Raw genomic sequence first — 72,089 nt, 5'->3', positions numbered from 1 at the left:
TGAGGAATGGTGGGAGCTTGGTACGGTAGAGGGTACTGAGTGGAATGAATTTTTTTGTTGAAAATCTCTCCATTTGTGGAGAGAAATTTTGAGAGAAAAATGAGGCATGAGATCCATTCTATTTTTCCACCCCCTTTTCCTTCCTGTCCTATTTTCTTGGAAAAATAGCAAATAAAGACCCCTTAATATATAAAATTATGATTTGGGACCCTCAATTTTTAAAATGGCAAATAAAGACCCAGCCTATATTGCAAATATGAAATCTTGGTGAAATGTTTGAAATGCCTCTCAACCAAATTGTGATTTGGTCTGCTAAAGTTGTCATTTGTTAAAGTGAACTTGTCATTTCCCATAGTCAACTTGTCGTTTGGCATACCCTCAGCCAGGTTGTGATTTGGTATACTGAAATTGTCATCGCTAAAGTGAACTTGTCATTTCCCATAGTCAACTTGTTATTTGGCATACCTAAGTTTTGATTTCAAATATTTCATCAAGATTTCATATTTGTAATATAGGACTAGGTCTTTATTTGCCATTTTCCAAATTGAGAGCCCCAAATCGCAATTTCACATATTGGAGGTCTTTATTTGCCATTTTTTCTATTTTTCCCCCCATCCATTCCCATCCAAGCAGGGAAAAACTCCATTCCTCTCCTATTTTTCACTCTACTTTTCCTTCCTCTCCCATTTTCTCTCTCAATCCAAGAAGAGCATAAATCTTCATTCCTCCTCAGATTCCAGCCCTTTCTAATCATCTGAATCACCATTTGTTTATTCATGCTTTTCTATGTAATTAGCTTACCAGCCAGAACTCCACCATAGAATTTCTTCTGCTCTTTTTTCTTCCACACCGGATTCACCTCCAAACCCCCTCTCTGGCCATGAGATTCAAGAACGCCAATAATTACAGCTCTTTTTGGTCAACTACTTTTCCAACTTTTCCTTCCCTTTCCACCAAGGCTTTGCGAAAGTCATGTGTATTGATTATGACTATCATTCTCAAATTTGCCAGCGTGATTCCGGGGAGTTAATAAAATTTTTAAAGAGTGTTCTGTATCTAAATCCTAATATATATGACGATACTAAAAAAAACCATGTTCAGCCAAAAAAAAAAAAACAATGGCTTTGATTACTCAACTAGACTTGGAAAAAGACTATCAATAAATCTTAAATTAATTTGAAATTTCAAAAACCTATCAACAAGAGAACCAAAAAAAAATTGAGCATACCCATTCATGATTTTTTTTTTAAATTTTGTTGTTGTTACCGTAAAATATTGATCTTATTTAATTATAAGGCACTCTCAACATATTTTACCAAAATAGGGGAAAAAAACTTAAATCTTATTAATTTGCACTTCATATTTTCATACCTTGTTTTTATAAATAATAATTAAATGATACCATTGCACGTTCATGTTAAAGTTTTATTAATATGACTTATAAATAAGATTAAAAAAAAAAGCTATCTTTTTAAGAGGATAAGAAGAGTGGCATGTTTTTAGAGTAATTATTTTTCTTCAGTCTAAACTCACACACACTCTCACACATATACAAGTGGTTTTTATTGAACATTGTGGAAACAAACCATATGAAAATAAGCTCTCAATTAGACTTAATAATGTTCAAATATAATCTTGTAGTAGAAAATTCACTACTAAAAACCTTATGTAACAGTGGTTAAGAGAGAAAATGCTGTGAAAAAAAAGATGGTGACATTTTTGTAACTAAATTGCAGTAAATTTTATTTTTTACAATAATTATTCAAATAACCGCCATAAAAAAACATGTCCCCCCATTAAAAAGAAGGTGGAAACCTTTCAATTTACCGTGATGTTTGTGTAAATGCCATGGTAAGTACTTTTAATGGCATTTATAATTACCGTTAAAAGTTCTTTTTACAATAGTTCATAAAAAGTTTTCAAATTTTAAATAGAACCCTACCGTGATATTAGTTTCACAGTTTCACTCCCCCTTGCCCAAAACTTTTATGCCGTTGTGGTCCCCTACCCTGTCCCATTCCAAACCTCAATGACAACCAATCATCGGTGATTCCCTCTAGGTTCCATCATCACCACCATCTCCGCTGCCGCTGCCTTCGTGTTCACCATCTCCATTTGTGATTTTTCTTCTCTCTTTGCTGTTTTTTCTTCCACTCGCAATTTTTATTGTTCTTTGTGAAAGAGAATGGTAAGCAAAGAGAGACGATGTGAGAAAGAGAAGAAAGAGAGAGTGATATATGTATCTGAATGATTCGATATGTTTCATTATGCTCTGCGTACATTATTTATAATATACACATGACAGCTAAGTACCCTTTAACTTAACAGACTTAGTTACATACAGCTGGCTAACTTCTTTGACTATTCAACTAATACTCTAACATCCCCCCTTAATTTAACATACATCTCCAACACATAAAATTTTCTTAAACACAGGGAAAAGTCGACTGGATATAGCCTTAGTCAAACCATCAGCAATTTGACTAGATGAAGGGATATGCAGAACTTTAATTTCTCCTTGAATTGCACGCTCACGAACAAAATGAAGATCAAGCTCCAAGTGTTTCGTCCGTGCATGAAGAATCGGATTAGCTGTCATCATTACTGCACTCAGATTATCACAAAAGATTTTAGGAACTTGAACAAGCTTAACTCGTAACTCCTTTAACTGTGACTTGATCCATAAAATTTCTGCAACAGTGGATGTCATGCTCCTATATTCAACCTCAGTACTTGACCTTGACACTATAGTCTGCTTTTTTGAAGACCAAGAGATAAGATTTTGACCAAAATAGACACAATATCCGAGGTACTTTTCCTATCATCTCGATCAGTGGCCCAGTCTGCATCACAAAAGGCAACCAAGGAACGATGAGTGGAAGGACAAATCTTTAAGCCATGTGTTATAGTTCCTGCCAGATATCTTAGTATCCTTTTAACTACCACCCAATGCTCTTGAAATGGTTCTTGCATGTACTGACATACTCAGTTAACAACAAAGCTTATCTCAGGTCGAGTAATAGTGGCATATTGTAAGGACCCTACAATCATCCTATAGAGAGAAGCATTATCTACAGCTATTGTACCCTGTTTAGTCATTATCAGATTTGAAGTCATTGGTGTCTTTTCTCCACGTGCTGAGGAAAAACCAGCTTTCTTCAACACACTTCTGATATACTTTGCTTGTGAAAGGAAGAAAGAACCATCTGGGAATCGAGTCACCTCTATACCCAGAAAATAATTCAATTTTCCCAGATCTTTGAGAGCAAACTTGGTATTAAGAGCAGAGATGAGCTCAGAAATTGCAATCTCAGATGTGCCTGTTAAAATAATATCATCCACATACACTAACACATATATAACTTCATCTTGTCTCATACGAATGAAAAGAGACTGATCACATTTACTATTAATAAAGCCAAACAAATTCAGCACTGAGCCAAGCTTTTCAAACCATGCTCGAGGACCCTGCTTAAGACCATAAAGAGCTTTGTCTAAGTGGCAAACCAAGGATTTGTTCTGATTCTCATAGCCTTGAGGCTGCACCATATAAACTTCCTCCTGAAGATTGCCATTGAGGAAGGCATTATTAACATCAATTTGACGTAAGGGCCACCCTTTTGTTACAGCAATAGACAGAATAATTTGAATGGTTACAGGTTTAACAACAGGACTAAAAGTCTCTTTGAAATCAAGACCTTCTCTTTGGTTAAAGCCTTTGGCCACTAGTCTAGCCTTATATTTCCAAGAGCCATCAAGATATGTTTTCTTTTTGAATACCCACTTACAGCCAATTGCTTGTCAATTACGTGGGAGCTGAACTAAATGCCAAGTCTTATTTCATATCAATGCCTCGTATTCATCATCCATAGCCTTCTTCCACTCAGGAGATTGAAAGGCAGCAGTAACAGACTCAGGTTCATCATTTGAAGTATCAACAATATAAGCCTTAGGCTTGAAAATTCCATTTATGCTTCGTGTGACCATTCTAGCAGAAGGAACAACTGGTGCGACTAGAGCTTCAGAAGATGAAGATGAAGATGAAGTTGATGAGATAGGACTCTCAGCAATAGAAGGTGCTGTTGAGATAGGACTCACAGCTGTAACTGGTATATTATCACCTGCAGAATTGACAGAAGCTGCAGAAGAAGACATATTAGTAGCATTGCACTGGTTAGGTGAGGTGGGTGTGATAATAGGTGGGTTAGCTGAAGGAATAGCTGAAGGAAGAGAAATAGAAGAGGGAGGTGTTGTATTGACAGTGGTTTTATGATTGAGGAGCCTGACATATGGGAATTCACTTCCATTAAACAACACATCATGTGAAACATAAGTCCTGCCATGAAGATCCCAACACCTGTATCCTTTGTGAGAAGAACTGTAGCCAATAAAGATACATTCAATAGACCTGTATTCCATTTTATTTTTATTGTAAGGTCTCGTATAGGGAAAACAGAAACAACCAAAGGTCCTTAAGTGCTGATAACTAGGCACCTTCCCATATAACTTTTGAAAAGGAGAAATTCCATCAATTGATTTATTTGGTAATCGATTACCTAGATAAACAGCAGCATGAAACGCTTCAACCCACAGTGTAAAAGGCAATGAAGCATTGCACAATAATGTAAGGCCCATCTCAGTAATTGTGCGGTGCTTCCTCTCTGAAAAAACCATTATGCTCATGAGTATAAGGACAACTCAACCTATGTTCAATTCCATGCTCCTTAAGATATTTACCAATCTTAAGAAATTCAGCACCAGATTCAGATTGAACAACTAGGATTTTAGAATTTAACTGTAGCTCAACCATGGCTTTAAAGCTCAAAAACACAGAATAAGCTTCTGATTTTGCATGAAGCAGATAAAACCATGTGTATCGAGTAAAAGCATCAGTGAAATGAATGTAATATCGAAAACCATCAAGAGAGGTATGTGGTGATGGCCCCTATATGTCAGTGTGAATAAGTTGTAGAGGTTTAGTATATCGTGTGTGTGAATCAGCAAAAGGCAATTTATGAGCTTTTCTAAGACAACAAGAATTGCAAAAATCAAAGATAGATTTCTTATTATTGGAGACATTACAGAGTTGCATTAACTAAGAAACAACAGGTGAAGATGGATGACCTAGCCTGTTATGCCAAATCCTAAAAGAGGAAATAGCAAAAGAATTCACAAAAGCACATGAATTACAATGAACTTGAACAGCAGAATCAAAAACAGAATTGGACTTGACTTTGTCGGGGGAGATAGTGATAAGAGCAGCTTGACATGATTTGTTTTGTCTGATGTTGTGGAGTTGTTGAAGGATTTCTTTGAGAGTATAGAGACCGGTTTTGGTGTAGCCTCGAAACAGTTCTTGATTAGTTTGGAGATCCTTGATAAGAGAGACATTAGAAAAGAAGGCAATTAGAATGTTATTATCAATACAGAGACGATAGATACTCAAAAGATTCTTCGTCATAGAAGGAACATGTAAAATATCTTTGAGGTGTAACGTGGATTTGTGTCGTGAACAATTAATAGTGGTGTGACCAGTGCAATGTACCAGTAAGTCATATCCATCACCAACAGAAATAGAATTGTATCTGTTTCTACCTGATTTATCAGCAATATTACAATCATCATGAGTAACGTGACTGGTTGCTCCTAAGTCTAGATACCAGTCTGGATCCACAATGGAATCTATAGTTGCAATATTTGCACTCTGTGATTTCTTATTATTTTGCTTAGAGAGATTCAGACTTTGAAAATCTTCATCAAATCGGTACTAGCAGTCAAAGGCAGTATGACCTCTTTTCTCACAAATCTGATAGAAAACAGAGGAAGAGGAAGTTTTGGAGAAGTTCGTTTGACTTGCACGACCTCCATGAGAGCCACCATTATTCTTGCCACGGCCACGGCCACGACCACGGCGTCCTCCACGAGAACGATCACCACGACTGCGACTACTTTGAGCTTGAGCATTATTGGCACTTGGCACTTTAGCAACTTTATGAGCTTTCTCAATTCGGGCCTCTTGCAAAAAAATGAGAGCCTCAATTTGATCAACAGTATAGGGATCAGTACAAGTCGTAACAGCAGTGACAAAGGAATCATACTCTTCAGGTAGTCATTCCAAGATTTGCTCAATATGATCTGATTCAGAGATCGGATGTCCAATAGCAGCTAAAGCATCAACAACTCCTTTGAGCTTCAAGAGATAAGCATTGGCTGACAAACCTTATTTCTTGGTAGTCTTGAGTTGTGTTTTGAGTTGCCGAACCTTCGCCTTGGTTTGAGAAGCAAATTGCATATGAAGTTTCTCCCAAATCTGGAGAGAAGTCTCGCATCCAACGACTCTTGTAAGGATGCCTTCAGGAATGGAGCACGACGTCCAAGACATTAGCAATTGATCTTGATGCTGCCAGTCAAGAAATTCAGGACTCATCTTGAATCCTTCTCCATCGCCGCTTGTGGCGAGATATTTGTTCGGTGGTTTAGCTTCCTTGTTAATGAATTTTTGAAGATCATGTCCTCGGATAGCAGTGATAATTTGTTGTTTCCAGAGGAGATAGTTATGCTCCTCTAGCTTCACCGAAACAAGATGAGTGAAGGTTACAATATCCTTCCTCTGAATAATAGTGGAATCACCAGATCTAGAAGTGTGCGAGGTCTTCTCCATGGATTCAGAACCGTGATGCTCTGATGCCATGAAAGAGAATGGTAAGCAGAGAGAGACGATGCGAGAAAGAGAAGAAAGAGAGAGTGATATATGTATCTGAATGATTCGATATGTTTCCTTATGCTCTGCGTACATTATTTATAATATACACATGACAGCTAAGCACCCTTTAACTTAACAGACTTAGTTACATACAGCTGGCTAACTTCTTTGACTATTCAGCTAATACTCTAACACTTTGGTTTGTTTGTTGTTTTTAAACTTAAATAGATGTATAGGCTATTTTTCGTTGTGGTTAAACTTGATTTTGGTAGAGATGTCGGTCATTTGATTAGTTCCTATTTGTACATGTTTTTTATGCAAATTTTGAGTTATACGTTATTGTAATTGAAATTTCTTGTTGTTAATTGGCATGAATAGTTTATTTATTTGTTATATGGGTATCGTTAAAATAGTTATGGAACTTTGGTTGTGAGATTATATTTCATGTTATATTGATTTTTCATTTTTGAGATATATATTTGGTATTTTTGTGTTATTTTTTATTTGAGCAGTACGAATATTATTTAGGAAAGTTTTAAATTATTTTAAAAGTTTTGGTTAAAAAGAAACTTACATGTCAAGTTTCATAGATAACCAACTTTATTTGACTTTTTGTTTTGAGCTCAAAACTTTTACTCTAGAAGGAGTTCTATGAAATTGTTGTGGAATGGGTTTTGTTGGCTTGGAGTTTTCTATAATCAATGCGTATTTAGCTTCAAATTGTTGAAATTGGTTTATTGCTTGTTGCTATTGATTATAGTTATACAAATTATTTAGGATTCCTTATACTTAAGGAGAAACTCTGCTGAAATTTTTGTAAAGTAAAAATGACATTCCCTTTAATTTGTAATTAAATATTATTCAAATTTATTTATTGACTAATACTTAGTTATTTGAATATTTGAATTAAGTAGCTAGAATTGAGTTTGACAACTATGCTTCTTGACTATATAGAATAATAGATTGCAGTTGGATGAAAACTAAGAGAATTAACAAAGAATATGTAAAGAGGGTTAAAAGGTTTTTTGAGTTTGCTTCGAGAAATGCCCCTAACAAAAAGGAACTGCTTGTATTATTGTCATTGTGTCAAGTACTTAAACAATAGCTGATGAAGTATTCCTGAGATAAGAGAGCATCTTATCTATGATGTGATAAATTTGATAGAAAGACTTCTTTGCTCCAAAAGGAAAAAGTTGTGAATGATGAATTTGGTGATAGAATTTCATATATGTTCTGTGATACTAGGGCAGAGTCCTTTGCATAGTTCTATATGGTAAGTTAAAGCTTGCACAATGATGTAGAGATGCCTTTGTGTCTAGGGTGTAAATATGAAATTGTGGGTTCAGAACTAACCCATGACTTCACTATCAACAAGAAGCATCTCGTCGAGTTCCTAAATTTTGAGGAGTTGGATGCGATCTTCATGTAGCTGGCCATTTTATAAGTTACAATTTTATTTTTCATGTTTTATGTTATATTCATGCATGTGCTAACTTCTTTCTCATTTGAATAACAGGCACTTCAATCACTTCCACGACGAAAAAGGAAAGGAAGGCACATGTAGCTTCATGTGTCCACAAAAAGTGCAGAAAACATCAAACAATTTGGAAGCCAGATTGGTGTACATGATGACCACAATGACCCAAAGTAAGAAGTCAACATATTTTAAACCTTACGCTAAAAAGTAAGTATCCTCTTGTATTTGGCACACACAGAGATATATATACACACATAATTATAATTAACATGATTTGCATCTTATACTTTTCATTGGACCCTTTTTGTTTTTGCCCCCTTATTATAACAATGTATACTGATTCAATTTCCTATTTGAAAAGCCACAAGATAGAACTAAGGATGTCTTTGAGACATGACTTTATGTTTATAAATTTATTAGTTATAAGGTTTGAACTAGCATGCTATAGTATCATTTTTCCACAATAGTTGATAACGCTCTTCAATGATTTAGTATAGTGACCAAATAGAAAAAAACATCTACCTCGATTGGTCATCCACTACCAATATAGATTCTTCCAAAGTGAGTTGTTCTGAACTAAGCTTTATGTTTTTAAATTTATTAAGTATAAAGTTAAATATTTTTTAATATATTACATTCTCGTTTTCATTTTGTTAGTACTATTGTCAATCTGGGGGCGTTGAATGTGGATATTATGTGATTTGCTATATTAGCGACATCGTTAAGATATGGGTCACTGAGAAACTAAATATGGCAAATAGAGTTTACACAATAATTTGTGTTTCTTCAATTCTTTTTTCACATTTTTAATTCTTCGATAATAATTTTGTTCCTTCTAATTTGCAGGCATTTCAAAATGTCAACATTAGTTGAGTTTATGGGTTGATAAAAAATTAGTATAGTTAAGTTGTCAAAATTTTGGTAGATAACAAAATTTTGGTTTTATTCCTTCACTAATTGTTCAATAGGTTTTTTAGTTGACTGTTGATTAGGTTTAATTGAACTAGAGATTGGTTATGCTGTTGATTAGGTTTAGTTGAATTTGGATCGAAAATTTTGGTTAAGCGTTAGAGTTAAGTTTTAGTATTAAATCGTCTATTGATTTTCAGTTGAATTAGGTTTAGTTCAATTGTTCATTTAGAAATTTTGGTTTTGGCATTGAATTAGTTTGCTAGCTGGGATTGGTTTCTTTTGATTTAATTCAATGCAGCATTGAATTGATTTTCTTGCTGGAATTGTTCTGTTTTGATTTAGTTCAATACAGGGAGGTTGTATACAAATTAAACAAAATTGTATAAAAAAAGATACACTTTCCATGGTGTTTAAATAACCACCATGAAGAAAATCTTTTCACAATAGTTAATCTCAATAACTGTTGTGGAAACCCCCCAAAATTGCAGTTCTATGACGGTTCTTAACTAATAACCGCTGTGAAGAGTTAATTTTCATGGCAGTTAATGCTCTATTTATTACATCGATAACATAAATGCTTCTACTAAAACCATCGTGAAAAGTCCTTTTTAACTGCCATAAAAAACCTTTTTTTATTGTAGTGAATATATTTTAGATGGTAATTGAATTAAGATTAAGTAAATTGATGTGGTCATCTAAGATTTCCATTGTCAAGTTTAATCCTAAATGCCCAAAACATACTCAATGGTGGCCAAACACTAATCAAGTTATAATAAACACGAGATTAAGTAAATTGAGTTAAAAAAATAAGTATAACTAATCAGTGAGAATAATATCTAAATATAAAACAACTTCATAGCTCCTCTAGATTGTAAATCAAACTAGCCACACATGATATGAGTCAAACCCAAAACAGTCACAGACCATGGCGTCTTCAGGTCCTAGAAATTATGAGTCAAGTAGTGTCTCTCCATAATATACCAATCTCTCAATAAAGCTCCAAGAAGATGATGAAAAGGATCTCTCTCCTTACCCATTGCTACTCAAGCTTTTCCACAATCAGCATCGATGTTTCTCTTCTTGTCTCTCTCCTCCTCAACTGCTCTGTTAAGCTTTCTCCAAGAAGAAAAGAAAGAACAACGGTGTCATGCTGATAGCACATCAGAAGGCATTCAATATGGAAGTCATAAAATCCAAATAGCACTCATTCAGTTAGAGGCCCAATAAGCCTTCCAAAATGTTCAAGAGATTTCTAGCTTGAAAATGCTTACATAGAGGAGGACATGGATTATTGCGTGGATGATGACATAGACATTTGTGAAGCTTGAAGTGACATATGGAAGGCCACCCTAAAAACCATCATGGCATGTGAGTCATTGGAGTTTATACGCTTTGATTTTGAAAAAGACGAGAGCACATTCTAAGAGTATAAAATGAGCATTTGAAGTTAATTTCCATGTTATTGAAAGCCCAATACAACTATATGTGCATGTGCATGGAGGAATCCATTGGCACTATGATGTTTTAACTTGGGGCCCAAATGTGTTATGTGATGGATTGTGGCAATTCCAAAATATGATTTAACCATATTCAAGTCCAAATATATATCTAAAAAGCCCATACATGCTTATAAACATGTATAGTATCTATGAAGATCCATTTGGAAGGTCCAAAAACATTTAAGAAGTATCAAGAGTGATCTTATATGGTATTAATTAGGATTCTATTTGTTTTAATTAGTTTCCTATTTTACAATTTTCTATTTTATATTGATTTCTTCTTAAAGGCAAAAACTTACCTATTTTGTATTGCATTAATCAGTAGAGTCAAATAAGATCATTCTCATTAATGATGAGATCCTTCTAGGTAGTGTATAATCTAGATTATTCTATTTTGATTAGCAAGTTAAAGTATTCTAGAAGGTCTTTTAATTTTTCTCATTTTCATTCTATTTTCACATTTTTTTGATGTATTTTATTTAGTTAGTGTTTTACGCTCTAATAGTTTATAATGAGCTTTTAGAGCTTAGGTTATCATTTAATATTTTTATATTAGGGTTTTCAAGAGTTTTAATTTATAATAGTTTTGTATTTACTCTATTTTAGATGGAGAAGTGATTTGAATAATTAACAATACGAAGAATTTTATTTCTCTTATGTGAGCTTTTTCTTGCATCTTTATATTCTCATGCGAATCCTCGACAATATCAAAGGATTGATCAACCTTATGGTCTCTTTATGGCTAGAGCTGTAAAAGACGGGTTCTCTAAAGGTCCTACCTCAATTATTTGTCCAGTTTCTTGTGCTTGGGGTTACAAGAAGCAGGTTCTCTTAGGGTCTTATTCCAATTCTTATACTTGTTTCTAGTCGATCTGAAACATCCTTCCTTAAACCCATTTTAGTATGTATTAGGAAACGTTATGATTCAAGCAATTCATGAAACAAGCTCGCAGATTAAAAATTTAAAGTTTGTTTCTCAGGTTACTATTCATTGAAAAATTCTAGATTTTCAGTCTAATTTTGAAAAATCACAACTAATTACAGAAAAATCACATTAAGATAGTTCAAAGTTTTATTTGAAACTCCTTCAATTCTCTACATGGGAAAAATATAAATCTCGCCTTATCCCATGCCAATTCATACAATTTATTCATGAAAGTTTATTGTTCATTTGGTCAAAACAATAATTTTTTCAGTTTCTTCGCCTTAACTATGACCGATTATAACTCTTAGCACACACATCCATCTTAAGTGATCTATCATTTATTTTAAAGCTTAGGATGTACTTTAAGCATACCCAATTTCACTGGCAGAATTAATCATTTGCCTCACTTTCACTCTGTCACAATAACTTATCCCCCTAACTTATATTAATAATTCATAATAAATTTAATACATATGCAATACCAATCCAACATTGCATTAATCATTCTTATTCATCATTATAGTCCATTTATATATGTTATTATTATCATTTGTCATCACATAACATCAACGGCACATCTATAACATACATTGGTATACTAATTATATAATGTAACATAATAAATTTCTTCAATTCTTTTCTTCTTTTTCTTGTTTCTACTTCATGCATCATTTGTTTGATCATTATCAGCTATTAGAGTTGGTTAAGAGATGGTGAGATTTAAGAGAATCTCACTAGTAAACATTACCATTTATGCATGCAAAATGAATGCAAGTGTATAACATGCTTACTTGACCTAACTCATGCTTATTTATAACATGTTCTCATGCTCAATATTTCATATTAACATGCATGGTCATAGAAAGTATCAAAGAAGCAGAGCATCATACTTGTATTTGCATCCTATATCATTATCAAATAACCTAGTGCACATCAATATACAAGCATACGTATTAAGCACACAAGAAAGGTAAGTTCACTACCTTTTATTCTTAAGCTTTCTTCTTACTCCTTTTACTTTCCAACCACCAAGATTGCTTGAACAATCTTACTATTTCTCTTTTTTTGGTTTCTCATGGTCCTAAAGTCACAATACACAATAATAACCAATCTATTAAAACCATGAAAAAAACATTAACCATCTTAACTCTTAAACTTGTTCCTCTTTAATTTTAAATTTCACTTTCTTTTTCATAGCCTTTAAAATCATTTCTTTAGTCATTTCCTACTCAATTTTTCATGAGGAATCCAAATATGAGCTTGGATTTACCAAAATTTAACTCCTTCCCCTATTTCTTGACTTGGCTAAATGGTATGCCTTTAGGGTCTAAAAATTTCATTTTCAATTCTAATGCTTCTAAATTTGTTTTCTCACTTTTACCCTAAACAATTTTTCATTTTAAACTCATTGGAAACATCAAAATCATCAAAATATAGCCCTAAGGCATATAACTCAGCTTGGCCGAATAGTTATTTTAAGTAACAATCATGAAATTCAACTAATTTCAACATAAAACCACTTGATTCTTATTCCTTTCAAGCTTTTAAACATTATTCTAACATCAATTTCATCTTCTTTTTAACTTAGGAATTTCATGCAGCATACCCCCCAGGGTTTCAAGCTTCTAAAAACTATTAAAAACCATAAGCAAGCTCAACAACAACGAGGATAATAAAAACTACATTAAAAACCATAAACATACCTTGTTTTAGAGTTTGATCTTGCATGGAATCACTTGAACTTTCTCTTCTCCTTCTCCCTTTGCTCAGTTCGATCTCCCCCCTTCTCTTTCTCATTTGGCCAAAACTGGGCCTGAAGGAAGGGTAAGAGGTATATATAAAAACAAGCTTAACTCTTGGCCATTGATCTTGTGTATGTGTGGCTTAATCTTAGCCATCCATTTTGCCTCTTTGTCTTATGATGACATGTGTCCTCATGACATCATGCTTACATCATCAAGTCATGTGTCCTTTCTTTATATCTCATTTTTTATCCAACCGTACATGTAATACCTTCTCCTCCTAGCTAACCATACATATAATTCAATGCATGTTTTTTCATCATTTTGCATTAAAATAGGAAGAAAATTAATAGAAAATTCGTGCAAAATATAACTCCTAGGTATTCTTCTACCTATCTTGTCATTTTGTACCGTGTCAGGTACTTTTTCGGTTTTGGCTTACCTAATACCACTAAGACATGTTCTAGCACCATTTTCTTATCTCAAATAAGTCCACATATGGCTCCATCTCAAAGGAGCATAGAAAAAAATAGTTAGCTCCACTAACAAGCTACTTAGCCTCACTGAGTCACTTAGTAGAGATTTTGTTGTATCGGGTAGACAGAGGATTGTCTAAAATGTACCCATACTGTGTTCTGATTTTTCTATTATCCATAAATATCCCTTGGTAACTCAGCATGATAACTCAGAGGTGTCATAATTGCATCATAAATGTACTTGGCAACTCAGCATGTTGACTCGGCGCTGTAATAAATGCGATCATATCTCTTTGTCTCCTATTTAGGAGATAAAAATTATTTAATATTTGACTAGACCTTTTTTTCAATCCAGAGTTCCAAAAAATCATCCATTTTATACCATAAAATTTCTTAAATTTTGAAAAAAATATATATGAATTTTCTCAGACTATAACTCAACCCATAGGTATTCCTTTTAAATTTCCCGTAAAATGCCCTTAAATAGCATAATTGGCTTTTAAATATTTTTAAAGCCATTCTGTTGGCCTTTTGAAGATGAGACTAATTTTATAATTTTTTGTAGCCTCTTAACTCTTGAATCCCTATTTTTACTTACTTTCCTAAAACTTTTGCATGGTTCAAATAATTAAATCTGATTATGTACCTTAAAATGAGTCAAAATCTTTAAATTTATTTAAATTCGAATCAAGAGCATTTTTGTAATTTTTCCTCATATATAGGCCTTAATATGCTATTTCCCTTTTTTTTGGGATTTTTGTGAAATTTTTTGGTATAATTTTCATCTTTGTCCTTTCCGACCTGAAACCTTGTAAAATTATGATTTTGCCCATGGTTCAGCTTAACCCCATAATTCACCTCATTTAAACCTCTGACATAACATTTGACTTACATTCATTTCTATTTCCCATTACTAGGCCTTGAAACTTAACTAGATTCTCTAACTTCCTCTTACCTTAGTCCTAGAAAACTTTCGCTTTGCGATTTTGTTCTCGGGAATTCCTTTGTCCCTTCAGAGAATCTTTGAGACTTTTGCCGCAGGAGTTCTAGTAGCCTGCTCATTTCAAGCTAATTCTTGTATTTTTGGGTCCAAAATTCATGATGTTACACGATCTGTACTATCCCCTCATATTAAGCTCCCAAACTAGTTTCTGACAATCTTTCCCTCTTTCTAAACCAGTTTGGCATCTCTCCTCCTCTCTTGAGAAGATAATTGACAATGATACAAAAACCAGCCTTTGTCTCTTCCTAGCTTGTTGAACTTGTGGCCTTTAGGTCTTGCAAAACGCAAATGTCCTATCCTTTCTCAACTCTCAGCTCAACAAAATGGTGTGAAACATTCTAGCTCTAAACATGATGGACTTTCGCTCCCGAAAGAGAGAAGATGAAAAGAAAATAAAAAGAGAATAGAATAAAATAAAAGAATGGCTCACATACTTGCTGGAAAACACTTTGCCCTCACTCTTCCTTCTTCTGAGAAAGATGACCTACTCATGTGAAGCTCTAAGAAGATTAAGAATGGGACATCAAAAAAAGCAGAGAGTTCGAGATTGAACCAACGGCCAAAGCTATCGATTGGTAATGTACTTAAGAAGTGAACTAGTTTAACTTTTACAGAGATCTTGAAAGGTGTTAACAACCAAGATGAACAGTTTGATGACAAAGTTGATAAGAATAAGGCACTTCTTAATGATAGTATGTCTGAGAATTCTCACTGAGATACTATAGTTGAGAAAAAAGAGCCTCTAGTTTGAATAAGGAAAGATCCGAAGAGGAACTTTCCAACTTTTTATTTCTTTGGCGAAATGAAAATGAGACTATATAGGGCTTGGAAAAAAGCTGTAATAGTGAAACATTTAGACAGAAGCATTGGCTACAAAGCTTGAGAAGCGGGGGTGTTTAGTAATCACAATAAGCACTTCTAAAAAGTGCTTTCACACAAGTAAGACAAAACTCTTCTCACATACTTCATATACCGTAAAATCACAATTAAAACAATAGTTTAGTTTTCTTCTAAACATTCTTGAGCTGTTTACAAGCACTTTGGGCAAGAAGAGGTGTGATCAGTTTGATTAACATTGGATATGGCTATTTTGTGGTCAAATTATCAAACAAGGAAGACTACTTCAATGCTTTAATAGGTCGTCCTTAGATGATATATGACCATTATCATATAGTGAGACCTTGTAAGCCTAAGTTTAGTCCTACAAGAGCCATTACTGATAAAGTAGTTGTATGGGTATGTCTACCAAGAGTATTCATGGAGTATTATGATGAAGAAGCTCTAACTATCATTGGCAATAGAATTGGAGAAACCATAAAAATTGATGTTAATACCTCTTCTCAACTCAGAGGACACTATGCTAGAACTTGTGTTTTGGTTAATTTAGGCAAACAACTTATGTCTGGGTTTTCTTTGGATGATGAAGATTACTACCTAGAGTATAAAGGTCTTCACTTGGTGTTTAACCTATGGTGTTTATGAGCATCATAGTAAAGTGTATCTTTAAGAAAAACATGTCAAAGAGCCTATTAGAGGAGATAAGATTGGAGATCAAATGACGGTACTGAAGGCAGGAGTGGAAATGGATATAAATGGAAGTTCTGAACAAGAAATTTGGTGGCTTGTTCAAAAGCCTCATCAGCAAAAGAAGGGGAAGGGGAGAACAGGGGAAGTTTTTCAGCAACTAGGCTTAGGGACATGATTTAATATGTTAATTCGCCAAAGTGGAAAATAATAGTCATTTTAATTTAACTAAAGAAATTGAGAATAATGTTATACCTGCAACTTTGGACCGGGAGAACGTATATGTTGGTAAAGCTAGCACAATGACTGTACGAGTTGCAAGGAGGAAAAAGGTTGTACAAAGCAAGAAGCTAAACAAGCACAATGATTTTGCAGCAATTGTGGTCGTACAAGCAAATCCTGATTTTCCTATTGCAAGTGCACGAGTTATGACAAGTAATAAAATAATGAGTAAAGTATCATTCCTAGGAGGATTTGGTTCCAAAACTCAGGTAATTATTGATTATCACACTTTTCCCTAATTTGAGTGACACAAATATCAGGGGTAAAAGTAAATTTTTTAAAATTAGAAATAATAAAAAGAAAAGGTGATTCTTCAACTCTAAGAATTCAAAGAGACCTAGGATTATTTATCCTTAGCCCCTTCTATTTCGAAAGTACTCAACCAAACCCCTTATTATGCGTGCCTCTTAATCATAGGTTATGCTAGCCAATGACACTAAATTACCTATAAATGCTCTTTCAAGTCTCCAAATAGGTGTTTAGTTCAATTAATTCATTAATCTCTTAATTAATTAATTAAACCCCAATTTTCTCTACAAACCTTATAGACTATATGAGGCTAATGAATTTATCTCTATCTTATTAACAAAACCATTCATTCAACTTGTAAATTTCAACTTCTCACATGACCACACTCTAGTTTTACACTCAACCTAACTCTATCAAGTATTAATCAAATGAACCCAATAATCTCATTCGTGGCCAATCAATAAGAAGCACTAAGCATAGAGTAAAATTAATATAATCCTATCATTAATAACAAATATAAAGGAAAAATGAGTACTTAATCCATACAAATCATAGTATTTAGCCACACATACTTAGAAAATCCATGCATGCAATAAGACTAGAGAAAGCAAGATAGGGAGGAAAAACTAAGAAAAGAAACCCAAATCTCTTTAAAGTTCCAATTCCTAGTTCAATCCCCTTCAAGAAGCAACCCCTCACACAGCCAAATAGTTCCGAGAACTATTCGTCCAAGATCAAAACTGCAGCTTTAAAACCTAGAAATTTTTTACTTAGTGTTGCTATGCATTTTACTGCTAGCGACTATGTTGCGGCCTAAAACTTACACCACGGCCAAGTTCGCCACTGTTTGAGTTAGGTTGCAGCCAGGTCAAAGTGGGCTGTAGGTCATTTTACCCCCAAAAAATTTTGTTCTTCTAGCTCAGATAAGGAGTTCTATCCATGATTTGGCCTCTATTTGTTCTTCTTTATTCACTATAATGTAATTCTAAAGCAACTTTGATCTTCAAATTCTTCCAAAGGCTTTTCAAGTGACTTGACATAATTACTCTTATACCAAAATATATCTTGCAAAAGTGACAAATTTTATAAGCTCAAAAATAACAAGCATAAAAGCCAAAATATGCACAAATACAACTAAGAGTACATAAAACTCAAGAAAAAAAAGTGCTAAAATAACATGAAATTCTAGAGGTTAATACTTGAATGTGTAATTAAAAGAGTAGAAATGGGGAAACGAGAGAAGAGACCTCAAGATATGTTTGTGAATCACAACAGGGCAAGTGAGATTTTGATGTTGACATTAGAGGATACAGAGGACAAGATTTCAAACTAGAGGAATTTTAAAGGAAGGAGATAATGGGCCCGTTTAGATTAACAATAGAAAAAGTAGATTACTTTCAATTTGACTTTTGAAAAAATTAGATTGAGTAATATGATTTATGTTTAAATTGACTATTGTAAATAAGTTAGTTTATAAAAATGGAGTTGTTTGGATAATTACTGAAAAAGTAATTTTAGTTGTAAAATGACAAAAAAAGACATAAATTTTATTAAACAATGTGTATTTTATTCTCTTTCTTCTAAAATACTTCAGTTATATTTCTCCATATATTTTTTAATAAGAGCATATTTAAAATTAAAAGTATATTTATATTTGTTATAAACAAATTAGTTATTTAAGGCTTACAATAAGAATAAGAAAAGGTAGTAGGTTTCTTAAAGAAGGGATTCAGCTTCTTTTTAACTTATTCTTTCTCCACTTTTCAAAAGCTAAAAGCCATAAGTACCAAATTTTTTCTTTCGACTTATTGTGGCTTTTTATACAAAAGTCAAATTGTCCAATTGTGAAGCCAAACACTCCAAATTTCAAGCACCGTGCTTTTGGTCATTCAACCGCACGATTGATGCATTTTACCGCCTTCACAAACAGACCCAATGATCCTTACTAAAACATGGGGGAGGAATAGATAGATTTTATCAATGAAGATTCCTCCCGCCCCGGCCCCCCTGATCCTGGAGAAAACCTAGATATGATAAAGGCCAATGACTAATATGGGGCCAATGTTTAGCAGCCCAATTACAGAGGAGACTGATGAGAATTCTCAGAGTGAGAGACCGATAGTGCCTGAAACCCAGTTTCCTTTACAATGTTAATAAGGCCGAGGCTTTTTTTCCAAAGCCCATTTCTTTTATGGATCCTTTCTTATATTAGAACACTTGAGAGACTTATGGTAAAGGCCTCACTAGAAATTTAAAGACTATTTTTGGTGCTCCAACACATTCAATCCTAATTTTGTTGAAGAAGTATGACAGAGACGCTAAGCTATGCTGCCTTTCTCATTTGGGTTTTGATAATTTAGCTTTTATTCGTAGCTCTGGGCACTTGGGTGGATTAGCAGTAGCTTAGAGGAGCGAATGTGTTGATCTCACTATTGTTCTTCAGAATCAACAATTTTTGCATTTGGATTGCAGTTTCGTTGGACGACCTCGTCTCTTTCTTACTGCTGTCTATGCATTTCCACACTCTAATCTATGACAAAAGCTTTAAAATGATTTGAAAACTTCATCTACTACTATCTCGAAGCCATGGGTTTTGTATGATGACTTTAACAGTGTAGTCGATGCTTCTGAACGAGTAGGGGGTGCTAAGATAAATGGAAACAAAATAAACTAGTTCAATGATTGCATTCTGGACTGTAGATTATATGATTTGGGATTCAAAGGGCCTAAGTTCACTTAGAAAGGTCCACTGATGGTGGGATGTGCAAGGCTTTATAGGAGATTGGACCGAGCTTTGGGAAATTCTCTGTCCAACGTCATCTTTCAATAATTATTTGGTGAAGGCATGTTCTCGAGTGAGATTCGCTGATCACAACCCCCTAGCTTTGTATTTAGATGCTATTGGTTTAGCTTTTAAAGGTCAAAAACCTTTTTGTTTTGAAGCTATACGGATTGAGCATGAGAGTTTTAGATGGTTTATGGAAGAATCCTATAAAGAGTTTAATGATATTAATAGAAGTTTGGATAATTTTAGAGATTTTGTTCTTGTATGGCATAGAGACATTTTTGGCTTCATGGAAAAAAGAGGAGAAATATTTTTAGTATATTTAAAGTGATTTAACAATCCCAGGCTTAACCGTACTCAAGCCTTTTATCTAAGCTTGAATTACAGCTTCAACAGGACCTTGAAGAAATTTTGAAGTTAGAAGAAATTAAATGGTTTCAAAAAGCCAGGCTTAATTGGATTTCTAAAGGTGATAGGAATACTTGCTATTGTCATCTCAAAACACATAAGAGAAGAAAATGGAATAGAATTCTTGCCCTTAGAAATGATCAAGGTGTTCGGGTAGATTATGATTCTGATCTCAAAAGTTTGATTATGACTTATTTTAAAAAGCTTTTCTCTTTGGATGATACTGGGTATGCAAATCTGGAAACCAGGACTGATTATCCTATAGTTGATGGCTCTGTTTCAAGTAATTTGAGTAGTCTACCTACTGATAAGGAGATTAAAGAGGCTCTTGTTACTATGGAACCTTACAAAGCTCTGGGTCTTGATGGTTTTTTGCCAATTTTCTTTCAAAGTAATTGGAAGAAGATGGGGCCTACTATTTGCAAATTTGTTAAAAGTATTTTTCAGGGAGATTTTCATCAAGGAGATCCTATCTCACCTCTCCTCTTTGTCTTATGTATGGATAATTTATCACATATTATTTGTGATGCTGTTAATGTTGGCACATGGAAGCCTATCACTGTGCCTAGAAAAGACCACTCAATTTATCACTTAATGTTTGCTGATGACTTACGGTTGTTTGGTATAGCTTCAGAATCTCAAGCTTCTTGTATGATGGAAGCTCTGGATGTTTTCTCAAAGGCTTTAGGAGAAGGTATTAATAAGAGTATATCTTCTTTGTATTTCTCTCCTAAGGTTGATACTAATATTAAAAGGAATATTGGTGAGATTACTCAGACGAGAACTTCTTCGGAAATAGGGAAGTATTTGGGTTTTCCCCTTACAAGAAATAGGAAGACTACTGAAAAGTATCAATACATTGCAGACTGTGTGAGAACAACACTGGCAAGTTCGAAAGCTGATTGTTTACCAATAACTAGCTGAATAACTTTGGCAAAATCTGTGTTGAGCTTAATTCCTATATACCCGATGCAAGATTCCCAAATGCCTAAAAAGATTTGTGATGAGGTGAAAAAACTTAAACAGAATTGCATTTGGGGGTCTTGGTCTCAAGGGACTTTCTTCTGTCAACTCAGCTTGTAGAGCGAAACCAGCTTGGAAACTGATCATAGGAGAGTAGATGATTCATAATAAGGGGAACTTACTAACAACTCTTCGTGGGGACTGAAATCTGTGGAAATTTATGTCAATAGAAAGATGTCAAAGATAAAGGTTCCTTTTGGCAACTTAGAAATGGGAGATCAATTAACTTCTTCAATGATTTTTCATTGTTTCTTGACAGGAAAATCAAAGATCTATGTTTAAGAAATTTGTCCATGAAAGAAAATGAAAGTGTGGTTGCGGATTAGGTAGTACATGGCACTTGAGACTTCCAAAAGTCGGCTAAGGTAGTAGATATTGAAGTTTTGCACAGATTGTACAACTTCTTGCCTCCATTTCAGTTAGCAACAGAGGATTTATTATCATGGAGAGCTTCAAATTCTAGAATTTTCAATATTATTTTTTGATTGAAGAGAACCTAGCTTCTCTTTAAAATCCTATTTTCAAGCTTATTTGGAAATTGGGGTTAAAAGAATCCGTGTGTTTATTTGGAGAATTTTTCACGGCAGGCTACCCACAAACCTATGGCAAAGTAAATGGTCTCAATGTTCTCCTCTATGCGGCCATTGTCTTAATGAAGTAGAAAGTATTTTACATGTTTTAAGGGACTGTGATTATGCAAAAAAGATATGGAATTCTCTTGTTGACTAAAATCAGACGAGTAGATTTTTCAGTTATCCTCTAAAGAGCGAATCGCTTTGAATCTGCAAAGGAATGAGTGAAGATGGAAGTTTTGATTGGGATTTAAGGGTGGGAGTCACGGTACGGAAAATCTGGCTTTAGAGAAATGAAGCAATTTTTTATGATACTCTTGTGAAGCCCTCTGACCTAGCTAATATCATTAATTATGACTAGAAAAATTTTGTCATTATTTTTGAGCCAGTAGAGCAGGATATAGTAGCACAGTGTTTGAAAGCATCAGTTATTTGGTCTTGCCTACCGAAAGGCTGGGTGAACGTTAATGTTGATGGAGCTATGGCGAAACATTCCAAGGATGTTAGATGTGGTGGAGTTATCAGAGACCACAATGGTAATTGGATTGTGGGATTCTCCTTTCAGATTGGTCAACGTAGTGTGATAGAGGACGAAACTTGGGCTATCTTTAAGGGATTAAATTTAGCTTGAGATTCTGGTTTTAAACAGGCTATCAATGAATATGATGCTAAAAGGGTGATTGATATTCTGATTGAAAGGAATTCTAGTTACTGTTGTAGTCTCATGGTTGAGTAGATCCAGAATTTGCTAAAATATAATTGGGAAGCAAAGTTGAGATATGTTGCAAGGAATGACAATGAAGTCACTGATTTTCTAGCAAAAAAACGAAATCTCTATCTGTGCTTATTTTGATGTGTGCCCAAATGATTTGATAGTGTTTGTGCATAAAGAGGATTTAATCCTTCTCTAAGTTAGTTTTCTTACTTTTAGGCTAAGCCCTCTATTGTTCAAAATAATAATAATAATAATAACAACAACAACATAAAAGAATATACCAAAAATTAAAACAAAATAAATTAAAATACTTCTTAAAATTACTATTGATTAATTTTATTATTTTTTAAAAACTAAAATACAGAAACTCGTTATCTAGTATTGACATTGTTGTTGAGCCTTGTCGCTTTGAGAAGGCAGCAAAGGATCATAGGTGGGCGGATTCAATAAAGGAAGAGATAAAGAAACTAGAGGAGAGCAATACCTGGGAGATAATAGACTTACCTAAAGGAAAGACAACTATAGGATGTAGATAGGTCTATAATGTCAAATACTACATCCGGTCCTTAATATAAGAGTTATTTAACTAATTTAAATAAATTAAGGATGTTTGTTAAGTTAGTTATTTGTAATAAATAGGTATTGTATTTCCTAAAATATCCTTTCTAATCATGTGTATTAGCTTTAACCTTTGATGAAATATTTAACATGTGCAACTACTACGGGACTACGTTGAAAAAAATGAATAAATATGAGAGACAAAATGGATTAGGGTCTTATATTTAGAACCAAATTGAAAGTTAGACTAGCTCTTAATATAACCGAAGGTAGTATGTTGCTGCAAGGAAGATGGACAAGTTCAAGGCAAGATTAGTTGCCAAAAGGTACAGTCAACAACAGGGTATTGATTACTTTGAAAACTTTTCTCTTATTATTAAAATGGTTATTGTTAAAGTAATTCTCAATCTTGCAGCTAAGAATGGTTGGGGCTTGTTCCAAATTGATGTATATAGTGTTTTCTTTGAAAGAGACTTGAATGAGGAAGTATCTGTGCAAGTCCCACAAGGATTTGGTCACATTAAATGAAATAAAGTTTGCAAATTGACCAAACCCCTGTATGGATTTAAACAAGCCTCATGACAATGGAATGCTAAGCTCTAAGCTCACTGAGGCATTATTACTAATCTCTCTTTATAAAAATAAATGACTCTGAGGTTAGTATAATCTTAGCATATTTAGATGATTTGGTTGCTACTAAAAATATTCTAAATAAAATTAACGAAGTGAAATAAATTTTGAACAAGAAGTTCAACATTAAGGATTTAGGAGAACTAAAATACTTCTTAGGTTTAGAGGTAGCAAGGTCAATGAATGGAATAGTTTTGAATTAGTGAAAATATACTTTAGATCTTGCTTTTGACATGAGTTTGACTAAAGCTGATAGGACCCAATCTCCAAATGCTGATAAATAAGGAAAATATAACCACCGAACGAAACAGACACAGGAAAATCCTGAGATTTTGATTAATAAAGTACTGGAAAAATGAACCAGATTACAAAATAAGAATCGATGCTGGTTCAACTCAAAATCCTAATCCCCTAACAACTTACAAATCAAAATACAGAAATAACAACCAAGCTACAGCAAGGTCCTCACTGGTGTTCGAGAGACCAGTCCCCCCTAGAGTCAACACTCTCCAAATTACAATCCTCGTACCCCCCAAAATTACCGTAGAGTCAAAATATAAGTAGCAGCAATAAAAGGACAAAAAATAGCCCTGAAGTTAGACTAAGTCTATCGCCACTCTACAGTTTCATTTATCTGACCTGGTTGTCCCTTTGACTTTCCTTTTATAGGTCTGTTTAAAACCAGCGGCTATATCATTACCCTCCCCTAAAAGTTTCACCTTGTCTTCAAGGGGAAAGTCAGGAAATTGTTTGCAAATCACTTCAGCATCTTCCCATGAATTTTCAAACTCCGGTAAGTCCTTCCAACTGACCAAAACTTCAAGCTGCCCATTCATGAGTCTTCGCACCTTGCGAATGTCTTGTGGTTGCACTTGGAGTTCCCACGTGGCCGAAAGTGCAGCAGGAATGGTGGGAATAATGGCCGCCAAACTGGCAGATTTTTTAAGCTGGGAGATGTGAAAGACGGGGTGTATTCGAGTTGATGGGGGGAGCTCCAGCTTATATGCAACTTTGCCCACCTTCTCAATGATTTTGAATGGCCCATAAAAATGTGGGCTGAGTTTTTCATTCAGCCTCTTGGCTAGAGTCTTCATTCTATAAGGTTTTATCTTCATGTACACCATATCACCGATGTCTAGCTGAACATCCCTGCGATGTTTATCAGCTTGTGCCTGCATCTGTTGTTAAGCCTTGGCAAGATTCTCCTTGAGAGTTTCGATTATTTGATTTCTGGCCTGAATCTGATCGTTGACAGCTTCAATCATTGATGGTTCATCGCTAAGTTTGAGAAAGGTTGGTGGGTCTCGCCCATATACTGCCTTGAATGGCGTCATTCCGGTTGCACTGTGGTGAGTGGTGTTATACCAATATTCTTCCCACGACAGCCATTGAATCCACTTGGTAGGCTTCTCATTGACAAAGCAACACAAATAGGTTTCAAGCACTGTTCAAGACTTCAGTTTGGCCGTCAGTTTCTGGATGATATGGTGAACTAAGACACAATTGTGTGCCCACTTGCTTGAAGAGCTCCTTCCAAAAATGGCTAATGAATACACGATTGCGATCAGATACAATCGATTTGGGGAACCCATGCAACTTGACAATCTCCTGAATAAATTTTTCTGCAACCTCCTTGGCAGTATAAGGGTAGGCAAGCGCTATAAAATGAGCATATTTTGTAAGCCTATCAACCACCACCAGGATAGTATCATACCCTTTTGTTTTAGGGAGCCCGGTAATGAAATCCATACTAATATCCTCCCATGATTGTTGAGGAATGGGAAGTGGTTACAGCAATCCTGCTAGAGATAGAGCTTGATATTTATTCCTCTGACACACATCGCATTTAGACACATATTGCTGAATGTCTTTCTTCATTCCTTCCCAATAAACCACATTTGCTATACGCTTATATGTTCTCAAGTACCCAGAATGCCCACCTAATGGAGAGCCATGGAATTCTTTTAGCAATAAGGGGATCCTGGCATAATTTTTGGGCAGCACCAATCGCTCTTTAAACTGCAAGCATCCCCTTTTTATGCTGTACCCCACAACACTGCCGGGCTTGGTAATGAGTTGTTGCATCACTAGGCTCAATTTGGAGTCAGCTTGCACCTCTCTTTCCCATTCTTCGATATCATCATATTGCCAAAGGGACAGCCCTTGCATCTCCAAGACATCTTCCTGCCTAGAAAGCGCATCTGCGACTCTATTTTCTTTGCCTGGCTTATAAAGGATTTCAAACTTGAAACCCATAAGTTTAGAGACCCAATGTTGCTGGTTCTCTTCAACTATCCTCTGGTCCAGCAGAAATTTCAATGCCTTCTGATCAGTTTTGATGATGAATTTCTGGCCCCATAAGTAATGACGCCACTTCTTGACCGCCATCACAATCGCCATGAGTTCCCTCTCATACACAGAACACTGTCGCGCCCTCATAGATAATTTCTAGCTGAAATAAGCCACTAGTTGACCCCGTTGCATCAGTACTGCCCCCACTCCAGTTCCGGAGGCATCAGTCTCTAATTCAAAAGGAAGGGAAAAATCAAGTAAGGCTAGCACCGGCAATGTCGTCATGGCTTCCTTAAGTTGTGTGAAGGCCTCGTTAGCCGCCTCTGTCCACTCGAAGGCATCTTTTTTTAACATATCAGTAAGCGGACTAGCTATCTTTCCATAATTCTTAACGAATCTGTGGTAGTATCCGGTCAATCCCAAAAATCCTCTTAGTGATTTCACATTTCGGGGTTTCGACCAATTCACCATGCTCTCAATCTTTGCCGGGTCAGCCTGAACTCCCTCTTGGGATATAATATGGCCAAGGTACTCTACTTTCGGTTGAGCAAAGGTGCACTTCTTCAAATTAATGACCAGCTGGTTTGCTCTTAAAACAGACAAAACAGTCTCCAAATGTTCCAGGTGAGTAGTGAAATCGTTACTGTAAATAAGTATATCATCAAAAAAAACTAATACAAATTTCCGCAGATACTCACGAAATACCTCATTCATCAAGGCTTGAAATGTGGATGGGGCATTTGTCAGTCCGAATGGCATGACTTTGAACTCGTAATGTCCCTCATGTGTTCGAAAAGCCGTTTTGAATTCATCCCCTTCCTTGATCCGGATCTGATGATATCCCGATTTGAGATCAAGCTTGGTAAACACTCTTGCACCATTTAGTTCGTCTAGCAATTCGTCAATGGCTGGAATAGGGAATTTGTCTGGTACAGTGATCTTGTTTAAAGCCCGATAATCCACACAGAACCTCCAGCTTCCATCCTTTTTTTTAACTAGCAAAACCGGGCTTGAATAAGGACTGTGGCTGGGCTGTATAATTCCTGCTGCAAGCATGTCCTTCACCATACTTTCTATTTCATTTTTTTTGAGCATGCGGGTACCAATACGGTTATATGTTTGGGGGTTGTTCCCCTGGCTTGATCACAATAGCATGATCCTGGAGCGAGGAGGAGGGAGTCCTGTCGCCGCTTGACAAACCGAAATATATTTTCCCAGAATTCTAGGCTCAAGTGAGGGATTATCATCTTTGTTCATTTCATCCTCTGTTATCCCATAATATTCAACCATATACCCTTCGCCATTCTTCTGTACTGATCTAATCATGGATTTTAAAGAAACCTGGGCCTTAGTCATTGTAGGATCGCCTCTGAGGCACATTCGGTTGCCCTTCCTCCCAATCTTCATGGTTAACTGACTCCAATTCATCTTCACTTCTCCTAGCGACTTCAACCACTCAATTCCCAAGACCACATCGACCCCGTTGAGAGGAAATGGGTAGAAGGTTTGTATTACATCAATACCTTGTATCCGCAAGTGAACGTCCCGGCACTTGGTACTTCGCTTAAAATGATAGCCATCCCCTACTGTCACTATGTAAGCTGCTACCTCTTCACTGTTCATTTTGCTTCGCACCATAAACTCTTCTGATATAAAATTGTGGGTCGCCCCACTATGAGTATCACGACTTCCTCAGCTCCCATGTGGCCTTTCACTTTCATAGTGTGATTTCCATTTAACCCCGTAGCAGTATGCACTGAGAGTTCCAAGTTAGTCACCTTACCGGTCTCTTAACTCATCTGCCTCCACTTCGATCACTGGCTTACTCTTCTCCCCTGCAGTCTCAGTATCTACTTCCATGATTAGCACTTGGAGCTGTTTGTTTTTACAAGTGTGGTTGGGTCCATATTTGTCTCCACACTTAAAGCAGAGTCCTTGTTCTCGTCGTCTGGCAATTTTAGAATCGGATAGACGTCGGGCAACGTTCCCCCTTTGAGTTGACATAGACCCTGTCACGCTGGCACTGGTCTTCACATCGCTGGTCTTCGTGTCAGCCTTCTTAGGGTGTTCTGTCGAGTTTGCGTGAGGAGTATTAGAGTAGGTACTTCTGCTGGGCTCATATGGGTGGGTTACTCTAGAGAAAAATGGCTGGGCCGAGACAGTCTTGAGCCCGTTATCGTAGCGCTGTGTTTTGTTAGTCCGGACGTCTTTCTCATTTTCTAAAATCTGCTGCTTCTCCTCCACACAGATCGCTTTCTCCATTATCGCCTCCAGTGTCTTCACGTCGGCCAACTTCAACTCTGCCTGAATCTATGGTTTTAGTCTATTGAGAAATGCCCCAGTCAAGCATTCTTCTGATGCGTCTTTTAGGGGTGCAGACAACCGTTCGAACTCCTCTACATACTCAACAACGGAACGTTCTTGTTTCGCTGCAAACAGTATTCGATATTCCCCGCCAGGTTGTGAGGAATGAAAATGTTTCAGCATCTCCCGTTTGAATTCGGCCCAATTTCTCATAGGTGCATGGATCTCCTTCCACTGGTACCAGTTCAAGGCCTTGCCTTCAAGACAAACCACTACTGCTTCTAACTTCTCCCCCTCGACTATAGCGTTAACGTTGAAGTAACGCTCAACACGAAAAAGCCATCCCAGTGGGTCTTCCCCTGAGAACACCGGTAGTTCCAACTTCCTGTAGCGTCCTAAATCTTTTTCTCCGCCTCCTACGCGTGCTGTGTTGTCTTTTGAGTTTGTTTGCCCAGGATCACGCACATGCGATTCCGCCACCTACTTAGTTTTCTTGTTCATCGCCTCCAGTCTCAATACTACCTCTCTAACAACATTCATTCCGCCGGTTAAATCATCTACCCGTTTGGACAGGTTTGCTACTGTTTCCTTCAACTCTTGTACATCATTTTCCATTGCTTCTCTCCTAGATCTCACGGCTCTAATACCAGAATGATAGGATCCAATCTCCAAATGCTGATAAATAAGGAAAATATAACCACCGAACGAAACAGACACGGGAAAATCCTGAGATTTTGATTAATAAAGTACTGGAAAAATGAACCAGATTACAAAATAAGAATCGATGCTGGTTCAACTCAAAATCCTAATCCCCTAATAGCTTACAAATCAAAATACAGAAATAACAACCAAGCTACAGCAAGGTCCTCACTGGTGTTCGAGAGACCAGTCCCCTCCTAGAGTCAACACTCTCCAAATTACAATCCTCGTACCCCCCAAAATTACCGTAGAGTCAAAATATAAGCAGCAGCAATAAAAGGACAAAAAATAGCCCTGAAGTTAGACTAAGTCTATCGCCACTCTACAGTTTCATTTATCTGACCTGGTTGTCCCTTTGACTTTCCTTTTATAGGTCTGTTTAAAACCAACGGCTATATCAAAAGCAAAACCTTTTGGTGTGCCAATGGAACAGAATTCAAGAATAAGTAATCATCCAAAGAATGAGAAGGATGATCCGTAACGAAGATTGGTAGGTAGGTTATTTTATCTCACCATTAAGGCTTGATATAAGTTTTACTTTATAGGGATTAAGTCAGTTCATGAGCACTCTAAGAAGATCACATATGAATGCATTTGTTAGGGTGTTTAAATATCCTAAAGGTTACCTAGGACTTAAGAGTTTTGCTGCCTACCGTAATTAACAGAGAGGTGGAGTGTTATGTAGATGTTGATTGGGAACATGTTCATATACTAGAAGGTTAATTACAAGCTAGCTACTAAGTCAATTTTGGAGGATCTCTAGTATGTGGGAGGTCAAAGAAACAACACACTATGTCAAAATCTTGTGCAAAATCAGAATATAGAGCATGGGCATAGCTATTTCAGAGGTAGTTTGCTTAACCAAGTCATTAGTTAGAAGATCACAATGTGAGGAAATCAGAACCAGCACAAATATTTTGTGATAATAAGGCAGCAATCCATATAGCAAATAACCCTATCTTCCACAAGAAGATTGTTAACTCTTGAAAATTCATGCTACTTTAGCACATTTTCCATTGCTTTGCCTATTTCTAGGACTAACTTGTGCATAATCTAGACTTTTGCAAAAGAAATTATGTATAGAGAAATGTGTAGAAGATTATTGAGAATTTCACTACTTGTAAGTTGTGATTGAAGGTCTAAATGCAGTGGTTAAAAGCTTTGAGAAGATGGAAAGAAGAAAGCCAAAAGCAAATTGGAAAATAAGTTGAAGACGCAAAGTAAGGAAGATCTTTGCTGTGTCCTTTGCTATAGCAAATGATTTGCTATAGCCAAGGTCGCAAAATTTCAAAATGTGCTCTCTCTGCCGTTCACTATAGCCAACGAGTAAAAAATGCTGCTATGCATTTTGGTTATTGATGTAAAATTAGGGTTAGCTAAAAGGAAAGAGTGCAAAGAGAGCTGGTATTCTTGGCTTTCAAAGGGCTTGAACAGCATAGGAAAGCTTGAAAAAAAGGAGATTGAAGGCATTAAGGCTAGGGTTTAGTATTTTGAAAAGATTTGGGACTCTTAACTTTGTTTTCTTTCTTTTTCCTTCTTCTTTTCATTTGTAATCTAATATGGACAGAAGTGTTTTTTGTATTTATAGTTTCTTTAGGATTATAAGTAGCTAAACTCTTTGCACTAGGGTTATTTCGAACTATTGTATGGATTGAGACTTCATTTCTCCTCTTTTAGTTATTAATGTTATACATGTGTGAATTTTATCTTTTGCTTCATGCTCCTAAATGTTTAGCCATTATTTAGGAAGTTTTGTTTATCTAAATTTGACTTAACAAAGCTTATTTTGATAAAGAACTTAGATAAAGTTGTGCTAGACTTGAAACTTGTGGTTTGAATGGGTGGTTTATTGGTAACATATAGATATAGTAACTAACCTAGCATTGTTGTAACATCTCAAATTTTAATGCTCTAAAAAATAGGCCAATAAGTATTTATGAGGTCCAAATGAATTATTTTAAGTATTAGAACTTCAAAAATATTTTTAATGGCCAAAAAAGCTTAATTCGGGTGAAACATTAAGGAGAGATAATTATTAGAATTATTTAATGCATAAGAAAATTAGAGAAAATATTATTGAATATTAAATTTTGAGAGCTTAAGAAGCCTATGGAAAAGTTTATTTGTCAAAAAATGGCTTAAATGATTTTAAAGTTAATTTTAGGTTAAAATGGCCTATCTTCCCAAAAATTCAAAGAAAAATAGTCAGAGATTAATTTTTGAGCTGACATTTTTAAGATAATTGCTCTATAAGATGGAAAAACTGATTAAGTTAGAAAATCATTATAATGTGTTAAGGATTAATTTATGAAATTAATGGCTATTTTCTTAAAATTTGAGAAAAATAGTGAGGAGTTAATTTTTTACATGGAAGTTTTAGAGGAATTATTTCATGTGGCAAAGAAGCTAATGGAGGAAGAAAATTCGTATAAAGTGTTGAGGGTTAAATTTTTAAAATTATTTGATTATTTCAAAAAAATAGAAAAAGGATGAAAATGAAATAAGGAAAGCATTGAAGGACATAATGGTCATTACACTTGCCCCATCCATTTACCCATCTGAACCCCTCTTCCCATCCTCATTTACGACCTAAACAAGTGAGAGAACGAGTGAAGAACCGGTATGCCTTTTGAATGATTCGAATGTATATTGATTTGTGTACTGTACAGAGAATATATAGAGCTACAGTAAATCTAAAAGATTACAAGATATATTTTGGAGAGATATTTGGAATAATTTAAATTAAAAACTAATCCCTCCTAATCTTCCTAGTATTTCGGTGATATAGGAATATTTCGTTATTAACTACACTCCCCCTCAAGTTGGATCATAGATGCTGATCATGTCCAACTTGCTTATGAAATTTTCGAACAAATCTTCGGAAAGCCCTTTGGTAAGCATGTCTGCAAGTTGTTGCCTTGAAGTCACATAGGATAAGCATATCACCCCATCTTCTACTTTTTCTCTAATGAAGTGTCGGTCAACTTCAACATGTTTGGTTCTGCTATATTGTACTGGGTTAAGCACCATGGCTACAGCTGCCTTGTTGTCACAAAAAAGTTTAATTGGTTCAGTTATAGGGACTTGAGCCTCTTCTGCTACTCTTTTCAGCCAGAGACCTTCCATTAGGCCTTGAGATAGTGCTCTCAATTCAAATTCTGCACTACTCTTGGATACTACGTTCTGTTTTTTACTTTGCCATGTTACTAGATTGCCCCACAAGAAAGTGCAATATCCAGATGTTGATCTACTGTTTGCTTGATCACCTGCCCAATCAGCATCAATGTAAATTTCCACCATTCTAGAGTCACATTTTTTGAAGTAGAGTCCTCTTTCTGGTGACCCTTTCAGATACTTTAGAATTCTATAAGCTGCATCCATATGCTTCTTTCTTGGTGAGTGCATATGCTGACTTGCCACACTAACTGCAAAGGCAATATTTGGCCTTATGTGTGACAAGTAGATCAGTTTTCCAACTAACCTCTGGTATCTTCCAGTATCTACTGGTTCTTCATCTTTCTGCCGTTTCTTTTCTTTTTCAGCCTCCTCTTTAGAGGATGGTTTCTTCCTGCTTCGTTTGGTGCAATCCTTTTTGACACTTATCAGAGTCTTACTTGGTATGCAACCAAGCATACCAGTCTCTTTAAGTAAGTCGAGGATATATTTTCTCTGGAAACATAAATTCCCTTTCTTGAGCGAGCAACTTCCATCCCTAAAAAATACTTAAGTTTTCCTAGGTCCTTGACTTCAAACTCTTGATTCAAGGCAATCTTTATCCTGTTCATTTCATTCACATCATTACCTGTAAGAACAATGTCGTCCACATAAACAATAAGGATAGTTGTTAGGTTTCCATTTGTTTGAACAAACATTGTATGATCTGACAGACTCTGTTTATAGCCCTCTTTTTTTAGGACCTTGGAGAACCTATCAAACCATGCACGAAGAGATTGCTTTAAGCCATACAAAGATCTGTTCAACTTACACACTTGATTTTGCTTCCCTTTATCAAAACCAGGAGGAAGTGTCATGTATACCTCGTCTTTCAACTCACCATTTAGAAAGGTATTTTTGATATCTAATTGTTGTAGAGGCCGGTCTAAATTGGCTGCCACAAATAGCAAGACCCTGATTGTGTTTAACTTTGCCACTGGGGCAAATGTCTCATTGTAGTCTATCCCATAGGTCTGTGTGAATCCCTTGGTGACTAGGCGTGCCTTGAACTTGTTGAGTGTACCATCAGCATTATATTTAGGGGTAAAGACCCACTTGCACCCCACTGTTTTCTTCCTTTTTGGTAGGCCAACCACTTCCCATGTTCCATTCTTTTCTAGTGCCCTTATTTCTCCCATCACGGCCTTCTTACATTCATGATGGTCAAGTGCTTCATACACATTGTTAGGGATTTTGACATTATCAAGATTAGTAATAAAGGCATGATAGTCATGAGAAAGAGTTGCATATGAAACATACTTTTGGATCGGGTGATTGGTGCAAGAGCAACTCTTCTTTCTTAAAGCAATGGGCAGATTATCTCTGTCAACTTCCTTCGCGGGTTCAGGATCTTTCAATTGGTTAGATTCTGACATGACTTGGGGAATGTTGGGCTCTATAGACTCTTTATCTCGACGTGAGTAAACCTTATGATATTTGTTGCTGGTTTTCTCTCCCCTTGCCTTTGGCACCTCTGCAACAGTGGACAGAGGGGGTTTAGTTTGAGGAACAAACTCAAAGGATGGTGGTGGTAAAGGTTCAGGAATGTGTTCCATAGGCTGGAATTCACTCAAACTCTCCCCTTGAATTGAAGACGTGGAAAAATAAGGAAGATGTTCAGAGAAGGTGACATCACAACTAACATACAGACGTTTGGAAACAGGATCATGGCACTTATAACCTTTCTAGTAGGAGGAATACCCTAGGAAAATGCACTTAACGGCCCTAGGATCAAATTTGGAAGAAGTTTGATGAAGATGGACAAAGACAGAACAACCAAAGACACGAAGCGGAAGGTAATGATCAAGATGAGTAACAGGATGAGTTTCTCAGAGTTTGTCTAAGGGGGAGACAAAAGAGAGGACACGATTGGGCATACATTAATTAACTGAGTTGCAGTGAGGAGTGCATCACCCCAAAAAAATTTAGGCACATTACCCGTATAAAGAAGTGCTCTAGTGACCTCTAAGAGATGCCTATTCTTACGTTCAGCCACCCCATTTTGTTGTGGACTATGAGGACAAGAGCTATTGTGAACAATTCCATTGTTTTTAAGAAAGGTGGCCAAATGGTGGTTAAAGTACTCGGTGCCATTGTCACTGAATAATACTTGAATTGTGGTGTTGAACTAATTTTTGATAAGGTGAAAAAATTCCATGAATACAGTGGAAACGTCGGATTTTTCCTCAAGTAAGTAGACCCAAGTCATACGTGTATGATCATCAATAAATGTAACAAACCACTTAGCATGAGAACGATTCAGAACACGAGGCGAGGCGGACCCCAAACATCACTATGAATTATAGAAAATGAACGAGTGGGTTTGTATTGTGAAGGTGAAAAGGACGTACTGTGATGTTTGGTAAGCTTGGTAAGCTCACATGAGTCACAATGGATAACAGAATTTTTATTAATAGTAAATTGAGGAAACAAACGTTGCAAATAGAAAAAACTAGGATGACCCATCCTTTTATGCCATAACAAAATATCATTATTGTTGGAGGTAGAGACAAAAACACTTGTGCGCCCACACAAGGCACTCACGGTGAAGACATTAAGATAATAGAGACCATCATGCTCCCTAGCTATGCCGATCATCTGCCCCGATGAAAGATCCTGAAAAATACAGAAGGTAGGGAAAAAATAAGCACCACAATTTGTATGTTTAGTTAACTTGCTGATAGAGAGAAGATTGCAGGCCAGATACGGAACATGCAATACGGAATCAAGGCGAAGAGAATCAGAAATACGAAATATTAATCGTTCCTTTTCCAGCAATAGTAGACCCAGTACTAGTAGCAGTGGTAATTTTCTCGTTACCAACGCAAGGAAAGTAGGTAATAAACAAACCAGCATCAGATGTCATGTGATCAGTGGCACCAATGTCAACAATCTACTTGTTGGATGGGAACACAGTATGAAGAGCAAAAGAAGTGTTACCTGTGGTAGCTGCGGAAGCGGAAGCAGAAGCAGTGGGGGGCTGTTGCTGTGGTCGAAGACCCTTAAGTGCAATAAGCAACTGATGTAGTTGTTCAGTGGTCAAAGGAGAAGAATCAGAGTCTTGTGACGCCTGGTAGCCCCGAGGCTTTCCCTTTTGAGGTTTCCAATCAGCTGGTTTACCATGGATATCCCAACAACGGTCATGGGTGTGGCCGGGCTTTTTACAATGGTCGCAGTAGACCTTGGCCTTATTAGATGAAGACGATGAAGAGGGTGCACCTTTGCTAATAAGGACAGAGGAGTCAAAAACAGAGGACAGTGGAGTAGATAGCATCACTTGTCGGCTAGATGCTTCCCGTCTGACCTCTGAGAATGCCTCACGAGTGGTTGGTAGAGTGGATCTACTGAGTATACTACTCCGAATATTGTCAAATTCAAGATTAAGTCCCGCAAGGAATTGAAAAACTCACTCTTTCTCAACATTCAGCCTGTACCGTGCAGCGTCAACAGCAGAGGACCATTCTTCGTGGGAAATCGAATCTAACTCCTGCCACAGAGCAACAAGCTCCAACCAGTAATTGATAATGGAACGGGGACCTTGTTTCAACTGCCAAATACGGGTTTTTAATCTCAGAGTTTAGACAAGTCTTCATCATCTTAGTATGAATCGCGTACATCGTCCCAAATGGCCTTTGCTGATGGGAGATACATAAAACTGCGCATAAGCTGAGGGGTCATGGCGTTAATTAACCAAGATGACACTAACGCATTCTCGGTCAGCCACTACTGCATTGCTGGAGACGCAGGGTTGCTAGGCTCCTTTGACTCGCCGGTAAGAAGACCCAATTTACCACGTCCACCAATAGCAAGCCGCATCACCTGGGCCCACTCCCTGTAGTTGGCGCTAGTTAGTTTTTCGGAGACAATGGTGACCGAGTTGACAGAAGATCCATCAAGACTGGAGGTCGACCTGAGGGGACCTCTAGTTTGGGTTACAATTGTTGGGGAGCCACCAAGAGAGGGGTCCATGTTGACCGAGTATCCCTTAGGGTTCGACCCAACGCGAGCTGCCTCCGAGGTGGAGGACATAGACAATAGCAACGGACTGGACGAGTGAGGAACATCTGCCAGCTCTGATACCATGAACAACCAGTATGCCTTTTGAATGATTCGAATGTATATTGATTTGCGTACTGTACAGAGAATATATAGAGCTACAGTAAATCTAAAAGATTACAAGATATATTTTGGAGAGATATTCGGAATAATTCAAATTAAAAACTGATCCCTCCTAATCTTCCTAGTATTTCGGTGATCTAGGAATATTTCCTTATTAACTACAAAGAGTTTGAGAGAAAGTGAGAGAGACCGAGAAGGAGGAAAAGCGATCGGAGGAAGGAATCTCGCATGCAAGCTTGGATTGGGACCAAGGTAAACTTCCTAAATGTCATTCCATCCTTCTTTTCCTCTGCTGTTGTGTTTTTAATGAGTTGTTGGGGGCTAAAAATCTAGCCTTAAAGAGGGACACTGAAGAAACTGGAATGCTAGTGTGAGAAAGTAATGGGGAAGGTTAGGATTTGACCGATCCTTCTTTTCCTCTGCATGTTGAGTATGATGTTTAGGTGGTGATTTTGCTAAAACGGGGGATGATTAGGTTTAGAGAGAAAGAAGAGGAATATACACTTTGAGCCATAAAAATCATGCGTAGATGATACATTAAGGGCCCGTTTGGTAGGTTGAAATTGGGACACATGGAAATAGAAATAGAATTGATTTCCATCACAAAGTATTTTAGTAAAGCTAAGAGGGCATGGAATTGGCTTCCGTGTGGAAATCATCTCCATCAAAATTGATGGAATTGGCTTCCATAGAAAAGGCCAAGGTTTACTATTCCACCTTTCATGATTCTTTTTTGCCCCGCCCCTTCTTCATGTTTCTAGTCATCCCCAACCCATATCGTCCCTTTGCCAATCACTCTACCTCCCAAGAGACCTATACCCTACCACAGGTGAGACCCATAGCCTACCTTCGGCGAGCTTCTCTAGTAATCCATGATGGCACACCAAGTGCCGATTTATCTAATCACATTTGCTCCCCTAGCTTTCGTCTCTCAGTGTCAGTGTTGGCCCAACAAAGTGCTTTCCTCGTTGGTGTTTCCTTCTGATCTCTATACATTTCACCGCTCTGCCAGAAATTCCCCCTGCCCTTATCATACTCCAACTTGGTAGTTTCCACGCCTATCCAGGGTTGATCCTTGGGATTTGACAACAAACTTATAAAGCCACTTACAGACTCCTAATCATTCCGACATGGGGAGGTGTTAACCCAGATTTAGACATAAGGAGGCAAGTACAGCAAGAGGAGGAAGAACTAGAGGGCAAGGAAACCACCCAGATGCCGTCCCCACTGTTCTCTATGATTGCACATCTCAAAAAAGATGAGAACATAGATCCGTGATGGTAGTGAACTTACATATTTGTGATGACAACAAAATGGTATAGCAGAAGCTCAACTAAACAAGGCCACCACAAGCTTCGGTTGGCCATGATAAGGGCACAATGGTGTCGATGGTGGCGGAAGCACGATTTAGTTTGGTTTTCTTGGATCCAAGTTTCTCCGGGTTTACTGCACATTTTTTAGACCATTGGTAGATGGTAGATGTTGTATGATGTTGCCATGTTCAACCAAGTGAAAGAAAAACACTCTAACCATCAAGCCATGAGTTCAATTAGCATATAACAGATGGTAGATGTTAATGTTGATTCTCACGGTGTGTGGTGGCTGACTAGATTTGAAGAGAAGCTTTTGGAGCTTCGTCAATAGCAACAAAGATGGGTTCTTAGTCCTCTAGGTCGGAAAGAATTATGAAGGGCATTGTTGTCTTTTAACACAAAAAATATATTTTAATTAAAAAATTATGTCTCATTTCCATGAGATAGCAAACACACTTAAAGTGCATTTCCATCTCCATTTCCATTTTCATCAAAATCAATTCTTGCGCACCAAACAAGCCCTAAAGCTTGTGGGATTAATTTCACTACTTCCTTGTTGAGTTTTAGTTGGGAGGAGGATACTTCTTCGAACTTGAAACTTCTTGTTACAGAGGAGAGTTGATCATTTTTTTAATGTGTTGGGGTACCCGAATGCTAGGTATGGTATTGGGTATATGTATGTTGGGTTGCAAACCGTGGAATGCTTAATAAACTTGAAGAACTGGAAGTTAGAGGCTATATAAAAGTTGATTATTTTGATAAACTTTATGAGTTCAAGTTATTACAAATTGGGAATGAAACATGTACAGCTTCTACAGTGCCATGTGGTATGTTTGAGAATAATAAAGTTTAAGTTGTGGCTGACATTGTGCAATGCTGGAATTAGATTGTCATTGTGCAATGCTGGAATTAGATTGTCAAAGTTGAAAGTGTGCTAGAAATCTATTGTTTGATGTTTGTGAATGCTAGAAAAGAACTCAGAATGATTAAATTATGTATTAAGGATGCATAAATCATGTTTAGAAGCAATAGAATGATGATTAAATATTGATATTGATGCTGGAAAATTTCAGAGCAGTGAGGATTTCAGAAAAGAGAATTAAGTTGGTTGAAGTTATTGATGCTCTCTTTGATTAATTAATTGTTAGTCGTTTAGGCTATGGTTCAAGTTGTTAAATGATGGAATAAGATTAGGCATGAGAGCTACAATCTTCAAGGGAGTCATTTTGTGCAGACCGAGCGGGTAAAAGTTAAAAGAAGAGGACATATGATGTTTTCAAGCTAGAGAACTATTAAAGATTAAATTTAGGAGTACACTTGATATCTGGAAAAAAATTTCCAGAATATAAGAACAAGATTGAAACATTAATATAGAGGCCTAAGTGTTAGAAAATTGAATAGTAGGTGCCATAGTAACTATATAATGCTTCAAGCTTGGACTTTAAAATGAAGGTCTAAACATTGTTTATGGGACTCAGAGTTTGATAAGTTCTGCCTTGGCTAGTGATTTTAATAAACTTAGAAGGGTAATGGTATGAGAATAAGTTAAAGTAGTGAAGTAAGAACAAAGCAAAAGACCCAAGTTACTAAAGATTGGGATTGTGAGAAAGGTGGTTATACCATGAAAATATGTGTGTATATACACACACAAATGTACAAGATAGTGAAGATTGAGAAGGGGAAGGCATTTCAAATGTCCCTAAACATAATATACAAATATATTTTTTTGTCCATAATAACAAATCACTTTCATAAGGGGGTAGAATTTGAATAAGTTGGGATTTAAGAGAAGTTATTTAAATTATAAGTTATAAATGGAATAAGTATTACCCTACCCTTAAATAACTAAAAATGATAGGTTTTGATATTTGTCCAAGCGTGTCAAAGAAACACCGAAAAAGAGGACATTAAGGTTTGTTTGGAAGAAAACGTACCAGGTAGTAGTTCTTTCCTATCTTATGATTGTGTATTGATTGTTACATGTCTGTTTATATCATAATGCTATAATTAAGCATGACGACATTAATATTTTACTTGCATGGATTATTTTAGCCATGGCCATGAGTAGCTGGCAAACATTGGGCAGCCTCTGCCATTACCTGTGTATTAGTTATCTCAAATTGGTTATCTAGTTTCATGCATAGATGTTTTGTTGCATAGCTTGCAAGGTGTTGTTTCTCTATGGCTTGTTTTGCATGCTTAGTTGTGATCTTGCATGACTATATGATGAAATTTGCCATTATGGGAATTTATTGGAATCTCAATCCTTTTCTACCATGTTGTACAGTTAAAGCCGATAGCTCTAAGGGCAAGAGCTTTGTCATTAAAGAAGAAGGAAGGCAAAAGAAGCAGGAGTGCCTACTTATATTTTGTATTGATTCTTAATATATGAGGAGAAGTAACCCTAGGTTCTTTAATTTCCATCTTGAAGTCAAGTTTATAATCTAGTTTTCATTTAAATTGAATTTGTTTAATTTTTAATCAATTTTTCCTTTAAACATTGCACTTTTCAAATGTTTTCACTTAACCTAATCATGAACACAATTATGATTTTTAACTTGCCTAACCTTAGTTTTTAAGGTACTGTTTGATATGAGAGAAATGGAAAGAAGGGGAGGGAACGGAAAATTTTAACGAGTTCTATTTGAAAAATCAGAGAAGTGAAGTTTAGAAGTTTCAATAAAGAGAAGAAGTAATATAAAATAGCAATAAAAATTAATTAAAAGTTTTTAATCCCATTTTTTTAATTTTTTAAATCGAGCTTATTAAAATTTTTCCCTCACTCCCTTCCTCTCATTTTCCCTCCTACTAAACGGATCTTAAAGGAACAATATCTATTTACTACTTGCAACACATGCTCTTGCAGATTAAGCTAAACGACAAACGAAGACAATGCACATTGAGATAGACTACTACTTTGTCAGAGAGAAGTTACAGCAGGGAGTAATAAGCTTACATCATGTGAGAAACAAAGAAGAACAAGAAGACATATTTAAAAAGGCTTTAGGAATAAAATATTATGTTAGATTTCTGGGCAAGCAAGGGATCAATGACTTGTATGCCCCCAAATTTGAGGGAAGTGTAAAAAGAACATGCAAAATACTTAAATATTTAGATTTTTCAGTTATACGCTATGGGCTTATACATAAGCATGTATATGGCCTTGTAAGTCTTAGACTATTGTGTCTCATTTGTTTTAGGATAAAAGTATATCCAACATTCTGATCTCATTTCTCATGTGTATTCAATACCTTGATCTTTTTATAGTATATCTACCATCCTAATATTATTTTTTTGTGCATCCAATACCTCGATATTATTTTTTCAGTTACATACAATACCCTAATTTGTAAAATGCTGGATCACTAAAAATAAGATTATAGGATATTAGATGCAACCAAAACATATGATCTAGATGACGGATAAATCGTAAAAAAGATCCAAGTGCTAATGTGTAACAACTTACCTCTATACACTAGGAGGATTATTTTATTTAAGTCTGAACCCCTAAAAACCAAGTTTTATCCTCGGAAAAACAATTTTTTGTAAAGAAAAAAAAAATTTTCCGACACACAGGGTTCGATCTTATTTATTGAATAAGATTTTTTGAATAATTTCTAACTTTTTCAAAAAAAAAATTACTTCCAAAGCAACCTGTTTAGTAGTTCAAATACTTGATTTAACTTTTTTTTTTCAAAACTAGTACAATTAATTTAAGACCCAGGTTCGCATTCAATCACCTGAACCCATTCCTTTTCCATGCAGCCATCTAGAACCTATATTAAGTCAATTATAACCAGTAGGGTTTAACATTCAACACCCTAATCACTGGCCCCTAAAAAGAGTATATATATACTCATACATACGATCCAGATCATAGTCATAATTATATATCAGCATAGAGCTTATTTCTGTCAACAACAATTACCTATAGTTTATCTCCCCTTAATCACCTCCTTATTGAAAAATATTTACATACCTAAATACATATACATATATATACACATTTATATCCTCAATCTAGAATAGCAAAATATGGTAAGCATATTTAAACAAAATACATAATAGATTCTTCAACTCCCTTCACTTTTAAGCTCCGCCAATCACTACTCCCTTGCCCTTAGAAGTACGTGCTCTTGCTATATGACACGAAAGAAGGGAAGAGATTTTAAAGAATCCCAATACTAACAAATTCCTTCATGTAATTGTACAATATCACAAACAACATACTACATAGGCCAAAGAAAACAACACCATGCAACCAAATATAATCCATGATGCCAATACATCATACACTTAAATAGCCAATTGAGCACCATCACGAACACATTCTAGGATAAACAGAAACCAGTTCATATTGTCATGACAAATAATATCATGCAAAGGCAATTTACATGTTCCCATACACAATCAGCATAATAATGGCACATCCAGCATGGGGCAACATGCACAATCACATTAAAGGAAAAGAGTTACTACATTTTGCTCTTTCTTCTATACTATCCCCCTTCCTTCTGGCTCTTTTCTCAATGAACTTGAACAAATACCAAATCCTATAAATTATATAGGCAAGGGCAGATTAATATATATACCCACACAAACACTTATCTATTGTACTAAAACAACAAATTCACTTACTTTTTCTCACCCTTTGCCCCAGTTACAATTCATTAAATTAGGTCTTTGCTTTATGATTGTTTCATAACTTTAATTTATTCTCATACCATTACCCTTTTAAGTTATTTAAAACCATCAGCCAAAACTTATCTCCCTTTAACCAAAATAGAGTTGTCCGCACAAGGAAGGAAAAAATAGTCTATATAATCAAGTTATAATATTTCTAACTCTATACTTTGCCGAAGGGAGTTGTCCGCACATGTGGATAACAAAGTGTTCAGAGGGAGAAGGGAGACGAGTTCTTAAAATGCAACATAATGAATAGCTTTTCAAATGAACTAGAAAAGAAGGGGCTAAACAACTACGTTTTAACGACCTGTTGTTTTTTTTTTTTTTTTTTTTTCTATATTATCCACATAAGATTCAGTTAGGTGTCATCTAGTGAGTCTATATCACCACTTTAACACTATTCATAATAATTCAGCAGATTTTAACATCGTTACACTTCCAGAGACTAACATTCTAAGAACTAAATTTCATGGAGTAAAACCATGGGTTTTAAATTTGAGGGACCAAAATCAAAATAAGCCTAAAAGTCAAAGACCAAAAATTATATTAATTCCAAAAATAATACTCCTCCGGTGCTAAATATAAGACCCCTTTTGTAGTGTAAATTACACTACAAAAGGGGTCTTATATTTAGGAGCAATATTTTCATTCATATATCTAAGCAACTTAAAATTTGAAATATATATCATGGAAATTTTGTCCATTCAATAGTAGAACTCCATTATATCGAGAAACTAGAATTAAAAAGTTTCAATGAAAAAGGTTCTGCACATAAAAGAATGAAAAGAAAAGGAAAATAGTAAACATCCTTTAAGTCACAAACTAGTGACTTCGCTACGCTAACAAAATAGTTTTAGTTTTGCACCAACAAGTTAATTTAATGGATTCATCACAAAAAATTAGTGAATTACTTGGAGAGTAGTATAGTTGTCAAGGGTTGAATTTTTTTCCCCCGAATGAATCAAGGAATGAATTTAAAAGCTTAGAAAGAGAACTTACTCAATTTCATGATATTTTCCTTTTCCCTTTAATTTCTTTCTGTAATGCTATATTGCTACTTTCTCCCCTGTCCCTGAATGACAAAAGAAAGCTAAGATTAGGAGAGTCCATGTTAGGACTTACTTTCAAAAATGATTACTGATATATTAAAAATATATGGATATAAATACCCAACACAATATATGGATGATGATAACTAAAAGAAACTTTTTGTAAATCTCATCTCTACCAAGATTTCTATATTAGGGCGAACCATGGGCATTTGTGTAACATCCGGTATTTCATATACGGAATAAATAAAGACTATGACATGCATGGGTTAATAATTAAAAGAAAGTAATACGTTTAGAGTCAAAATAAGGCAAAGTAAGAGGAACAGATAACTGAACCAAAATTGCAATTATGAGAAGTTTAGTTGTAGAAGTACAAATAAGAGTAAATATCAGGCTAAAAGTATACTTATGAAAAAATGCCCAAAAATTCAAGAAATTCCCCACAAAAAAAAAAAAGAAAAGAAAAGAGGTTTCTAAGATACTTTTTTTTAGGTTTATAGAAATTATTTAAAATGAAGATGTATCAAAAAAGGTATTTAGCCAAAAAGCATAGATTTGGGTGAAATTTTAAGGAGATTATTGAGAACATAACTATTGAAATTATGTAAAGGCCCCACAAATTTAAGTAAAAACTATAGAGCATTATTTAGCCAAAAAGCCAAGCTTATGTTGATGTTTTATGGCATTGCTTGTGGCTAGTATTTTTGGATGTTGGAGTTCAAAATATTAAGGGCTTGGGTACTGAACGAATGCACACTGCTTTGATGATTATAATGATTTAAAGGGGAGTTTGGACACCCCTTATATGCAATTAAAAAAAGTGCGTTCATGCAAGCTGACTTAAACTTATCTTGAGTCCGTAATTTAAAAAGCTAATTCAAATACCTTCTAAATTTATATAGAATTGGAAAATCACACGTGTACGGCTTGTAGAGGACACTATATGGTGTTTGGAACAAGAGAGTTTGATTTCATGATACATTTCCACTTCCACGTTTCAGCCAATGCAAATTGAGCAAGAGGAAGTTTTGCCGAATTTAAGCATTTCAATGAGTTTAGAAGAGGATTTTGTGTAGGATTAAGTCCTAATGCAACGTCGGAACCATTGAGAATGATTTTAGTGTGTACAACTCTCTCGGTCCTAACTAATTGGATGAATTAGAGTTAAGTTTGATTAAATTTGATTCTTCCAACAAGTTTAGAATGGAAAATTGTGTAGAAAAATGTCAAGAGTTTAAGCTTGGAAGCACTATCCATAAAAATGGAATTTTTGTGTACACGTACTCATGTCTCGGCCTAAGAGGAAACTTGGCAAAGAAGCTGGAATTTTATTATTTTGAGTTCAAAAATGAAGTCCTCATGTGAAATTGTATAGGAGTAGCATGAGAGAAGAGTTTTTAGTCACAAGAATGATTAAGCTAAGAATTAAAGTAAACGGGTCGAAGCTAAATTAAAGAGGTCAATTTGAAGAGCTAGGACTTGGGTAAAGGGTGAAGTTATTTATGCATTAGAAAGCGCATACAAAGTTTATATATTAATATAATCTATCCATATGTGCATTTTTGCTAGGATTTGATTTGTGCCCCAGCCTTACAAGGAAGCAAGAACAAGCTAACAGAAGAGAGACAGTTGGAAGGTTTTGCAAGAGGCCAGTAGCTTAACCTTAATTATCATGTTAATTGAGCATTGGTTATTGCATTTTTTGTTCGTCATATTTGCTGTATCTAGGCAATAGAATATATAAATTCCTTTTTCGTTCATTGGTTATGCCATGGCTTGTTCTACATGCTCGATGTATAACCTTAAACGTATTGCATTAAGATGTGGTTTGCTACTTAGATTCTCCAAAATCAAACATTAGAGCAGGCATCTCTAACGGCAAAGGCAAGCTAGTGGACGACTAGTGAAGTTGAGAGCTCTAATTGAAGACTATTTTGATGGTTATATGTTTATAAGTTTTGCTTTTGGTGTGAGCTGTATGTATTGTTTGTTTATGGTTATGTATGAGCTAAGTGATATTACGGTATATAACTCCATAAGGAGGGAGAAAGGGCCATGCCATGAGCATGGCAAGAATGGGTAAACGTATATAGCAGATATTTAATATTTTATGAGTGAGCTACAAATTTGGATGAGTTCTTTCAGGGAAAACGAGATAGCTCCTGAAATTTGTTGGGATAAAAGTACACATCCTGAGCTTTTCAAGAAGTTCTACAATATAATTTTTTTTATATGTAACAAAAAGATATGAATTTTCTAAATCTACCAAACTGGCCCAGATAATTTGAAAAATACTGTACATATTTAAGAAACATTTTCCCTAGAGAGAGAGTTTTTCAAGAGTTATAAATAGAACTTTGAACTAATTCAATTAGATTCTTATAGAATAAGTTATGAATTTTTAAAATTTCAGAAAATTCACCATTTATGAAAGAAAACCTAAGAATCTAAAGAAAAGTTTTAAATTTTGTTTTCTAATTATCTATTTGGTATGAGAAAAATGGAGGAGATGGGAGGGGAAAATTTTTTAAATTGAACTGAATAAAATTTCTCTTCCCCTCCTCTCCATTTCCCTCTTACCAAATAGACCCTACAGAGTTTCATGTTGATAACAAGTGGGTCTTAAATAACCAAATTTTGATAAATGACCATAAATTAAGGTGAGAGAAATTGCACAGAATTTGATATGACCTATAGTATCATTTAGGCCTGTGAATAATACGTACAGATTTTAAAATTACATGTTAAAATATTGGCTTGAGTCTAACCAGCAACAGCAAACTAACTGTCTCAACCCAAAAATCCTAATCTGACCAGCAGATAGACTAATAAGTCGCACCCTAACCCAGCCTAACAAATTCAAGATTCTTCTAAATACGATCCGCTATGTGGAATAGTAATTATAATAAATGTTTGGCATATTGGCTTATTAATGACATAAAGTCTTTTTGGCCAAATTAATGAAAATAAATTATTTCATATAATTAATTGGGGCATAATGGGAATAATATAATAAATGCATTAGTGATTAGACAATGGTCTTACGTTTCTTATACTCCTTCTGTTTTTAAATACAATACATAATTGCCAAAACCACAAATGTCAAGGGGTTTGTTTATATCTGAATAATTTTTATTTTTTTCAAATTTCTTTCAATTAAATAGGGGTATTTTTACAAAAAAAGGGTTTTTTTAAAAAAAAAAAAAGTCATTTTTGAGAGTTGAAGAAAAAAAATCATTAAATAAGGATTTTTTGAAAAAAAATTTTAAAACATCATAAAATTCTGAACTATTCTTATCTATTTTTATGTATTTAAGACATCATAAAATTCTGAACTATTCTTATCTCTTTTTATGTATTTAAGACATCATAAAATTCCTTAATAGAAGTTAAAGATTATGTATCATATTTAAGGACGGAAGGAGTATTTAGGAACTAAAAACCACTCACATTTTTCTCTTAAAAAGAAGAAGGAAGGGAGCATATAATTTCCATTTTTGGGACAAAAATAATTTTCTGGAGAAGTATTATAGTTGCCTAGGGTTAAATAGAAAAGCTTGGGAGGGGGGGGGGGGAATCAACGAGTAGTATATGGAACAAAGTGATAAGAAGCATTATTGGTTACCTATTAAGGAAGCCAAGTCTCGGAGGTGATGGCGCTCTGCTTTCACTCCATTCATCAAAATCCTTCTTACATGCCAGACGCCACCCACATCCCATTATTTTCAAATCATGGAGACCATTAATGATGTTGGTTGCTGGAAACTCGAGTGCCAAATCAAGTTGGCAGCCTCTTCCCCTTGGATGTTGTCGACAGTCTTTTGCGTCGAAAGGATAAAATCCTACGTAGACTCGACAATCATGCACATAATAAGGCGGAGTACCATGTATTTTGGTTTTCTTGCGATGGCAGTCCTCGAACTTCCAATCTACGGAGAAACCTAGCCATGCTTGAGATAAGAATTGGAAAACAATGCATACAGCAATTCCCCAGCGATCTTCATTAGAATCTGCAACAACGTTGGAAGGTATGTCTGCTGTTATGGTCACAAATTCACCCGAGGGATCCTTACCCCAACAATATTCCCACCGTTCAAACCATGTCGGGATTCTTGTCCACAGTGGGAAGTCATAGAAAACGTGAATCGGACCCTGCAGAATATTAGGAAGCTGCATCAAAACTCAGGAAAGAGGAGATTTATATATTTATGAATGGTTTAACAGCAAATAATGAGATCTCACATACAAAATTGATCAAACGATGATTTTTCACTGAGGACTAAGTTCTTTAATCATAATTTAAAATGGAAATAATAAAGAAAAATTAGAAGAGACAAATTTAGATAAAGAGATGAAAAACCTCCGGCGAACAAGATGGATAGAGATGTCGTAGAGCAGATGTGGGTTCCAACAAGTGACAATTGCTTGCAGATATAATTACATTTGGAGGAAGCTCCGGCATTGACTTCAGTCTGCTGCAATATGTCAAGTCTAAGTATTTGAGACTTTTCAAATGAACTATGGACTGAGGAATTTCGGTGATATCGGTGCCCTTCACATCAAAAAAGTATAGACTTCCCATATTTTCACTAAACTCAGGGAGCTTCTTTAGTTTGAAACATCCCATAAGAATGAACTCTTGTAGATTATCCGTTTCCAATCTAGTGGGAAGACTTTTAAGTCTTTTACACTCTTCCAAACTCAACTTAACGAGATTCTTCAATTGTCCAACAGATTCATGAACCTGGACTAGCTTTCTGCATCTATTAAGCAACAACTCTTCAAGGTATGGTATTCTACTGAAATTTGGGGTTTCCCTTAGACATTTGGAATCACTCATATCAATAATCCTCAGCTTATTCCAAGCCTGATGGACAGATAAAACATGACAAGGAGAATGTCAGTACTTTCGAAGTGATGAAATGGCAAGATATGTATATGATGACATTTAATTTGTGTGTGCATATATTATTCAAGATTGTTGCATGGAAGGAAAGGAAAATATACCGGACTTCCTCCCCATAGACTTCTGATTCTGCTATTGCATAATTGAAGGCTTTCGAGATTCTGTAATTCTTCAATTGATGGTAGACAATCCTCAGCATAATCATCCCATCTCAGAAATCTCAATGCAGTTGGAAGAGACTCGAGCTTTCTCAAAAGCTGCACCTTACTCAACTCCAGCAATCTAAGATTTATCATCTTTGAAAAGCAGTTAGGATCCCAATCCGCTTCAAAACTTCGGTGTGTCTTCAAGACTATACTTTGAACGTGTTTCGTTCCCTAATTAATGCACATGTATGAAGATTAAGCATGATGAAAGATAATAAGATATTAAGCAAACAATGCAATATGTAAAGTAACTTTAGCATACTCGGGCAAAAAAATTCACCTTATTTTCTTTCAATACAAGATCGATATCCTCTAATGACCACAATCTGCTGCGTCTACCAGCATTAATTGGATATTCTTCAAAGACAATGTTCCTTCCCATCTCTTGAAGCAAATCATGCATATACAGGCATTCTTTTGAAGCCTCTTGAAGCAACCAATCATAAAAATACGTTGGCAGAAAAATCTGCCTTCTCAGCTCTTGAATCATACTATGCATATCCTGTTCTTCTGTTGCATTTTTTCTTAAATCCGAATTTGAGTGAGTGAAATTTAGCATAGATTTTTCAATTAAAACTTTAATTCCACTTGTTGAATGAAAGCCACGTAATGATTCCAACTTATTTGTCACCTTGAATTTGGCCTCCCTGTTAAAAAAACATGCAATATCTAAAAATATTCTTCTGCAATCTTCATCTTCTAATCCATCATAACTTATGCGAAGTGGACTAGAGGCATTTTCACTCAAACTTTTTGATGCATTTTTCCATTCATTTGCATCTTTTCCGCAAAGAAATGATCCCAAGACTTTAAGTACCAGAGGAAGTCCACATGCATATTCAATTACTTTTTTTGAAAAATCCAAATAAGCTTGTTCTGGCTCGTCCTTTTTAAAAGCTTCCTGATATAAGAGCTTAAGGGATTCATCAGGACCTAATCTTTCAACTTTATACTCTTCAATCTGTCGATACAATGTCGACAACATGTCCCCTCCAGCAGTAATTATTACTATTTTGCTCCCTGCACCAAACCATTCCTTATTTCTGGCTAAATTTTCTACTTGGCTTTCATGGCTGACAGCATCGAGAATAATAAGAACCTTTTTATGGCATAAAAATTTTCTTATTATCTCTGCACCTTTAGAAATATCATCTATAACGTGTTCTCCTAATCCAAGCACAGAAAGAAGCTTCATTTGTAAGGAAACTATGCCAAACCTTTCTGAATCCTCCCTTACATTGTCAAGAAAGCAAGTAGCATCAAATTTGCTTCGGATTGCATCATAAACAAGTCGAGCAAGAGTTGTCTTGCCTATGCCACTCTCGCCCGATATCCTTATGAAACGTGTATCACCCAATTCCATCATTGAAAGGGAGATTATCTCATCTACCTTTGATTGAATGTCTCCAACTAAAGGATCATATTTAGATGGCTTCTTATCATGCCTGCATAGAATAAATTATTAAAATTATGATTAGTCAAATAACAAATGCGATAAAAATTAAAGAAAAATATATTAAGGGCTTGGAAGGAAGAGCATTTTTCTTGCTTAGCAGCATTAAAATTACACCATCATTTAAAGTGATACTTATCCCATTGATTGTTGCAAGGTTAAGCAAATCACCCAAAATTCCATAACCACTCAAACTATTTTATATCATTAACAGAGAAAATCAGAGCGAATTAAATGTCTGATAAATGCCACTATAGTATTTTGATAATAAGTTGCTCAAGTCATCAAGTCTCACTGATTGTAATTAAACCATCATAAATGTTCAAATTTACAACAATTATACTTGGTACCTTCACTGTTTCACATATCACTATTAAAGCAACATTTTTTTTTTACTCTATAAACAAATCCATAGATTTAAGTGAGAAATATAGTGGGAAATATATAAGTCTGTGAAGATAAGAAAACAAGTCAGACAAGTTAAGAAGCAAACCAAGTTTAAATGAGAAGCACTTGGCAATTACGTACCTGATTCTTGCGCTACTTGGATCCAAATCTTTCTTACATACCAATCGCCACCCACAATCCACTATTTCCAGGTCCACAAAACTTGTTTCCTTAGAATGAATAGTCACTTTTCCAATAGTATTCGTTGTTGGGAAATGAAGTGTTAAATCGACTCGGCCGCTTCCACCACTTCGACACCTTTCCTTATCAATGGGAAAAAATCCTTTGTAAGCTCGACACTCAATCTCAGCCTGTGGATTGTTGTCAGCAATTTTTTTAGAATATGTAGCGACGAATGTTGAATCAATTTGGCTGCCTGCATCTGCATGTGTTCGATGTTGTTGTTGACCACCTTCCTCATCATTGGTATTATTATGGGGGTAATATTGGAGCTTCCAATCTATGGCGAAACCTCTCCATGCTCCTGCTCCCTCAGATATGCATTCAAAGATAATGTATACAGCAATTCCCTCAGAATTTGCCAAGTCATCACCAGGTGTGTCTGCTGTTATGGTTACTACATCACCTAAGTCATCCTTGCTACGATGATGTTCCTGTTGTAAGAACCACGACGGGATTTCTTCCTTCCCTTTCGAGTCAATAATAAGGTGAATGGGTTCCTCTGCAACGCTAGGATGCTGTAATAAAGGAAATATCAAATTATGTAATGAGTAAATGGATGATATGATCTTCCCATGTTAAATATTGTTCTCTTTCTTTAATCTACAAAATCTCGCTCCTCTCTTAATAAGGTACTTCAGAGATATAATAAATTGAAATTCACAAAGGAAATCTCATCAATTTAGCCCCCAATCAAATAGTGCTTTTGGGCTCTCTTAATACAAAAAGGGCAACATTTTAGCGTGCGTTTGGATTGGCATCAAACGAGAAAACGCCCCTTGGAACCTGTGCAACGCTGGTTTGAAGTTGGTTTGGAGAATATTGTTGTTTGAGTGGGCTTTTAACTCAACCAACTTTTGAAAAAAAAGGTTAGACGCGGTGGGAAGCTAAACTTTTAGCTTTGGCCGTTACCAATGTGGAGAGAGGAAATAATAAAGATGAGAAGAAAGATAAGAGCATTTAAGTGGGACCTATCTTGACCCAATATTTGATTTTTTTTTCTAAGAAGAAAAAAATTAACAAATAAAATTTAATTAATTTAAGTTATTATTTTTCTAAATTTATCAAATTGTATACCTATGATATATTACCTTTGCTCCTTGATATAAGACCCCAATAGAATAATTTGAATATATTAAAAAAGCTAAATAAATTACTTAATTACATTATATGTTATATGATCTCTTTAAAATACTTATGTATATCCTTAATCTTTTAAAATTAGTTAATTGAGTCTTATATAAAAGCTCATATCATTTTCAGTTATTTTAGATATAAACTTACTTTTTCATTATCCATCCAAACACGTTTTAATTTTTCAAACTGACTTCTTTAAAATGTTAATCCAAACATAAATCATATTATACTGACTGACTTTTTTATACTCCAACTCATGTTTGCAAAAGTCAGAGAAAATAAAAGTTAGTTTTGCAACTGCTAATCTAAACATACCCTTAGTAATTGAATATGAATCAAGAGGTTTATCCTACACGACTAGATTGATGAGACAATGATTATTTATATACTGAATTCTTTTTTGTTCTCAATCTAACATAGTGAGAGTAACTCTTGAAAATTAAGGTTGTCAAAATCAAGAGTTTAAGCAAGCTCATAATAAAGACGACATAAACTCGAAGTGTAAACTCTTAAGAGTTTACTAATTTATCTTTATCAATAAATAATTATTAAACGTTTATGATTAAATAAATAAAATATAAAATATAACAACCATTTGATTTAATTATATTTTGAATGTAAATCATTGAATTTTTTGACTAAAAAGCAATTATATTATAAAGTTAAAGATTAAAATATTTGTAATATAACTTGAATAGGAGAGTCCATAGAGAGAACTCTTTAAAAATTATCATGAGAAAGTATCAAATCATTATTGAAATCAAGCCCATTACTATTGATAATTTATTATACTTAATATAGAAAACTTTTATAAAGTTCAAAGATTGTATCAATATTAGTTTCTACCTTTTGATTTTTGTTTTGCTTTGGATTGGGTCTTCTAGCACATTCTCTAGATAGAGTTCTACCCAGTACATGTTTAGCTTGCTTAACTCGATAAAAGCAGTAAACTTAGAAAGTCAGCTCGCAAGCTTGACAAAAGTACGCTGAATAGGGAAAAAAAATTGGGAGAGAAAACTAAAAGAAAACATCAATTTTGCTTCCTAGAGAAAATATTTTTTTTCCTCCTAGTTCTCCCTTATTTTTTATTTCCTCTACCCCATATTTTCCTCCCAATCCAAACGAACCAAAATATAAAGGAAGAGGAAGAAAAACAGAGTATGAGATAGAGATGACAACCTTAGAGCCACGCGATTCAATGAGATGCTGTAGATCTGATGCAGTGGATGTCATGAAATGATCCTTCCTTGCACGAATAATTGAGTTTGGAGGAAGCTCCGGTATTGACTGAAGCTTGCTGCAACCTCCCAAGTCTAAATATTTCAGATTTTCTAAATTAATTATGGATAAAGGAATCCCGGTGATCCCAGTGTCCCTCAGATCCAAGAAGTATAGCCTTCTCATATTTTTACCGAACTCAGGTAGCCTCTCAAGCTTTGAACATTCACCAAGAATAAAAACCTCCAGATTATCCATATCCAAGAAAGTTGGAAGAGTTTCAAGATTTGTACAATATCTTAAACTCAACTCAACTAGTTTCTTCAGTTGTCCAAGAGATTCATGAACCCGAATAAGGTTTTCGCAATGATCGAAAAATAACTTTTCAAGGTTTGGAGTTCCACTGAAATCTGGAGTTTCTCTCAGATCACCAGAATTGCTTAGATCAATGGTTCTCAGCTTATTCAATTCCTGACCAACATATATTATACGAGAACAAGGAGAAAGTATTAGTATCTTCAAAGTCCACTGATAAGATATATGTCTACAGAGTGTAGTATCTTCATGAAAGAAAAGAGTACCGGTGCTCCATTCCAAAGTCTAGTGATGTTGCTGCTATGCAATTGAAGGCTTTCAAGATCATATAGTAGATCAATTGATGGTGGATAGTGCAAAGCATAATGATCCCATCTTAGAAATTTCAATGCACGTGGAAGATGATTGAGATTATGGGCAAGCTTAACTCCGCTCAAGTCGAGTAACCTAAGATTCTGCATCTTTAAGAAGCATTCTGGGTGCCATTTTGCTTCAAATTGGTGATTTAGATCCAAAACTACTATACTCTGAATGTATTCCGTTCCCTAACAAACATGAATGAAGATGCACTAAACAAGATGAAAGATAATAAGATATCAAGCATATACGGATATCTTGCAGTAAATAAAACAACTTTGGCATGCATATTCGAAGACTGACCTCATTTTCACTCAACACACGATCAATGTCCTTTATATTCCACAATCTGCTGCGCCTACCAGCATCATTTGGAGATTCAAGATAAACAACGTTCCTTACCATCTCTTGAAGAAAATAATGCACATGCAGGGATACTTGTGAAGCCTCACGAAGCAGTTTATGATAAAGAAATATTGGCAAGAAAAAATCGTTTCTCATCTTTTGCAGCCTATCATGCATATCTTGACCTTCTTCTCCGCTATGTCTTGAATCTGATTTTGATTGAGTGGAACTGAGCAATGATTTTGCAGTAAGAACATCTATTGCATCTTTGGGATGGGAATAGCATGTTTCCAATATATTTATCACTTCAAATTTTGCTCTCCCATTAAAAAAACATGCAATATCTAAAAATATCATCTTCCACTCTTTTTCTAATTCATGATAATTAATCTGATGTAATCTAATCATCTCCTCGGGCAAACTTCTCCTGCATTTTTCCAATGCGTCTCTCCACTGAGATTGCGTTCTGCCGTGAAGAAATGACCCCAAGATTTCAAGTACCAAGGGAACTCCATGCGCGTTTTCAATCATTTGTTTAGATAGATCCAAATAACCTTCTTCAGGCTCATTCTTTTTAAATGCTCTCTGACAGAAGAGCTTAAGGGATTCATCTGGATCTAATGTTCCAACTTCATATATTTCAAACTGTTTATACGTTGTCAACAAACTTTTATCTCTAGTAGTTATCATTATTTTGCTTCCCAGTCCGAACCACTCTTCACTCCCAGCTAAATTTTCTAGTTGGGTTGCGTGACTTACATCATCAAGAACAATCAGGACCTTTTTATTGCGTAAACGGCGTTTGACTACCGATGCTCCATTAAAAGAATCATTTATATCTCGTCCAACTAGTCCAAGACCAACAAGAAGCATCCTTTGTAGGTAAACTAAGCCATGGCGTTCATGAATTCCCCTTATGTTGCTTAGAAAACAACTAGCATCAAATATCCTACAGACTTTCTCATAAACAACTCGAACAAGAGTTGTCTTGCCCAGGCCACCCATTCCACATACCCCTACAAAACTTGTATCATCCGAGCCTATTTTTGAAAGGGATATAATCTTGTCTGCTTTTGATTGAATGTCTCCAACTAAGTTATTATAAATGTCTCCAACTGAACGATCATAATTAAGTGGCAATTTATAATATACTTTGTTCGACACAAATTCCGCAATAGATTCAACAATTTCTGATTCATTCCTGCGTTGATCAAAAGATTAATATTCTGTTAATTTCAGTAAAAATTATTGGGGGAGAAAAGCAAAATTTTCTCAGTGAGCGAGTTTAGCATATAGTTATATGGTCTATGTATGAAGTTGATATTTCTAACTCAAACTGTATATACAAAACAATACACATGCAATCAATAGAGTCAAATTTATTTATTAGAGAACATGAAATCGCAATAGAAGGCTCCAAAACATAGGACAATTACAATATCATTTAAGGTGACATTTATGCCACTCAATAAAAATGTCTAAAAAGTGTCATCCCCGTGTTCTTGTTTTGGTTCTGCTTATTTTAATTTTTTTTCCTTAAACCATTAAGTATCTACAATTAAATCACCAAGTCAAAGTCATGCTATTTTGCTTATTTGTTGATTTTAAATAAGTTCTGTTTTGCAAATGTTCACATATGTTACTGGTTGCCTAGCTGTAATTTTGGCTTTGCAGGCGTATTTTGTGTGAACTTAGAACTACTAGGAAACAAATAGTATACGCTAAAAAAGTACCAATTTATGGGGAAAAACCTAAGAAATGAATTGTCTCGAACAAATAGGGAAGAATCAAAAAACAAATGCATCTCTTTTATAATCTTAACTAGCATGAGTAATCATTAAAGCAAATAGAAGAGGGGTTTCAAGCGGACAGTCATTATGATTAATATATTTCCTGCAGAGATTTTTCGTGAAAAATTCTTTTCCTTTGGATGGTCCTCCTCACTCTTTCATTTATTTCCAAGAAGATGCGCAAGACTTTTGCTTCTCTCAGATATTTCATGCGCGTTTTATTGTAGTGATGATGAGAGTAATTCATTTTTACGGCTAATATAATTGACATCTTCATTATCAGCTAAGTTATAACAATCGTTAGTATTTCAAAGTTTGAAGAGAAAATCGCACACATACAAAGTCAAAGTGGAATAGAAAAATATAAGATTTAAGAAATGAAAACTTACCCAACAATTTCTGCAACCCAACCGCGCAGATATGAAATCTTAGTCGACGCTTCTCTCCATCTTCGAATTGTATCAACTGAACATCTAGCTTCATGTTCCTCAAAAGCTGCGGCTATGCTTCGTCTCTGATGTCGTACGTCTGATGGATCTATGCCATAAAAAACCGGAACAACTATTTGACCCCGGTCGTCTCTTGAATCTACGATAGTCACCAATTCCTCCAAACACCACCTGGAAGAAAAATAGTTTTCAGTGAGCACAACGATGGCGATCTCAGATTGCACAATAGCTTGGCGGAGTTGATCAGAAATAAGTTCTCCTCTCTCCAAGTGCTCGTCATCCCTGAAAGTGTAAATTCCTTGGCGATCCAACGCAGAGCATAAGTGAGCAGCAAAACCATATCTAACGTCTTCCCCTCTGAAACTCAAGAAAACATCATACTTTGGCGATGTTGAAGGGGAAGAGGGACCAGGAGCGCCAGTGTCGGGCCTTGCCAGAGCCATACAAGGGCTGGTCGATAAGATGGTAAAGGTAACAAATTAATTGAATCCTCTTGATCGGGATTTTATGGAATAGGTATTCCAGCTTTTCCTTTGTCTTCTTTTGGTCATTTTCAAATTTTATTGTGCCGTGAAATAGAAGAAATTAAAGAAAGCATTTTAAAAATTAAAAGCATGCTCACACTTCTAAACTTGTCCCAAGCCCGCCAACAGTCACCAACTAAACCCAAGCCCACTTGATCAGGTCACCGCCCCCTCCCATCCCATTTTTTCTGCTTGCCTTCTTAATATTAAAAAAAACAAGCTAGCTTTTGGATATGCAATCACTGGAGAAATTACTTTGAAGAGAAAATTATCAAAGTGTTTTGTCTATTATTTAAAATTTAAATACATTATTAATTAGTACTACTATTTTTTTTATTTTCCCTTCATCTCTTTTTCTATTTATTATATTCTGTCCTTTTTGTTTTACTATTTTTATATAAATTACGAGTATTCTAGTAAAATGGCATTATATTTATCATAATTTAGTCTATCTAATCATTTCCTTAATGTTTAATCCATATGAGCACATGACTATTTCAAATGAACCAACACCGTGAAATGATGGCCTAGTTCATTTTACGAATAAAAGCTTATAAAAAAATTAAAAGCTGACAAGACATAACAATAAGGGAAAATCAGTATTAGATTCTTAAAAAAGAATGCAATTATCATACAAAAGTCTCATAACAGGTCGACAGTATGTAATAATAGGTTCCAATACAAAAAATGACACATCCAAGTTGCTCATTTGTTATAATATTTTTTAGTGATTATTTTTTTCCTTAAAAATCTCACAATAATATTTCTTTTGTCATTTCTTTATTGCAAGAAAAGCTGAACCTCCCGTCATCGGCTTTTTCATTTTCTAATGGGTAATTATCAAACCCCTTACTCCCTTAGGTATTGGTTTACTTTGGTGTGGTTTGTTCAAAGAGTCTGAACAAATTTATTATCCCTTAATAACAGGTAATATAATACTACTTAATATAAGAGCTAGCTTCACTTTTAATTTAATATTAATGGGGTGTTTGGCAACCCCAAACCATGGTTTCAGAAGCACTTTTCTGCAAAACGAGGCCAATTCCTCCACATATTTACTTCGTAAACTGTAAAAGCACTTCTGAAACCATGATTTGGTTTCTATCCAAACACCCCCTAAATATGAGATTTCAATTCACTTTATCTATCATATTTATCCATTTTATTCAAAATAATCCTTGTAATAGTTGCCTGTAATATTCTGAATTTTATTTTAGAATTTTTTTTAAAAAAAGAAGAAGAGAAAGTAAAAAGAATAGTAAAAAAATAATATAATATAATATAATAATATTTTTTTATTAGAATAAAATAATAATATTTTAATATTTCCAACAAAAAAAAGAAGAAGGATGACTTTCCTCCACCAAAAGAGGTGGAAAGTCTTCCATAAATTTATTAGGGGGAGTTCACTAGAGATGGGAATCAGGGCCGTGTCACACCTTACTATTATATCCACTTAGATTTCATTTAAAACCACTTTAGACCACATTAGATGATTTTGGGCTTACTTTTTACCTTAAAAAAGCTAAATTTCGGATTTTTACTGTTCATCGTGTAAAAATCCAGTTTTTTCGGCCCAACCTCAAAAATTCATAACTTATTCCAAAAAAATCCAAACAGGGTGGTTCAAAATTCTATTTAAAGCTCTTTAAGTCTTCTTTCAAGGAAAAATAATATCATGATCCAATTCCTTATGAAAAAGCGTCAGGTTTTTGTGAAATGCAACACTGTCCATTTGCCAAAAACCCTTTTTCCCAGATTCTGACCTTTAACTTTAAAAAATCATTAAAATTCGTATACTTGGCTATTTTTAACGTATTAGCTATCAAATTGAAGCTGAGGACGTTATCTATAATCATGACAAAATTCGTGATTAAACGCGTTCGGAAGCATAATCAAAAAGTCACGTGAACATGGCGTGTCAGTGTGCTTACAGCATTGTTAGCTTAATATATACATAACCAAAAAGGTCCACGAATTTTATTGCAAGACATCATACTTTAGTCTCCAATCTGCAACTTGCTCATAGGAGTTTCAGGCCCTAAAATGTTAGATTATATTTGGGGGATGAGATTTTAAGAAATCCCAGCAGCAAGATCAATCAACCAAAACATTAACATGCATCATTATAAAGCATTTCAACATTAGCTATCATAGGAGAACTAATCTTTTTATAAATAGGCAACCTCAACATGCAAGGCCATGGCAACAAATGCAAAGAGCAACCATATCACAACATCATAGTCTAACCATATAATAGCAAGCATACATGCCATAAATAACAATACAAAGTTAACATTAATGGCTAATTAGATCCCACTACCTCGATCCAATGCTTTTTGTTTTTCTTGTTGTTCCTTCTTGCTTCCACAAGTGCCAAACCCTAGCATGGCAATCCACAAAAAGGGCAGCAAGAATCATCAACCATTCTCCATAAAATCAATAACATAACTCAAGTAACTCTTAAACCCCTTAAAGCTTTCATCTTTGTTCTTGAATTTTTAGAGTTGGTTTCCATAAACCCTAAAAATTCCCTCTTGACTCACCCCTACATGATTTTTCATGTAGATTCCAAATATCTACTTGGATTTAACAAAATAAATTTCCTTCCTTCAGTTTCAGCCTGGCCGAACCATTAGGGTTCAAAACCCAAAAATTACAACTTTGATTCTATGGCTTCCAACACTTGTTCTTTAGGTTTACCCTACACCATTTTTCATTTTGAACACAATGGAAGCCTCAAAACTTTGGAAAACACATCCTAGGGTTCAGTTTTGGTCTTGGCCGAGCCAAACCTCTTGAAGTTCAACCATGAAAAACTTTTCAAAACAATACTAAACCACTTGAAAGCATCTTAAATCATAGTGTTCTAACTATGTTTAACAACAAAACCTCCTTCCCTACACTATACCCATTTCGGCCAGCAACAAGAAGGGAAAAGAAGTGATTTTTCCAACCATACAAATCAATAAAACAAAGCAGGCAACATCTTAAGACAACTTACCAAGCTTGGATCTTAGTTGGAAGGTCAAATATGCTTGCTTTTGCTTGATCTCTTCACAAAATCACTCTTGCTCTCTCTCTTTTTCCTTTAGCACGAAATGAGGTCTGATTATGGGAGAGGAAAAGCTCATTAATGCTCATAAAATATCCCACCAACCATCATCAATGATATGCCATGTGTCAAGAGCCTAATTAGTCTTAATCCTCTCTCTTAATTAACTTAAATCATAATGTAATTTAATTCCAAAGTCAAGATCCTCTCCATTGGTAGCTTGACACTTAGAAAGCTTTAATTACCATCCATTAAAGGCTTGACAAGCGGCAACTTGTGGGCCAAGCAAAGTGCAAGACTCTGCTTCTTGCTTTATCAGTGTACTTTTACTCCGGGTTTAACTTCTTTCCTATAATTACAGTACTCTGGCCCTTGTAATTATTTTCTGTCATATCCATAAATTATTCTCCTCATTTTTATCTTTCCAAATTTCCCTCTTCATCTCAAATTTAATTTTCCAATAATTAAATAAAAAGAAAAACTAATTTCCTTCTCTTTATTGATTTTTCAACTTTTCAATAGAATTGGGAAAAATCTTGGACACTCGAGGGTCTTATTTTAATTTCATAATCTCTTATAATTTCTTGGGATATCATAGGAATTTTTTTGGGATTTTATTCTTCTTAAAAGTATTTATTTGGAATTTTCCAAATAAAGACCTTAAACTAGCTTAAATTGCTCTTAAATTCCTTTGTTATTTCTCTAAGGGCAAATTGGTCATAAAACCAATTTTATAATCCTATATAATTCTCAAAGAACATTTTCCTTATTTTTTCTTAATTTTCTGAGACTTAAAATTATTTGTCCATAATTATTCTTGACCAATTTTCCTTAATTAGTCAAACTTTTCATAATTGGCTTAGAAAATTATAATAATTATTTTCCACCAAAATTCTTCTATTTCTCCTTGTCATTTTTGGCCTTTAAATATTTAGGAATATTCTTATTCCTAATTGCCATATTACTGGATGTAACAGGCCGGCCCTTCAGGGCTGACGGGTTTAAAAGGACCGGCCCTCCAGTGCTGAAATTTTAAAAATACCTCAATTTGCTAAGTCCGGCCCTTAAGCTACAGGGCTCAAGGCCGGCCCATGGGCTTTTGGCCCGTTTAAGAAAAAATGTTATTTTTTATGTTTATCATATTTTTTATAAAAAATAAAAATAAACCAATAAAATTATTAATAAAAGACATAAATATGAATAAAATTAAGTCACAAATATAAAATATCATCATATATAAATATCCATCAACATCCAAAAACATCTAAAATATTCATTAACGGGATAACAATATTCAAAAGTTTTATCTATAGTGCAATTGTGTAATAAATAAATACTATCATTAATATTTTGAAACTTTATCATCACTATAATTAATTACACTTCTTCATAAGTATGCTTTTCTTTTGTAACAAAAATATCAAATTTTTCTTCTTTATATGAATTTTACTTTTAAATTTTGTAATCTAGCTATTATTTTACTTTAATGTGAGAAACATTGTTGTTAAAACTCATGAATTTCTAATTCAAATTATAGAATCACATGTTATATAAGTATAAAAATATTTTATTATCAAATATATATATAGTTTAAAAATATCAACACATATAATATAAATCAAATCATTATTAAAGTCCAAAATTAACCCATTTTTTAAAAATTTAATTGGATAAATTATTGTCTAAAACTAAATTTAATTTTAAAATGATAATAATAACTAAATATTTGAAATATTATTAACAATATAAAAAATTAATAACATTAGAATTATATAAAAAAATTTTAAAAAAAATTATAAAAGGGCTTAAACGGGCCAGCCTACGGCCCTCCAGGGTTGGCCCTTTTAAGCCCTCGGCCCTTCAGGGCCAGCCCTCCAGGGCTTATTTCCCATTTAAAGGGAAAAATATTAAGCCCAGCCCTCATAATTTCAGGGCCTAAACAGGCCGGCCTGACGGGCACAGCCCGTTTTTCCGGCTCTAGAGTTTGACCTAATAAATGTATGGGAGTGATATATACTCCTACACTTCGTTCAGTTTCTCCGTGCATGAGAGAGAGAGGGAAAGAGAGAAAGGGAACGAGCAAGAGAGAGAGAGAGAGAGCAGGAGCAGATCGACAGTTATTGTCAAAGAGAGAGTAAGGTTTGAAGATAATTTAGGTACATAAAATTACTTCTTCTTATCAAACTTTCTTCATAAATATTTTCTATATATTTTAGACTTCCTAATGGCAATATTATTATAGTGATTAGAGAAAATTTTGAGACTTATTTATGGAATAAGTTTTGAGTTTTGATGAGTGTTAACCACAGTATTGTAGATCTATTATAGTAGATTATTTCTATCAGTTTAGATTTACCCGTTTGTTCATTTTTAGTATTTAAATTAATTTATTTAGTTGAAAAATCTGTTATTTACGAGATATATCATATTTGTACCGATCAAAATTATGTTAAATAATTTATTTGGATTGTTTGACTTATTATTAAAATTTTAATCAGTTTTATTATTAAAATTTTAATCGGTTTAGTTTTATTTTTTGGATGACTGGAGGTTTTAAAATAATTATTTTAGCTAAAAGAATTTATTATTTATGAAGAAAAAGAAATCTGATAGTTATACTATTAGAATTTTGAGTAGATTATGTATTGATAAATATTTGAGTTATTACTGAATTTTTGATGGTTTGGTTTTGAAATTTAAACTTGAAATGAGATTTTTAGAATTGAAAATATAATAATTTCATATTTAGAAATTTTGAGAAGAATTCTTTTATTTGATTAAATAATCCGGAAAATATAAATAAATATTTTGGCTTGTTAGAAAATTATAAGTTAGTTCTAAAATATTTAATTTTGGGTTATGAGAGGTATGGGAATTTAGAATAAAAATAAATTAAAATTAGAAATTTAACTAATATACATAAGCTTAATTAATTAGCTTATATTAATTTGTGGTTTTATTAATTGTATAAATTAATTTTTGAATTATTAGTTTGAGCACGGAGTTGAATTTGTGGTAATTCTTTTATAGCCTTGGTGAAAGGTAACCACTTTCCACTTGTTATGTATGCTTGTATGATGTTTGTGAGCGATTTCGAATTACATGAGATTCTTGAAATGCCATCGGATTATGATTTGAGCAATGAAAGGCATTATTGTTGAAATTGCCTTGAGATACTTCATGAAAAAACAGTTATGAAATATTGAATTTATAAATTTGTCATGTGGAACAAGAATTTATTGAAAAATAATTTTGAGAATTGATGTTGATTATTGAAATTTTAAAATCTCGCTTTTGGTAATGTGAAAATTATTATTGGTAAATGATTATTTTATAAATCTCATGAGTATAAACACGAGAAGGGATGGTGAACGTTGATTGGTAGGAGACATATTATAGGAAGAATAAGGAGGTGAATTTTGTACATATTATAGAGGTAATAAGGTGGGAGGACGCCAGATATACACTAGTTGATCCTTTGGCCCTTTCATGTGTTGTAGGGTGTATGACACCCCGCTAGTGGACTAGAGGGGGAACCCATGATCCGATCTTGTGCTCTGTGAATTTTAGCTTGTTCACATCAATTGATCGATGAGCTTGTTATGTTGAGCTACCAGTCACATGGGACAGTACTGGCCCATAGGTTCAGTCAAAGGAAATAAGGTGTGAGGAAATAAGGTGGAATTGAGAGCGAGATATTGTATTTTGATATGTATATATATAACCATGTGACAATTGTGAATGTTATGATTTTTTGTAACTGTTCCACTTGACACCTTCCAAGCACTTACTTGTATACCTGATAAGTAGGATTCTTAGTTACGGAGGCTTTTGTCTTACCCCGTGGTTTAACATTTTCAGGTAACAGCTCTAGGGCTGGTCCGTCAAGAAAGATGGCAGAGGCTTAGCTATCAAGTTTATCTTGTATAGCTTCCTTTATGACATGTGATGAGTATTGTATATTGCCACATATAGCTCTTTTTGCATGGTTAGTATTATTAAATTTTGATTTTAAAAAGGCTAGTAACAGGTTGGAGATAACCGTTGTTACAATTTGGTATCAGAGCTTAAAATTCTATAATATGTGTTGCATTACATGTAGTGGCAATATACAAGGTTCACACATATCCTTTCTTGTTAGTTGTAGCTGTTTGTTTTGTGTTGCGATGCTTATCTTTTGTAGTGGCTTGTATCCTTAGGTCGTGAGAGATGGTAAGATCTAGAAGGATTGATCCAACTAAAAATCGGACATCACCCTCACTTAAACAATCTCAACATCAAAGTGGAGAGACTCCTTTGGTGCAAATAAGAGAGATGGGGGTTACCGTAGAGGATGAACGGATAAGAAAATTTGAAGAAGATAAGGCTAGAATGAAAGAAGAGGATGCAAACAGCAATAATCGAAGCCCTAACGGAAATGGACACAAGGTTATGAGAGTTGGAAACTCTGGGAGGTGGACTATTTATGATGGTGTAAGTACCAAAAAGGCTTAGTGGAGAGATAACCGTTGTTACATTGTCCATGTTAGATGTTCCATCAAATAATAGTTTTAGCCAATACACATGATTAGTAAAGGTATTTTATGAAAGATAACACTTATTTATCACAAATAACTAATTTAACAAACTTTTTTAATTTACTCAAATTAGTTAACTAGCTCTTAAGAACTGGAGGTAGTATAATGAAATGATAACCACACAGGGTTTGGTATGCCATTAAAAAAAAAAACTTTAAATAGAACATCTATGCTATCTAAAACTAAAAATATATGTAAAATAATTTTTTAATTAAATAAAGAGATACTCTTCCAATCCTAAATATAAGACCTCTTTCATAGTGTCACTTACACTACGAAATGGGTCTTATAGTTAAGACCAGATGAGTAAAAAAATTGGGGTGATGAAACTCCTAATAATGGAATCCTCCAGAGTCCCAATCGGCTATGTTTAATAAAACTAGTCCAGCTGTTATTATAAATCACTTATAATTTTCATTTTCCAAATTCCACCAAAATGCTCTTTATGTGGTTTTTGACAGAACTGATGATACCTCCATCATCCAGATTCCCCGGCAGATCCCAAAAGAGGAACTTGCTCAGTTAATGCCTCTTGAGTGGATCACCAACTATGAAAAACACTTTCATGATGTTCAGAGGGATGTTCATATTCCTTAGTAATGTCTGACTTGATTCTTTGCAAATCCTTTCAGATTTGTGACAATTCTTGCTCTTTCCTAGTAAACTCTGGTCCAATATACCCTTTTTTCGATAAATCGCTTCAGATCTGCATCCAGTTGATACACTACTAGAAAAAAGACTTTTAACGTCGCAAACTAACGGCGGTTCAGCAGAAAAACGAAGTGGAAAGAAACGCGGTGGCATTTTTGTAAATAAGTTGAAAGGGTATGACTTTCCACAGCGGTTTTCTTAAAAACCGCCATGGAAAGTATTTTTAACGGCGGTTCTTTAAAGAACCGCCGTCGAAAATATTTTTAACGACGGTTCTTTAAAGAACCGCCGTTAAAAACTCTTTCCACTGCGGTTTTATTGAAAACCGCCGTGGAAAGTGTGTCTTCTAACCCCCTCGGCCGCTCGACTCTCCTCACTTTCTTTCTCATTTCTTCAGTGCGCCGTGGTCTCCCTCTGCCCCACCACCGTAAAACTGTCATTACCGGCCATTCCCGCCACTATCCCACCGTTTAAACTCCTCCATTGAGCTCTTGGAGCCTTACCGCCATGCGCCGCACTCCGCCGTGGTCGACCGCGCCTCCCATTTCCGTCGGTTCTTGCTCAGCCGTGGTCCACCACCGAAAACCGGTCCTACCCTCCACTATCTAACCGAAAACCGGTGCGTTGCCGCCGTCCGCCGCCGCCTCACTTCGCGTTTGAAGCTTCTCTGCTCTGTGAGTATCCTCTTCTTTCATTCTTTTCAATTTTTCTTGGTTTGTTGAATGTTTTAGCCATGAAAATCTGTTATATATGAAATGGGGTTGTTAGTTTTACATTGTGGTTGGCTTCTATTGTTCATTTTGCATTTTTATGTGGTTGAATCGTTGATTGGTGTTAATTGGTAGGCATTAGATGTGAGAAAACCTTAATTCCTTTTTACATACTGTATTAGAAATATGTTTAAATGTTTGGAGTTGATTAGTTGTGAAGTTTTTAAATTTTTTTATAATTTTTTGATATTTATTTCGAATTTTTGATAATTTTTTGTAATAAATATAAGAATTTAGTGATAAATAATCTGTTAGTTATTTTGTGTTTTTTTCCTTCATTATGAATTTTGATTGATAGTAAAGTATTGTTTAAATAATCTGTAGAACAATGGATCGTAGTTGGATGAAAGCTAGGAGAATTAGCAAGGAATATGAGGATGGGGTTGAAAAATTTCTTGAGTTTGCTCAGAGAAATGCCCCTAGTAAAGGAGATGGATTGTACTATTGTCCTTGTGTCAAATGTTTAAACAATAGTCGACGGAGTATTTCTGAGATAAAAGAGCATCTTATCTGTGATGGGATAAATTTGAGGTATACAAATTGGATATGGCATGGAGAAATTAGAAAGACTACACTGTCTGCAAATGAGAAGGTTGTGAATGAAGACTTTGGTGATAGAATTTCGGATATGTTTCGTGATATAAGGTCTGAATCCTCTACACAGTTTTCTTCCACCTTTGAAACTTTGTGTAGTGATGCAGAGACACCTTTATACCCGGGGTGCAAAGATGATTACACAAGATTGACAACCGTATTGAAACTGATGAATTTGAAGGCAAGAAATGGTTGGACCGATGCTAGTTTTACGGAATTGCTTGAATTGCTGAGTGATATTCTTCCCAAAGGGAATTCACTTCCGAAACGAATGTATGAGGCAAAAAAGATTTTGTGTCCGATGGGTTTGGAATATGAGAAGATACATGCGTGTCCTAATGACTGCATATTATTCAGAAATGATTATGAAGAGTTGAATAAGTGCCCTAAATGTGGGACTTCAAGATACAAAATGAAGAAAGATGATGGTGATTATAATGAGATGACCAAAGGTTCTCCTTTAAAGGTTCTGTGGTATCTTCCAATAATACCACGATTTAAGCGTCTATTTGCTAATGCCACAGATGCAAAGAACTTGAGATGGCATTTTGATGAGAAAATATGTGATGGAAAGCTTCGTCACCCAGCAGATTCTCCTCAATGGAAAACAATAGATCAAAAATTTCCTCAATTTGGTGGCGAGCCAAGAAACCTTCGGCTAGGGCTTTGTACGGATGGAATTAACCCATATGGTAATCTTAGTAGCACACACAGTGCTTGGCCAGTGCTCCTCGTAATTTACAACTTGCCTCCTTGGTTATGTATGAAAAGAAAGTATATCATGCTATCTTTGATGATCTCGGGGCCAAAACAATCGGGAAACGATATTGATGTGTATTTGGCACCTTTGATTGAGGATTTGAAGAAATTATGGGAGGAAGGTGTTGATGTGTTTGATGCATATAAACAAGATACCTTCAATTTACGTGCCATGATCTTCACCACGATAAATGACTTTCCAGCATATGGAAATTGTCTGGATACAGTGTTAAGGGGCATAAAGCATGCCCGATATGTGAAGAAGGCACCCATTATATGCAACTTAAACATGGCAGGAAGACAGTATATCTTGGTCACAGAAGGTTTCTTAGTCGGTATCACCCTTACCGTAGATTGAAAAAGGCATTTAATGGCTCACAAGAATATGAAATGGCTCCAAGACCATTAACTGGAGAAGAAGTTTATCAGCGGGTGGAGGGAATTAATGTGGTCTTCGGTAAGAAGAAGAAGAAGAAGACTGCCAGTGAGAGAAATATATGGAAAAAAAGATCTGTCTTTTTTGATCTTCCATATTGGTGAAGTCTTGATGTGAGGCATAGTCTAGACGTGATGCATGTGGAGAAGAATGTATGTGAGAGTCTTGTTGGTACACTTTTGCATATAAGTGGAAAGACTAAAGATGGAATCAATACAAGACGAGACTTAGTCGAAATTGGAATAAGAAATGTCCTTCACCCACAAGAAAGAGATGGTAAGAGGGCTTATTTATATCCAGCTGCGCACACATTATCAAAAGAAGAGAAAAGAAGTTTCTGTGGTTTTGTCAATACTATTAAGGTGCCACAAGGTTATTCTTCTAATTTAAGCAAACTTGTTTCAATGCAAGATTTGAAGATAACGGGAATGAAGTCTCATGATTGTCATGTGTTGATGCAACAATTACTTCCACTTGCTATTCGAGGCATTATGAAAACCGATGTGAGAAATACTATTACAAGACTTTGTATGTTTTTTAGTGCCATTTGCAGCAAAGTCATTGATCCTGCTGAGTTGGATGAATTAGAAAATGAAGGTTATGTGATCCTCTCTCAATTGGAAATGCATTTTCCTCCATCATTTTTTGATATTATGGTCCACTTGATAGCTCATCTTGTGCGAGAGATAAGACTTTGTGGCCCTGTGTGTTTAAGATGGATGTACCCTTTTGAGAGATACATGAAAATCCTAAAAGGGTACTCTAAGAATCCTTATCGGCCTGAGGCATCAATTGTTGAGAGATATGTAGCTGAGGAGGCAGTTGAGTTTTGTAACGCATATCTTGACAGGGTAAAGGCAGTTGGTCTTCCTCAATCTCGACATGATCAAGGGAGAAGAAGCAAGGGAACACGGGGTGTCATAGTGAGGTCTATGTCAAGAGAAGTTGTAATGCAGGCACATCTATACATTTTAAACAACACGGATGAAGTTTTGCCGTACTTAAATGCTCACAAGAATATGCTGAGGAACTTGAATCCAAGAAAGAGTGACATGCAACTAGCTAATGAACATAATAAGTCATTTGCAGAGTGGTTCAAGCGAGAAGTGTTAAAAGATGGCAATCCTTCTGAGACAATACAGAGGCTAGCTGTAGGGCCTTCTTTTGAGGTTTTGTGTTGGGGTGGATATGATATAAATGGTTATTCTTTTTACACAAAAACCCAAGACGATAAGAGTACTATGCAGAATAGTGGGGTGATGGTAGTAGCGGAAGCCATGCATTTTGCTAGTTCTAAAGACAGAAACCCAATGTTGGCGGCAATGTCCTATTATGGAATAATAGAAGAGATATGGGAGGTTAGTTATACCAAGTTTAAAGTTCCCGTCTTCAAATGTAAGTGGGTTAATAGTAATGCTGTGCAAGTGGATGAAGAATTTGGATTTGTTTCGGTCGATCTTGAGAGGTTTGGATACGGAGACGAGCCATTTATTTTGGCAAGTCAAGCAAAACAAGTGTTCTTCGTTCCCGATCTAGCAAAAAAGAAATTGTCTATCGTGCTTCAAGGTAAAAGGCAAGGAGTTGGTGGAGATGATGGTGACTTAGAGCTTAATCTTGATGAAACCCCGCCTTTCACAGCTACTCGACCTAAAGCAGTTGAATTAGATTTGGTAGATGATGACTATGCTGTTAGAGATGATATTGTGAAGGAATTTGGGAGGATAATCGTTGTAAGCCTCAAATGAATTTTTTGATATTTTTTTTTGCTAAATATACTTAATAATATAATGTTTTATATTAACTTGATATTTTTTATTCTTACATTTATTAATTCCTTGTTCTTTAAACAGGAAATGGACAGATCCGGTCAACAGGGTTCTGGTGATGACAACTCTTTTACTAGCCGGAGAAAGGGTAGAGGGCCAACCCATATGAGGCATTTAGCTTTACGTGATGAGAGCACACAGCCTATGAGGATTACAGTGGAGTTTGATGATGATCTGAAGCCTATAGGAAAGGATGGGGCTCAATTTACTAGTTATGTGGGTTATCTCGCACGCAGTAAAATTAGCATTGACATTCCTAACTGGAAGAAGGTGGACAAAGATTTGAAGAAAACCTTTGGGAGGATATATTGGTATATTGTGCATTGTTTTCTCTACTTGTTTCAATTATAGTTGTTTATTTACTTTATAACTCTATGCTATTATTGTATTGCATGCAGCTGACATTTGATATTCCTGCCACTAAACAAATGAGAGACCATCTGTTGAAGCAAATTGCTGAACGATGGAGGGATTTTAAGTCCATGCTTACAACACATTATATTAATGGAAAAAGAAAGGGTGAGCATCCTAAGAAACGATACCAGTTTATTAGCGACGAGGCATGGGAGAATTTTGTGAAGCAACGTGAAGACCCTGCATTTCAGGTTTGGTTTCTTCAAACTTATTTTTTAATCAGGTCATATTTTATTTAACTAAACTAATTTTGTCGATTTGGTTTCATTGTCATAGGCATTGAGTCAGAAGAACAAACAAATATCTGAGCAGAATGTATACCCACATACCATGTCTCGTGCAGGGTATGGTGGGTTGGAAAGAAGTATGATGGAGGAACGACTGAAGAATGCACAGATGGCTGCTGCTTCAGATCCTACTGGCTACATGCCATCTATTGACGTCCTTCTCGCCAAGAAAAATAGAAGGCGGCGAGGATTAAAAAGGGTCAATACATTACTCCACAGTCTGCTACTGTTGCTGAGAGGATTGTAAGTAATATTTAAGAATTATGCTTCATTAATTGTTTTTTTCAATTATCTTAAATTGAATTTGTTGTTTTAATGATATAGGATACACTTGAGGAGCAATTATCTCAAGGTACATTCATCCCTCAAGGATGGATGGATATCTTGGCCACTGCTATTGGAAAGGTTGACCATCCCGGAAGAGTCCGAGGGGCCCCTAAAGGGATTGGTATTAAAGAATTTTTTGGCTCTGCTTCACGAAGAAGCACCAGATCATCCTCCGCTAACATGGTATCTAAAGAGGAGCTCGACCAACGACTACAAGAAGAAACAGAGAGAGTTCGAGCTGAACTAAGTCAACAACACATGGCAGAGATGCAAAAGATACGTGATGAATTCGATGCCAAGTTTCAACAGACTTTGATGATGATGGGTACGAGCGGATTCCAGATGCCCCGAGTATCTGAACCTTCCCAGGTAATAATCACACATCTTTTTAAATCTTCTAAAGATTCATTTGATCCATTTAAACTTATTTAATATTTCTTAACTAATTTCATATTATGTTTCAGGTTTCACCTGTGATAAAAAGCGGAAAGGGCAGTAATAATCAGACACAGCCACTGACAATGTCTGACCCTGACCCTAGCCCTGACCCTGTCGAAGACAATGGGATGCCGTGTTCTCTCTATGTGGATTATGAAAATTCATCTGTTCATGTTGCTAGTGGTCGAGCATTCATGGGCACAACGATTCACAGCAACAAAATTCCGAGCAATCAAGCAAGGGTGACAGTGGAGAGGATTGTTCGTGGTCAGGGGGTACACCAGTGCCTAATCCTACTGATGAGGTTCGACTCTTGGCCCAAGCTAAAGGACATTTCATTTTGTGGCCAAAGAGACTTATTACAAAGCCAATGGTGAAGAAGGCGGCAGCAAAAAAGGCCACAACGAGCGCATCATCTGATCCTGTACTCTTGCCTCTTCCTAGTGATGTTGCGCTTATGTATTCCAGTTTGGAGGTTCTTCATTCCATGGTGCCAAACATGGATAAGCCTGTGACTTTCAAGATGCCGTTGGGGGTTGTGGGTTCAGATATAACATACGACTTCACCATTGATAAGAGGGACCTCGTTCAGTTCCTCAACTTTGAGGAGCTTGATATAGCCTTCATGCAGCTTGTTATTTTGTAAGTTCCAATATCATTTTCTTATTACATATTATATTTCATGCATGTCCTAATGTTTTTTACTTGAACAACAGGCATTTTAATCAAATCTGTCGAAACGGAGGACTTGAAAAAACATATGGTTTTATGTGTCCTCAAAGGGTGCAGAAAGAATTGAATACTGTGGAAGCAAGGTCAATCTACATTATGACCGCAATGAGTCAGACCAAAAAGCTAATATATTTTGCACCTTACGTGGAAGGGTAAGTGTATTATTGTATTTGAGATATATAAGTTGTATGTGTCGGGTTATAATTAACATGGTTTACCTTTTGCAGTTATCATTGGACTCTAATTGTTTGTGCCCCTTTTGACAACAAAGTTTACTGGTTCGATTCACTCTGTGGAAGTCCATCCGAAGAAACCAAAGATGTCATCGACACGTTAGTTTTTATTTATATATTTATTACTTGTGAAGTTTATACAAGCATGCTCTAATATCATTTTCTCTTATAATATTGATAGGGCTTTTCATACTTTTAATGTCGTGGTGATTAAACAAAATAGACAAGCACCAACATGGATTCTTCCACAGGTATATGTTGTTTTGAACTAACTTTTAAACATTTTTGGATGAATTAAAGTTAATGTTTATAATCAATAATGTCTAATATTCAATTTTATATCTTATTTTTTTAGTACCGTTGTCAACAAGGACATGTTGAGTGTAGATATTATGTCATCCGCTACATGAATGACATAATTGAGACAGGAACGACTGAGAAATTAGACGAGGTAAAGATGAGTTACGTTGCATGACGTTCTTCAATTTATTTCACATTTTTG

General features: G+C 35.3%; 3 protein-coding genes and 2 long non-coding RNA genes across 5 annotated transcripts; all 5 read right to left on the bottom strand.

The window, feature by feature from the left end:
- Positions 1-43,114: 43,114 nt before the first annotated feature.
- LOC114754386 (uncharacterized) lies at positions 43,115-48,016 on the bottom strand. The gene is made up of 3 exons (XM_028943153.1): positions 47,522-48,016; positions 46,787-47,313; positions 43,115-43,181 (listed from the first exon to the last, which is right to left on the bottom strand). The coding sequence occupies exons 1-3, from the start codon at positions 47,999-48,001 to the stop codon at positions 43,115-43,117; spliced, it is 1,074 nt and encodes a 357-aa protein (XP_028798986.1). The 5' UTR covers positions 48,002-48,016.
- Positions 48,017-48,264: 248 nt separating this feature from the next.
- LOC114754366 (uncharacterized) lies at positions 48,265-48,758 on the bottom strand. Its single transcript, XR_003741167.1, has 2 exons — positions 48,554-48,758; positions 48,265-48,444 (listed from the first exon to the last, which is right to left on the bottom strand). It is a non-coding gene; the product is annotated as an uncharacterized LOC114754366 (long non-coding RNA).
- A 142-nt stretch (positions 48,759-48,900) lies between these two features.
- LOC114754385 (disease resistance-like protein DSC1) lies at positions 48,901-50,723 on the bottom strand. The gene is made up of 4 exons (XM_028943152.1): positions 50,646-50,723; positions 50,255-50,484; positions 49,024-49,718; positions 48,901-48,920 (listed from the first exon to the last, which is right to left on the bottom strand). The coding sequence occupies exons 1-4, from the start codon at positions 50,721-50,723 to the stop codon at positions 48,901-48,903; spliced, it is 1,023 nt and encodes a 340-aa protein (XP_028798985.1).
- A 100-nt stretch (positions 50,724-50,823) lies between these two features.
- Positions 50,824-53,353, bottom strand: LOC114754365 (uncharacterized). Its single transcript, XR_003741166.1, has 3 exons — positions 53,290-53,353; positions 52,670-53,179; positions 50,824-50,853 (listed from the first exon to the last, which is right to left on the bottom strand). It is a non-coding gene; the product is annotated as an uncharacterized LOC114754365 (long non-coding RNA).
- A 2,547-nt stretch (positions 53,354-55,900) lies between these two features.
- On the bottom strand, positions 55,901-56,407 carry LOC114754384 (toll/interleukin-1 receptor-like protein). Its single transcript, XM_028943151.1, has one exon. The coding sequence runs from the start codon at positions 56,405-56,407 to the stop codon at positions 55,901-55,903; it is 507 nt and encodes a 168-aa protein (XP_028798984.1).
- Positions 56,408-72,089: the final 15,682 nt, after the last annotated feature.

This window comes from Neltuma alba, unplaced genomic scaffold (assembly GCF_004799145.2).
Source record: "Neltuma alba isolate B1F8T4 unplaced genomic scaffold, ASM479914v2 tig00010134_pilon, whole genome shotgun sequence".
Taxonomy (NCBI): Eukaryota; Viridiplantae; Streptophyta; class Magnoliopsida; order Fabales; family Fabaceae; genus Neltuma; species Neltuma alba.
This window is presented reverse-complemented; position numbering and strand designations above follow the sequence as displayed.

What these genes read in the sequence shown, in the direction of transcription:
- LOC114754385 (XM_028943152.1), bottom strand. Translation starts at nt 50,723, where the DNA reads ATGACTTGGCAAATTCTGAGGGAATTGCTGTATACATTATCTTTGAAT. An exon ending in GGGAGCAGGAGCATGGAGAG is followed by an intron (nt 50,485 to 50,645) that starts GTTTCGCCATAG and finishes AACAATCCACAG; the next exon opens with GCTGAGATTGAGTGTCGAGC. An exon ending in CCAAGTAGCGCAAGAATCAG is followed by an intron (nt 49,719 to 50,254) that starts GTACGTAATTGC and finishes TATTCTATGCAG; the next exon opens with GCATGATAAGAAGCCATCTA.
- LOC114754384 (XM_028943151.1), bottom strand. Translation starts at nt 56,407, where the DNA reads ATGGCTCTGGCAAGGCCCGACACTGGCGCTCCTGGTCCCTCTTCCCCT.
- LOC114754386 (XM_028943153.1), bottom strand. Translation starts at nt 48,001, where the DNA reads ATGAGTGATTCCAAATGTCTAAGGGAAACCCCAAATTTCAGTAGAATA. An exon ending in ATCCATCTTGTTCGCCGGAG is followed by an intron (nt 47,314 to 47,521) that starts GTTTTTCATCTC and finishes AATATTCTGCAG; the next exon opens with GGTCCGATTCACGTTTTCTA. An exon ending in AGACTTGGCTTCCTTAATAG is followed by an intron (nt 43,182 to 46,786) that starts GTAACCAATAAT and finishes TTTGTCATTCAG; the next exon opens with GGACAGGGGAGAAAGTAGCA.